A 72,089-nucleotide genomic window follows, 5' to 3' on the forward strand; every position below is an offset into this window, starting at 1 on the left:
TAATGTGGCATTTGCAAAATTTTTTGCCGAAATTATTAAATTGAGAGCACATTTTCCTGATTACATCATTAAAAAGGTGAGACTTGATAATGCTGGTGAGTTTACATCTCAAGCATTTAATGACTATTGCATGTCTATAGGAATTGTTGTTGAACATTCTGTTGCTCATGTGCATACACAAAATGGTTTAGCCGAGTCACTGATTAAACGTTTACAGTTAATCGCTAGACCATTGATAATGAGAACAAAACTCCCTGTATCTATATGGGGTCATGCAATTTTACATGCTGCTACATTGATTCGCATCAGACCAAGTGCAAGTCATAAATATTCCCCCCTACAACTTGCTTTTGGTCAAGAGCCAAATATTTCCCACCTTAGAACATTTGGTTGTGCAGTACATGTTCCAATTGCGCCACCACAACGTACAAAAATGGGTCCTCAAAGGAGGTTGGTGAAATGTCCCGTTCTTATTGATTAAAAACGTTCCATATTAATTGATTTCGTTGCGAGGTTTTGACCTCTATATGAGACGTTTTTCAAAGACTGCATTCATTTTTAAAACAAACCATAACCTTTATTTTATAAATGAAGGTTTAAAAAGCTTTACGTAGATTATAAAATAATGATAATCTAAAATATCCTGCTTACACACGACCATTACATAATGGTTTACAATACAAATATGTTACATCGAAATCAGTTTCTTGAATGCAGTTTTTACACAATATCATACAAACATGGACTCCAAATCTTGTCCTTATTTTAGTATGCAACAGCGGAAGCTCTTAATATTCACCTGAGAATAAACATGCTTTAAACGTCAGCAAAAATGTTGATGAGTTATAGGTTTAACCTATATATATCAAATCGTAACAATAGACCACAAGATTTCATATTTCAATACACATCCCATACATAGAGATAAAAATCATTCATATGGTGAACACCTGGTAACCGACATTAACAAGATGCATATATAAGAATATCCCCATCATTCCGGGACATCCTTCGGATATGATATAAATTTCGAAGTACTAAAGCATCCGGTACTTTGGATGGGGTTTGTTAGGCCCAATAGATCTATCTTTAGGATTCGCGTCAATTAGGGTGTCTATTCCCTAATTCTTAGATTACCAGACTTAATAAAAAGGGGCATATTCGATTTCGATAATTCAACCATAGAATGTAGTTTCATGTACTTGTGTCTATTTTGTAAATCATTTATAAAACCTGCATGTATTCTCATCCCAAAAATATTAGATTTTAAAAGTGGGACTATAACTCACTTTCACAGATTTTTACTTCGTCGAGAAGTAAGACTTGGCCACTGTTGATTCACGAACCTATAACAATATATACATATATATTAAGGTATGTTCAAAATATATTTACAACACTTTTAATATATTTTGATGTTTTAAGTTTATTAAGTCAGATGTCCTCGTTAGTAACCTACAACTAGTTGTCCACAGTTAGATGTAAAAAAATAAATCGATAAATATTATCTTGAATCAATCCACGACCCAGTGTATACGTATCTCAGTATTGATCACAACTCAAACTATATATATTTTGGAATCAACCTCAACCCTGTATAGCTAACTCCAACATTCACATATAGAGTGTCTATGGTTGTTCCGAAATATATATAGATGTGTCGACATGATAGGTCGAAACATTGTATACGTGTCTATGGTATCTCAAGATTACATAATATACAATACAAGTTGATTAAGTTATGGTTGGAATAGATTTGTTACCAATTTTCACGTAGCTAAAATGAGAAAAATTATCCAATCTTGTTTTACCCATAACTTCTTCATTTTAAATCCGTTTTGAGTGAATCAAATTGCTATGGTTTCATATTGAACTCTATTTTATGAATCTAAACAGAAAAAGTATAGGTTTATAGTCGGAAAAATAAGTTACAAGTCATTTTTGTAAAGGTAGTCATTTTAGTCGAAAGAACGACGTCTAGATGACCATTTTAGAAAACATACTTCCACTTTGAGTTTAACCATAATTTTTGGATATAGTTTCATGTTCATAATAAAAATCGTTTTCTCAGAATAACAACTTTTAAATCAAAGTTTATCATAGTTTTTAATTAACTAACCCAAAACAGCCCGCGGTGTTACTACGACGGCGTAAATCCTGTTTTACGGTGTTTTTCGTGTTTCCAGGTTTTAAATCATTAAGTTAGCATATAATATAGATATAGAACATGTGTTTAGTTAATTTTAAAAGTCAAGTTAGAAGGATTAACTTTTGTTTGCGAACAAGTTTAGAATTAACTAAACTATGTTCTAGTGATTACGAGTTTAAACCTTCGAATAAGATAGTTTTATATATATGAATTGAATGATGTTATGAACATCATTACTACCTCAAGTTTAGTAGGTAAACCTACTGGAAGTGACAAGAAATGATCTAGCTTCAAAGGATCTTGGATGGCTTGAAAGTTCTTGAAGTAGGATCATGACACAAAAACAAGTTCAAGTAAGATTTTTACTCGAATTAAGATAGTTTATAGTTATAGAAATTGAATCAAAGTTTGAATATGAATATTAACTTGAATAAGAAAGATTACCTACTGTATATAACAAAGGTTTCTTGATCTTAGATGATTACTTGGAATGGATTAGAAAGCTTGGAAGTAAATTAGTAAACTTGAAGGGATTTTTGAAGTGTTCTTGAAGTGTTCTTCCTATGATGATTATAGCTTGATTCTTGAAGTGATTTTTGATGAAGATGATGATTAACTACTGGAAAAATACATTCATTATAGTGTGTGTGTGTTGAGAGAGAATTAGAAAGAGAATTGGAAGTGAAATGGAGTGAATGATGAGTGGTAATTGGTGAGTGGTGAGTGGGGTTAAAAGGAGTTCTAGTTAGTTGACTAGCTCATGGTAGAAGTTAAAATTGATTAGTCATACATGACATAATCAAGAGTGGAATCCCATGCTAGTTCCTATTAGTATATACCCATAGTAAGTACGTTTTGAAGCTGTGTATAATACGGGTAAGAATACGACTAGAATTCTTGATGAAAGAAAAGAATGGGAAAGTAACTGTAACCATTTTCGTTAAGTATGAGTGTTTTGATATATGTCTTGAAGTCTTCCAAAAGTATTTTAGTACATCTAAATACACTACATGTATATACATTTTAACTGAGTCGTTAAGTCATCGTTAGTCGTTACATGTAAGTGTTGTTTTGAAACCTTTAAGTTAACGATCTCAATTAATGTTGTTAACCCATTGTTTATTATATCTAATGAGATGTTAAATTATTATATTATCATGATATTATGATATATTAATATATCTTAATGTAACGACCCGCACTTTTTCGATCATTCTATACTTATAAGATTAATATTTACATAAATTAAACATTACCAACATGATAAGAAATCCAAATTGTCGAGACTTATATTTCCGAAAAGAGTTTTACACAACGTTTGACCGTCTAGTTTGACCGATGATATCACGAACTATACAATATATGATAATTATACGTTTGTGTATATATATGTATATATACATATTTAACATGATTAATAAATGTTTTAATATCTCATTTTATATTAATAACAACAAGTTATATGTGTATTTTGAAACTACTAACTTAAGTTTTCAAAACGATAACAATACGTAACGCTATTTGACATATATACTTAAGACTTATAATGTTATACATATATTGTATAAGTAATGTATTTAATTACTTTTAAAGAACTTAAATACATAAAACCATATAAGTGTATTCATAAAAGATAGCTATATTTGAATCCTCATTTCATTTTTCACAAAATTTCTATACGTATACCTAGAGTATTTGTACTCGTATCATACCTAGCTCCTATACGTATTTACTAATAGTAAATACACATCAAAATCACCACCTAACCAGCCACTATTCATGCCCTTAGAGCTAGGTAATTACTTTTGGATGATTACTTGACTAATTATACAAGAAAACAACTAAAACTTTTGTCCTTGTACACCATCAAAAACGCCACCATCACCACCTTAAATACTTCCATTCATTTCCCATTTTTGATTCACTTTCACTTCAATTATCTTAGCAAAAACACACACTCTTTCAAGAACTCTAAACTCCATAACACTTCAGCAACTTACCAAGAAGATCTAGCTTCAAAAACCATACTAAAACACCATAAGAAAACCATACAAAAACACTTCAAGAAAACCCTCCAAGAACACCAACTTACTTCCAATCTTTCATCCACTTCAATCACCCTTTTTGTTCTAGCTTCTTACTCCTCTTTTACAGCAAACTTATCCAAGGAACTTGAGGTAGAATTTATGTTCATAACCTTATTCAATTCATATATATATAGCTATCTTATTTTGTGGTACAAAAGTTTAACAACAAGAACATAGTTTGAATGTTTTCAAACTTGTTTGCAAACTAAATAGATCCTTCTAACTTAACTTTTAAAATACTTCAAGACCTGTAATATAACTTATGTATATGCTAATTTAACAAGGTAAAACTTGGTTTTTCAAAGTATAAGTATTTTTAGAAAAATGGTCATTAAATGATTTTGTTGTAACAAAAATGTTTAACTTCATATGTTTCACTAATGTTTCACTTATGCCATATGATTTTGAATACAAACCAAGGTATTTACAGTTCATAGTCTTAAAGAAGAACTCGATCCAAGAAGATGGCAATTTGAATCAACGAAAACGGATTTGTAACGAAGAAACTATGACCGAAACAAAATTGGTTATCCTAGATCATTTCAACTACGGGATCAATTGGAAAAAATGATATAAATCACATATTTCTAAGATAACATGATATTTTATATATATGTACTTATAATTCAATTTTATATGGTTCAGGATCACCCGTAAACAACACGAGAAGATTAATCATAAGATCCCATGATTGTACGCAACACGTCATTTGACAACACCGGTACCATGGGTCAAGATTAATCTCGACCAATACATATACGATGGGGTTTTATTTATTTCGTTGGGGGTTTTGTTTATTGCGGGTATATTAAACATCTAAAAATGAACCATTAAAAATTGAATTACTAACATCGGAATGCTAACTACGGACTAAGGAAATATTCAAAATATTAAAAGTATAACAAGTATATATATATATATAACGTTTGTTTTAAAATGAAAACATATTGATATATTATATATGGATAGGTTCGTGATATCAACCGGAAGACCGAGTCAAATTATATATATCATCAAGACAAGAGTGAGTATATAGTCCCATTTTTAAACTCTAAATATTTCGGGATGAGAATACATGTATTTTATGTTTTACGATATGGACACAAGTAACTGAAAAATATGTTCTACGTTGAGTTGTACCACTGGCATACTTCCCTGTAGCTTGGTAACTAATATTTACAGCGGTATTGTAAACGCGAATCCTGTTGATAGATCTATCGGGCCTGACAACCCCAACCGGACTGGACGACCAGTATTCAACGGTTGCACAGTACTTCGTTTTGTGACTACACTTGGTACGGTGTAGTAAGATTTCATATTAAAGGGAATATGCGACGTGAAAATGTTAAGTATGGTTACCAAGTGCTCAACCACTTAGAATATTTTTATTGAAATGTTTATATACGAAATCTTGTGGTCTATATATATATATTGCTGCGCACTAAACCTATATCTCACCAACTTTATGTTGACGTTTTTAAACATGTTTATTCTCAGGTGATAATTAAAGCTTCCGCTGCATTATGTTGAATCTAAGCAGGATCATGCGTACTCATATTTGTGTCAAAAATAAAACTGCATATCCGAGGACGTGTGTTGTAAAATATGCTAGAAATCGTGTTGTTATTATCATTTGTAAAGTTTGTAAGTCGAAGATTATCGTTAAACGATAATCATCTTTTTATTGTCTAAAGCTTGTAACAAAAATAATGGTTTGGTTTGTAATGTATAATATATGCAGTTTTCCTTTTTAAAAATGTCGCATATAGAGGTCAATACCTCGCAATGAAATCATACGTTATCTAACACGTTCTTATGGTTAAGGACGTGTTATGACATGTGGTATCAGAGCGGTGGTCTTAGCGAACCAGGTTTGCATTAGTGTGTCTAACTGATAAGTCGTTAGGATACATTAGTAAAGTCTGGACTTTGACCGGGTCTGATTTAAAAAAAAAAACCATTGCTTATCACTGTTGGTTAAAATTTATATGTAAATATTATATAAGTACTAATGGGTTAGTTGTTGTGTGATAGATGTCGAGCTCAAAAATTGTTATCACAATCAACGACTCCGAATCAGAATCTTCAGATGGCGTTCCAGTCATTAACCTGTCCGATGACGAAAATGATATCCTTGGGGAAGACTCACAAATTCCGGATGAACCAACTATAATGAACCCGGAAAGTGAACCCGAGGAGGAAAGTGAACCCGAGGAGGAAAGTGAACCCGAGGAGGAAAGTGAACCCGAGGAAGAAATACAGGAAATTACAAAAGACGAGTTCGAGCTAGGAAAGAAACGAAAGGCTAATGAATTAGAAAATCCAAATCCCGAGTTTAATGAGAATGATGTGGCACCAATTCCACTCAACACTACCACCCCTATCCCCGCTATTCCTATTCGTTCTGTCCCGGCATCCAGTTCTTCAGTCCCACAGCCAAAATATAGGCAGACAGTTAGGATAAGCGTTAAGCAAATCTTTGTGTCTAAACGTCCTAGAAAATAGATCAAACGATGCGCTGCTGTGTCAAACCATGGAACCGAATAATGTTTTGTATAATATTAATAGTGTGGTTTGCTTAATGTTCGATGTAAGATAAGCATATGTAAAATATTGAAGTATGAAATGCAATAATTTTCCATGGTTAAGTATTATTTAGATTGTAGTAATTGATTCTGTACTAAGCTATTAAGTATGAACATTAACGGGTAGGTACTACCCAAGATATAATTATAAAACGCTAATAAGAAGAAAAGGCTTTTATAATAATACCTGGTTCATATTATTAACAAGCTATAAATGTACTATAAATACACACTACATCTATAATATTCCATGTGAATAATTATTTTCTTTCATTAGGAAATGGCGCGATTGAATCGAATGACGGAACAAGAACTCGAGGAACTCATCAACCAGCGAGTGAACGACAGAATGTTATGGGTTGAGGCTGCAAGAGCTGCTGCAGTTAATCCAAATCCTCGTGTAGGATGCTCCTACAAGACGTTTCAAGCTTGCAAGCCATCATCATTCAGTGGAACGGAAGGACCTATCGGTTTAACCCGATGGATAGAAAAGATGGAGACGGTGTTCAAAATCAGTGGTTGTGATGAAAAAGACATGACCAAGTTTGCATCGTGCACTTTACAAGATAGTGCACTCACATGGTGGAAGAATTATGTGAAGGCGGTAGGAGGAGATGTAGCTTATGATACTCCATGGGAAGAATTCAAAGCAATGATAATCACCGAGTATTGTCCAAGGAATGAGGTTATTAAGTTAGAAGATGAGTTACGAAGTTTGAAGGTGGTTGGTACTGAAATCACCAACTACAATCAGCGATTCATGGAATTGGTTTTACTATGTCCTGAATTGGTTCCAACCGAAGCACGGAAGATTGAAATGTACAAAGGCGGTTTGCCCAAGAAGGTCAAGGCAAACGTTACGGCGTCGAAACCTAAGACAATTCATGAAGCTATAACCATGGCGAACGAGTTAATGGATCAGGTCATTCTGGATAAGAAAGCATTCACTACTGAGGTGAAGGTATCAAGTAACAAAAGGAAGTGGAACGGAAATTATGATCGAGGTTACCAACAGCAATCTTTTAAGAAACCAGAAACCCCGAAAGGTGCGGGTAGCGGTTCAGGCTTTGGTTACAAAGGACAAAGTCCTTTATGCAACCGTTGTCACAAACATCACTTTGGTTACTGTAGTGTGTTGTGCACCAAATGCAATCGACAGGGACATCTTGCTGAAGATTGTAAGGCTCTCGTTACAAATGCAAATGGTAACAAGACTCCTGCCACCAACGCAAATAGAACTGCTTTGGCTAACATTACTTGTTTTGGGTGTGGAAAACAAGGTCATTATAAGAGCCAGTGCCCGAATCAGAATGGCGGACCTGCACGTGGAAGAGCGTTTGTTATTAATGCTAGAAGAGGTCCCGAGTTTACTTGGGAACGAGAGGATCAGATGAAACGAAAGTATCCACACTTGTTTCTCGATGACGCAAAATAGGTACAATTCTAAAATTTCGGGACGAAATTTATTTAACGGGGAGGTAATGTAACGACCCGCACTTTTTCGATCATTCTATACTTATAAGATTAATATTTACATAAATTAAACAATACCAACATGATAAGAAATCCAAATTGTCGAGACTTATATTTCCGAAAAGAGTTTTACACAACGTTTGACCGTCTAGTTTGACCGATGATATCACGAACTATACAATATATGATAATTATACGTTTGTGTATATATATGTATATATACATATTTAACATGATTAATAAATGTTTTAATATCTCATTTTATATTAATAACAACAAGTTATATGTGTATTTTGAAACTACTAACTTAAGTTTTCAAAACGATAACAATACGTAACGCTATTTGACATATATACTTAAGACTTATAATGTTATACATATATTGTATAAGTAATGTATTTAATTACTTTTAAAGAACTTAAATACATAAAACCATATAAGTGTATTCACAAAAGATAGCTATATTTGAATCCTCATTTCATTTTTCACAAAATTTCTATACGTATACCTAGAGTATTTGTACTCGTATCATACCTAGCTCCTATACGTATTTACTAATAGTAAATACACATCAAAATCACCACCTAACCAGCCACTATTCATGCCCTTAGAGCTAGGTAATTACTTTTGGATGATTACTTGACTAATTATACAAGAAAACAACTAAAACTTTTGTCCTGGTACACCATCAAAAACGCCACCATCACCACCTTAAATACTTCCATTCATTTCCCATTTTTGTTTCACTTTCACTTCAATTATCTTAGCAAAAACACACACTCTTTCAAGAACTCTAAACTCCATAACACTTCAGCAACTTACCAAGAAGATCTAGCTTCAAAAACCATACTAAAACACCATAAGAAAACCATACAAAAACACTTCAAGAAAACCCTCCAAGAACACCAACTTACTTCCAATCTTTCATCCACTTCAATCACCCTTTTTGTTCTAGCTTCTTACTCCTCTTTTACAGCAAACTTATCCAAGGAACTTGAGGTAGAATTTATGTTCATAACCTTATTCAATTCATATATATATAGCTATCTTATTTTGTGGTACAAAAGTTTAACAACAAGAACATAGTTTGAATGTTTTCAAACTTGTTTGCAAACTAAATAGATCCTTCTAACTTAACTTTTAAAATACTTCAAGACCTGTAATATAACTTATGTATATGCTAATTTAACAAGGTAAAACTTGGTTTTTCAAAGTATAAGTATTTTTAGAAAAATGGTCATTAAATGATTTTGTTGTAACAAAAATGTTTAACTTCATATGTTTCACTAATGTTTCACTTATGCCGTATGATTTTGAATACAAACCAAGGTATTTACAGTTCATAGTCTTAAAGAAGAACTCGATCCAAGAAGATGGCAATTTGAATCAACGAAAACGGATTTGTAACGAAGAAACTATGACCGAAACAAAATTGGTTATCCTAGATCATTTCAACTACGGGATCAATTGGAAAAAATGATATAAATCACATATTTCTAAGATAACATGATATTTTATATATATGTACTTATAATTCAATTTTATATGGTTCAGGATCACCCGTAAACAACACGAGAAGATTAATCATAAGATCCCATGATTGTACGCAACACGTCATTTGACAACACCGGTACCATGGGTCAAGATTAATCTCGACCAATACATATACGATGGGGTTTTATTTATTTCGTTGGGGGTTTTGTTTATTGCGGGTATATTAAACATCTAAAAATGAACCATTAAAAATTGAATTACTAACATCGGAATGCTAACTACGGACTAAGGAAATATTCAAAATATTAAAAGTATAACAAGTATATATATATATAACGTTTGTTTTAAAATGAAAACATATTGATATATTATATATGGATAGGTTCGTGATATCAACCGGAAGACCGAGTCAAATTATATATATCATCAAGACAAGAGTGAGTATATAGTCCCATTTTTAAACTCTAAATATTTCGGGATGAGAATACATGTATTTTATGTTTTACGATATGGACACAAGTAACTGAAAAATATGTTCTACGTTGAGTTGTACCACTGGCATACTTCCCTGTAGCTTGGTAACTAATATTTACAGCGGTATTGTAAACGCGAATCCTGTTGATAGATCTATCGGGCCTGACAACCCCAACCGGACTGGACGACCAGTATTCAACGGTTGCACAGTACTTCGTTTTGTGACTACACTTGGTACGGTGTAGTAAGATTTCATATTAAAGGGAATATGCGACGTGAAAATGTTAAGTATGGTTACCAAGTGCTCAACCACTTAGAATATTTTTATTGAAATGTTTATATACGAAATCTTGTGGTCTATATATATATATTGCTGCGCACTAAACCTATATCTCACCAACTTTATGTTGACGTTTTTAAACATGTTTATTCTCAGGTGATAATTAAAGCTTCCGCTGCATTATGTTGAATCTAAGCAGGATCATGCGTACTCATATTTGTGTCAAAAATAAAACTGCATATCCGAGGACGTGTGTTGTAAAATATGCTAGAAATCGTGTTGTTATTATCATTTGTAAAGTTTGTAAGTCGAAGATTATCGTTAAACGATAATCATCTTTTTATTGTCTAAAGCTTGTAACAAAAATAATGGTTTGGTTTGTAATGTATAATATATGCAGTTTTCCTTTTTAAAAATGTCGCATATAGAGGTCAATACCTCGCAATGAAATCATACGTTATCTAACACGTTCTTATGGTTAAGGACGGGTTATGACACTTAATATGATATATATACATTTAAATGTCGTTACAACGATAATCGTTACATATATGTCTCGTTTCGAAATCCTTAAGTTAGTAGTCTTGTTTATATGTATATAACTCATTGTTAATATACTTAATGATATGTTTACTTATCATAGTATCATGTTAACTATATATATATCCATATATATGTCATCATATAGTTTTTACAAGTTTTAACGTTCGTGAATCACCGGTCAACTTGGGTGGTCATTTGTCTATATGAAACATATTTCAATTAATCAAGTCTTAACAAGTTTGATTGCTTAACATGTTGGAAACATTTAATCATGTAAATATCAATCTCAATTAATATATATAAACATGGAAAAGTTCGGGTCACTACAGTACCTACCCGTTAAATAAATTTCGTCCCGAAATTGTAAGCTGTTGAAGGTGTTGACGAATCTTCTGGAAATAGACGCGGGTATTTCTTCTTCATCTGATCTTTATGCTCCCAGGTGAACTCGGGTCCTCTACGAGCATTTCATAGAACCTTAACAATTGGTATCTTGTTTTTCTTAAGTCTTTTAACCTCACGATCCATTATTTCGACGGGTTCTTCGATGAATTGAAGTTTTTCGTTGATTTGGATTTCATCTAACGGAATAGTGAGATCTTCTTTAGCAAAACATTTCTTCAAATTCGAGACGTGGAAAGTGTTATGTACAGCCGCGAGTTGTTGAGGTAACTCAAGTCGGTAAGCTACTGGTCCGACACGATCAATAATCTTGAATGGTCGAATATACCTTGGATTTAATTTCCCTCGTTTACCAAATCGAACAACGCCTTTCCAAGGTGCAACTTTAAGCATGACCATCTCTCCAATTTCAAATTCTATATCTTTTCTTTTAATGTCAGCGTAGCACTTTTGTCGACTTTGGGCGGTTTTCAACCGTTGTTGAATTTGGATGATCTTCTCGGTAGTTTCTTGTATAATCTCCGGACCCGTAATCTGTCTATCCCCCACTTCACTCCAACAAATCGGAGACCTGCACTTTCTACCATAAAGTGCTTCAAACGACGCCATCTCATTGCTTGAATGGTAGCTGTTGTTGTAGGAAAATTCTGCTAACGGTAGATGTCGATCCCAACTGTTTCCGAAATCAATAACACATGCTCGTAGCATGTCTTCAAGCGTTTGTATCGTCCTTTCGCTCTGCCCATCAGTTTGTGGATGATAGGCAGTACTCATGTCTAGACGAGTTCCTAATGCTTGCTGTAATGTCTGCCAGAATCTTGAAATAAATCTGCCATCCCTATCAGAGATAATAGAGATTGGTATTCCATGTCTGGAGACGACTTCCTTCAAATACAGTCGTGCTAACTTCTCCATCTTGTCATCTTCTCTTATTGGCAGGAAGTGTGCTGATTTGGTGAGACGATCTACTATTACCCAAATAGTATCAAAACCACTTACAGTCCTTGCCAATTTAGTGATGAAATCCATGGTAATGTTTTCCCTTTTCCATTCCGGGATTTCGGGTTGTTGAAGTAGACCTGATGGTTTCTGATGCTCAGCTTTGACCTTAGAACACGTCAAACATTCTCCTACGTATTTAGCAACATCGGCTTTCATACCCGGCCACCAAAAATGTTTCTTGAGATCCTTGTACATCTTCCCCGTTCCAGGATGTATTGAGTATCTGGTTTTATGAGCTTCTCTAAGTACCATTTCTCTCATATCTCCAAATTTTGGTACCCAAATCCTTTCAGCCCTATACCGGGTTCCGTCTTCCCGAATATTAAGATGCTTCTCCGATCCTTTGGGTATTTCATCCTTTAAATTTCCCTTTTTTAAAACTCCTTGTTGCGCCTCCTTTATTTGAGTAGTAAGGTTATTATGAATCATTATATTCATAGATTTTACTCGAATGGATTCTCTGTCCTTCCTGCTCAAGGCATGGGCTACCACATTTGCCTTCCCCGGGTGGTAACGAATCTCAAAGTCGTAATCATTCAATAATTCAATCCACCTACGATGCCTCATATTCAGTTGTTTCTGATTAAATATGTGTTGAAGACTTTTGTGGTCGGTATATATAATACTTTTGATCCCATATAAGTAGTGCCTCCAAGTCTTTAATGCAAAAATAACCGCGCCTAATTCTAAATCATGCGTCGTATAATTTTGTTCGTGAATCTTCAATTGTCTAGACGCATAAGCAATCACCTTCGTTCGTTGCATTAATACACAATCGAGACCTTGCTTTGATGCGTCACAATAAATCACAAAATCATCATTCCCTTCAGGCAATGACAATATAGGTGCCGTAGTTAGCTTTTTCTTCAATAACTGAAACGCTTTCTCTTGTTCATCATTCCATTCAAATTTCTTCCCTTTATGCGTTAATGTAGTCAAGGGTTTTGCTATTCTGGAAAAGTCTTTGATGAACCTTCTGTAGTAACCAGCTAGTCCTAAAAACTGGCGTATGTGTTTCGGAGTTTTCGGGGTTTCCCACTTTTCAACAGTTTCTATCTTTGCCGGATCCACCTTAATACCTTCTTTGTTCACTATGTGACCGAGGAATTGAACTTCTTCCAACCAAAATGCACACTTTGAAAACTTAGCGTACAATTATTCCTTCCTCAATACTTCTAACACCTTTCTCAAATGTTCACCGTGTTCATGGTCATTCTTTGAGTAAATAAGTATGTCATCAATGAAAACAATGGCAAACTTGTCAAGGTATGGTCCACACACTCGGTTCATAAGGTCTATGAACACAGCTGGTGCATTAGTTAAACCAAATGGCATGACCATAAACTCGTAATGACCGTAACGTGTTCTGAAAGTAGTCTTTGGAATATCATCTTCTTTCACCCGCATTTGATGATACCCGGAACGTAAGTCAATTTTTGAATAAACAGACGAGCCTTGTAGTTGATCAAATAAGTCGTCGATTCTCAGTAGTGGGTAGCGGTTCTTGATGGTAAGTTTGTTCAACTCTCTGTAGTCGATACACAACCTGAATGTACCATCTTTCTTCTTGACAATCAAAACAGGAGCTCCCCACGGTGATGTGCTTGGTCGAATGAAACCACGCTCTAAAAGTTCTTGTAATTGGCTTTGCAGTTCTTTCATCTCGCTGGGTGCGAGTCTGTAAGGAGCACGAGCTATTGGTGCAGCTCCTGGTACAAGATCTGTTTGAAATTCAACGGATCGATGTGGGGGTAATCCCGGTAATTCTTTCGGAAATACATCGGGAAATTCTTTTGCAATGGGAACATCATTGATGCTCTTTTCTTCAGTTTGTACTTTCTCGACGTGTGCTAGAACAGCATAGCAACCTTTTCTTATTAGTTTTTGTGCCTTCAAATTACTAATAAGATGTAGCTTCGTGTTGCCCTTTTCTCCGTACACCATTAAGGGTTTTCCTTTTTCTCGTATAATGCGAATTGCATTTTTGTAACAAACGATCTCTGCTTTCACTTCTTTCAACCAGTCCATACCGATTATCACATCAAAACTCCCTAACTCTACTGGTATCAAATCAATCTTAAATGTTTCGCTAACCAGTTTAATTTCTCGATTCCGACATATATTATCTGCTGAAATTAATTTACCATTTGCTAATTCGAGTAAAAATTTACTATCCAAAGGCGTCAATGGACAACTTAATTTAGCACAAAAATCTCTACTTATATAGCTTCTATCCGCACCCGAATCAAATAAAACGTAAGCAGATTTATTGTCAATAAGAAACGTACCCGTAACAAGCTCTGGGTCTTCCTGTGCCTCTGCCACATTAATATTGAAAACTCTTCCGCGGCCTTGTCCATTCGTGTTCTCCTGGTTCGGGCAATTTCTAATAATGTGGCCCGGTTTTCCACATTTATAACAAACTACATTGGCATAACTTGCTCCGACACTACTTGCTCCGCCATTACTCGTTCCGACACCATTTATTCCTTTCGTTCTATTAACCCCTGGTCCGTAGACCTCACTCTTCACCGCGCTATGACCGTTTCTTTTACACTTGTTGAAAATTTTGGTGCAGAACCCCGAGTGATACTTTTCACACCTTTGGCATAGTTGCTTCTGATTGTTGTTGTTGTTGCGGTTATTATTGTTGTTGGGATGATTGTTGTAGTTGCTGTTGTTGTTGTTGTTGTTGTTGTTGTTGGGCCGTTTGTTGTAGTTGCGATTGATGTTGCGATGGTTGGGATAATTGTTGCGATTATTGTTGTAATTGCTGTTGTTGTTGTATTGGTGATTCTTATCACCGTTTTCCTCCCACTTTCTTTTGACTTGCTTCACATTGGCCTCTTCAGCAGTCTGTTCTTTTATTCTTTCTTCAATCTGGTTCACTAGTTTGTGAGACATTCTACATGCCTGTTGTATGGAGGCGGGCTCGTGTGAACTTATATCTTCTTGGATTCTTTCCGGTAATCCTTTCACAAACGCGTCGATCTTCTCTTCCTCATCTTCGAATGCTCCCGGACACAATAGGCACAATTCTGTGAATCGTCTTTCGTACGTGGTAATATCAAATCCTTGGGTTCGTAACCCTCTAAGTTCTGTCTTGAGCTTATTGACCTCGGTTCTGGGACGGTACTTCTCGTTCATCAAGTGCTTGAATGCTGACCACGGTAGTGCGTACGCATCGTCTTGTCCCACTTGCTCTAGATAGGTATTCCACCATGTTAACGCAGAACCTGTGAAGGTATGCGTAGCGTACTTTACTTTGTCCTCTTCAGTACACTTACTTATGGTAAACACCGATTCGACCTTCTCGGTCCACCGTTTCAATCCGATCGGTCCTTCGGTTCCATCAAATTCCAAAGGTTTGCAGGCAGTGAATTCTTTGTAGTTGCATCCTACACGATTTCCTGTACTGCTAGATCCAAGGTTATTGTTGGTATGTAGCGCAGCCTGTACTGCGGCTATGTTTGAAGCTAGAAAAGTACGGAATTCCTCTTCATTCGTATTCACGGTGTGTCGAGTAGTCGGTGCCATTTCCTTCAAAATAGTCAAATGGAACAAGTTAATCATACAGAATATTAAGAGTAGTTAATAGTATTTCGTAGCATAATATGAACTCATTTATAAAAGCTTTTTCTTCACATTAGCGTTTTATAAGTTTAAATTCGGGTAGTACCTACCCGTTAAGTTCATACTTAGTAGCTAATATACAATTCAACTACTACAATTCTATATGAAAAACTGATTATAATAATATTTCACGTTCAAACTTTTATACAGTATTTTACAAACTTACAATACCGCTTATTTTACATAAAGCATGAAATATAGCACACAATAACTTTGATACAAGATAGTTGTGAAGATAATTCTAGCTAGTACACAAGTCGTTCAGCAAAGGCAATAAAGGCACGTAATTCATACGTCTAGAAACAAGTCATGCATTCTGGTTTTACTAGGACTACTTCCCATCCTTGGTCTTGTGGAACATAACCGTTATGGCCGTTGATAAGACAGCGTGTTGTAACGTCATAAAGGGACGAGGGTTACGTAATGTCCAACAGTCCCGTAACAATCTAAAAACCTCATTTCTTACCCCAATTACTGACTCCGTCACTTGGGGGAACGTTTTGTTTAATAGTTGTAGGCCGATGTTCTTGTTCTCACTTTGGTGAGAAGCGAACATTACTAATCCGTAAGCATAACATGCTTCTTTATGTTGCATGTTAGCCGCTTTTTCTAAATCACGAAGTCCAATATTCGGATATATTGAGTCAAAATAATTTCTTAATCCATTGCGTAAAATAGCATTTGGGTTCCCCGCAATATATGCGTCAAAGTAAACACATCGTAACTTATGGATTTCCCAATGTGATATCCCCCATCTTTCGAACGAAAGCCTTTTATAAACCAAGGCATTCTTGAAACGTTCTTCGAATGTCTTACAAACTGATCTCGCCTTAAATAGTTGTGCTGAAGAATTCTGACCGACTCTAGACAAGATTTCATCAATCATGTCTCCGGGTAGGTCTCTTAAAATATTGGGTTGTCTATAGGTCTCTTAAAATATTGGGTTGTCTATCCATTTTGTGTTTTTATACTGTAAAATAGACAAGAGTTAGATTCATAAAAAAAAATACTTATTAATACAAGCAATTTTTACATATATCATAAAGCATAAGCACACTATATTACATATATTACACCACACGAATACAACTATCTTATTCCGACTCGCTTGTTTCTTCTTCTTTGGTTTTGGTTCGTTTTGCCAAGTTTCTAGGGATATATGATGTTCCCCTAATACGAGCCGTCGTTTTCCACATTGGTTTAGAAAAACCTAGTGGTTTAGAGGTTTCCGGGTCATTGTTATAACTTAAGGACTTCGAGGGTTGACGATACATATAAAGTTCATCAATAATCTTTTGCCTTTTTAAATTCAGTTGGGGTAATTTCTATAACATCATCGGAATTCTCGTCAGAATCCGATTCATCGGAGAATTGATAATCCTCCCAATATTTTGCTTCCTTAGCGGAAACACCATTGACCATAATTAACCTTGGTCGGTTGGTTGAGGATTTTCTTTTACTTAACCGTTTTATTATTTCCCCCACCGGTTCTATTTCTTCATCCGGTTCCGATTCTTCTTCCGGTTCCGATTCTTCTTCTGGTTCCGACTCTTCTTCCGGTTCCTCTTCGGGAACTTGTGAATCAGTCCACGAATCATTCCAATTTACATTTGACTCTTCATTATTATTAGGTGAGTCAATGGGACTTGTTCTAGAGGTAGACATCTATCACATAATATCAAACGCGTTAAGAGATTAATATATCACATAATATTCACATGTTAAAAATATATAGTTTCCAACAAAATTTGTTAAGCAATCATTTTTCAAGTAAACACGGTCGAAGTCCAGACTCACTAATGCATCCTAACAAACTCGATAAGACACACTAATGCAAAATTCTGGTTCTCTAAGACCAACGCTCGGATACCAACTGAAATATCCCGTTCTTATTGATTAAAAACGTTCCATATTAATTGATTTCGTTGCGAGGTTTTGACCTCTATATGAGACGTTTTTCAAAGACTGCATTCATTTTTAAAACAAACCATAACCTTTATTTTATAAATGAAGGTTTAAAAAGCTTTACGTAGATTATCAAATAATGATAATCTAAAATATCCTGCTTACACACGACCATTACATACAATACAAATATGTTACATCGAAATCAGTTTCTTGAATGCAGTTTTTACACAATATCATACAAACATGGACTCCAAATCTTGTCCTTATTTTAGTATGCAACAGCGGAAGCTCTTAATATTCACCTGAGAATAAACATGCTTTGAACGTCAACAAAAATGTTGGTGAGTTATAGGTTTAACCTATATATATCAAATCGTAACAATAGACCACAAGATTTCATATTTCAATACACATCCCATACATAGAGATAAAAATCATTCATATGGTGAACACCTGGTAACCGACATTAACAAGATGCATATATAAGAATATCCCCATCATTCCGGGACACCCTTCGGATATGATATAAATTTCGAAGTACTAAAGCATCTGGTACTTTGGATGGGGTTTGTTAGGCCCAATAGATCTATCTTTAGGATTCGCGTCAATTAGGGTGTCTGTTCCCTAATTCTTAGATTACCAGACTTAATAAAAAGGGGCATATTCGATTTTGATAATTCAATCATAGAATGTAGTTTCACGTACTTGTGTCTATTTTGTAAATCATTTATAAAACCTGCATGTATTCTCATCCCAAAAATATTAGATTTTAAAAGTGGGACTATAACTCACTTTCACAGATTTTTACTTCGTCGAGAAGTAAGACTTGGCCACTGTTGATTCACGAACCTATAACAATATATACATATATATTAAAGTATGTTCAAAATATATTTACAACACTTTTAATATATTTTGATGTTTTAAGTTTATTAAGTCAGCTGTCCTCGTTAGTAACCTACAACTAGTTGTCCACAGTTAGATGTAAAGAAATAAATCGATAAATATTATCTTGAATCAATCCACGACCCAGTGTATACGTATCTCAGTATTGATCACAACTCAAACTATATATATTTTGGAATCAACCTCAACCCTGTATAGATAACTCCAACATTCACATATAGAGTGTCTATGGTTGTTTCGAAATATATATAGATGTGTCGACATGATAGGTCGAAACATTGTATACGTGTCTATGGTATCTCAAGATTACATAATATACAATACAAGTTGATTAAGTTATGGTTGGAATAGATTTGTTACCAATTTTCACGTAGCTAAAATGAGAAAAATTATCCAATCTTGTTTTACCCATAACTTCTTCATTTTAAATCTGTTTTGAGTGAATCAAATTGCTATGGTTTCATATTGAACTCTATTTTATGAATCTAAACAGAAAAAGTATAGGTTTATAGTCAGAAAAATAAGTTACAAGTCAATTTTGTAAAGGTAGTCATTTTAGTCGAAAGAACGACGTCTAGATGACCATTTTAGAAAACATACTTCCACTTTGAGTTTAACCATAATTTTTGGATATAGTTTCATGTTCATAATAAAAATAATTTTCTCAGAATAACAACTTTTAAATCAAAGTTTATCATAGCTTTTAATTAACTAACCCAAAACAGCCCGCGGTGTTACTACGACGGCGTAAATTCGGTTTTACGGTGTTTTTTGTGTTTCCAGGTTTTAAATCATTAAGTTAGCATATCATATAGATATAGAATATGTGTTTAGTTAATTTTAAAAGTCAAGTTAGAAGGATTAACTTTTGTTTGCGAACAAGTTTAGAATTAACTAAACTATGTTCTAGTAATTACGAGTTTAAACCTTCGAATAAGATAGTTTTATATACATGAATCGAATGATGTTATGAACATCATTACTACCTCAAGTTTAGTAGGTAAACCTACAGGAAGTGACAAGAAATGATCTAGCTTCAAAGGATCTTGGATGGCTTGAAAGTTCTTGAAGTAGGATCATGACACAAAAACAAGTTCAAGTAAGATTTTTACTCGAATTAAGATAGTTTATAGTTATAGAAATTGAATCAAAGTTTGAATATGAATATTACCTTGAATAAGAAAGGTAACCTACTGTATATAACAAAGGTTTCTTGATCTTAGATGATTACTTGGAATGGATTAGAAAGCTTGGAAGTAAATTAGTAAACTTGAAGGGATTTTTGAAGTGTTCTTGAAGTGTTCTTCCTATGATGATTATAGCTTGATTCTTGAAGTGATTTTTGATGAAGATGATGATTAACTACTGGAAAAATACGTTCATAATAGTGTGTGTGTGTGTGTGTTGAGAGAGAATTAGAAAGAGAATTGGAAGTGAAATGGAGTGAATGATGAGTGGTAATTGGTGAGTGGTGAGTGGGGTTAAAAGGAGTTCTAGTTAGTTGACTAGCTCATGGTAGAAGTTAAAATTGATTAGTCATACATGACATAATCAAGAGTGGAATCCTATGCTAGTTCCTATTGGTATATATCCATAGTAAGTACGTTTTGAAGCTGTGTATAATACGGGTAAGAATACGACTAGAATTCTTGATGAGTATATATCCATAGTAAGTAACTGTAACCATTTTCGTTAAGTATGAGTGTTTTGATATATGTCTTGAAGTCTTCCAAAAGTATTTTAATACATCTAAATACACTACATGTATATACATTTTAACTGAGTCGTTAAGTCATAGTTAGTCGTTACATGTAAGTGTTGTTTTGAAACCTTTAAGTTAACGATCTCAATTAATGTTGTTAACCCATTGTTTATTATATCTAATGAGATGTTAAATTATTATATTATCATGATATTATGATATATTAATATATCTTAATATGATATATATATATTTAAATGTCGTTACAACGATAATCGTTACATATATGTCTCGTTTCGAAATCCTTAAGTTAGTAGTCTTGTTTATATGTATATAACTCATTGTTAATATACTTATGGAGATACTTACTTATCATAATCTCATGTTAGCCATATGTATATCCATATATATATCGTCATGTCGCTTTTACAAGTTTTAACGTTCGTGAATCGCCGGTCAACTTGGGTGGTCAATTGTCTATATGAAACATATTTCAATTAATCAAGTCTTAACAAGTTTGATTGCTTAACATGTTGGAAACATTTAATCATGTAAATATCAATCTCAATTAATATATATAAACATGGAAAAGTTCGGGTCACTACAGTTGGGAATATATGTTGGATATGAAACATCTTCAATCATAAGGTATATTGAACCTATGACAGGTGATGTTTTTACAGTACGTTTTGCTGATTGTCATTTTAATGAAACATTATTTCCTAGATTAGGGGGAGAAATAAAAAATAAAGAAAATGATGTTTCATGGTGTGAACCTCAATTAAAGTATCTTGATCCTCGCACAAAAGAATGCGAGATAGAAGTTCAAAAGATAATGCATATACAAGAAGTTGCAAATCAATTGCCTGATGCATTCACAGATACAAAAAGGGTGACTAAATCATATATACCAGCAGTTAATACTCCAGCTCGAGTTGAGATTTCAAATCAAAAAACTGATAATGTAGTCATTCAAGAATCTATGCCACGTCTGAAACATGGGAGACCAGTTGGTTCCAAAGATAAAAATCCTCGAAAAAGAAAATCAGCTGATAATAAGGTAAAAGAAAGTGTTCAAGAAGAACCACAAATCAGTACTCCTACTGCAGAGGAGGTTGATGATGTCAATACAGAAATTGCAATCAATTATGCACATTCAAAAATATTATGGAACCGAAATGAAATGAAAAATCTTGATGAGAAATTTTCATTTAATGTTGCATATGACATCATGAATAATGATGATGATCCAGAACCAACATCTATGGTTGAATGTCAAAATAGACATGATTGAGCTCAACGGAAAGAAGCAATACGACCTGAATTAGAATCACTCAATAAAAGAAAAGTTTTCGGATCCATCATTCTCACTCCTAAAGATGTGAAACCTGTAGGATACAGATGGATTTTTGTCCGAAAAAGAAATGAGAAAAATGAAGTTACAAGGTATAAAGCTAGACTTGTAGCTCAAGGTTTTTCTCAAAGACCGGGAATTGATTATGAAGAAACTTATTCCCCTGTTATGGATGCAATTACGTTTAGGTACTTAATCAGCCTAGCAGTTTCTAAAAATTTAGAAATGCATCTCATGGATGTTGTGACTGCTTATCTATATGGATCACTTGATAGTGATATATATATATGAAGATACCTGAAGGATTTAAGGTACCAGAAGCATCAAATGCAAAACCCAAAGAAATGTATTCGATTAAATTACAAAGATCTTTATATGGGTTAAAACAATCGGGACGTATGTGGTATAACCGATTAAGTGATTACTTGATAAGCAAAGGGTATACAAATAACCTTACTTGTCCTTGTGTTTTCATTAAGAAAACAACATCTAGATATGTGATCATAGCTGTTTATGTTGATGATCTAAACATCATAGGTACAAATAAAGAGATCCATGAAGTCATTCAACTTCTAAAGAAAGAATTTGAAATGAAAGATCTCAGAAAAACCAAGTATTGCCTTGGTTTACAAATTGAGCATATGCCTAATGGTTTACTTGTACATCAAACAACATATACTGAAAAGATTCTGAAACTTTTCAATATGGACAAGGCAAAACCATTAAGTACTCCTATGGTTGTTAGATCACTCAATGTTGAAACTGATCCATTTCGTCCATGTGAAGATCATGAAGATATTCTTGGACCAGAAGTACCATATCTTAGTGAAATTGGAGCTCTTATGTATCTTACAAATTGTACAAGACCTGACATTTCTTTTGCAGTTATTTTGTTGGCAAGGTTTAGCTCTGCTCCTACCAAAAGACACTGGAATGGGATCAAACACATATTTCGATACCTTCGAGGAACTACTGATTTAGGATTATTTTATTCTAATGAATCAAAACAAGATTTGGTTGGTTATGCTGATGCAGGTTATTTATCTGATTCACATAAAGCTAAATCTCAAACTGGATATGTATTCCTAAATGGAGGTACTGCAATATCATGGCGTTCTCAAAAACAAACACTTGTTGCTACATCATCAAATCATGCCGAAGTGATTGCATTACATGAAGCTACTCGGGAATGTTTTTGGTTGAGATCAATGACACAAATCATTACTGATTCTTGTGGACTAGAACGCGATAAAAGTCCAATAATTATCTATGAAGATAATGCAGCTTGCATAGCACAGATGAAAGAAGGGTATATCAAAAGTGACCGAACCAAACACATACCTCCTAGATTATTCTCATACACTCAAAATCTCATTAAGGACAACGAGATTGAAATGAGATATGTTCAATCCAGCAAAAACTCTGCTGAGCTTTTCATGAAAGCACTTCCAACTGCTATTTTCAGAACACACGTTCATAACATTGGCATGAGACATGTTCAAAAGATGTAACAACTGAAGCGATGTCTACTTGAGGGGGAGTCAACTCCATGCTGCACTCTTTTTCCCTTAGCTAAAGTTTTTTTCCCACTGGGTTTTCTTTAGCATGGTTTTTAACGAGGCAGTAACTTACAGTTGATCTTCAACAAATAAAATTGCTATCCAAGGGGGAGTGTTATAATATATAAATATATATATAAATGGATAGTCAATTATTGATACACAAAAGTAATATTATTGTATTACCTAAACTTGTGATATTTTTGCTATAAATAGCCATGAATGCAAGCATTAAACTTGCACCATTTTCTCACACTTACAAAGTGTTTCTTTCTTTCTCTCCATTATCATCTTTGTTCTTACACTTCATTATTAGCATTCTTAATCAAGAATCAAACCACTAAAGGTAGTTATAAGCCTACTGAATTATAACATCAAGAATCAAACCACTAAAGGTAGTTATAAGCCTACTGAATTATAACATAATTATAATACTAATACTAATATTAATACTAATAGTAATAATACTAATAATATGAATAATAAGTATACTACCTTAAAGAATAGCTTCTTAAAAAAAATGTCGCAGCCTGGGCTCGAACCTGAGATCCTTTGCTCAAACACCAACACTCTAGACCATTGATCCATCTATTTCTTTCTTAAATATAGGATACTCGAAATTTACTTAACCCGCCTTTTCTCATTTCGGCCCAACAAATAATCAAGTTCACAAACCCAAATATTACGGCCCAATAACCAATTTCGGTCCAACAGTGGCTCACGGCCCAACAAGTTAGATTTTGGCCTAAGTAGTTTCACAAGTCCATATATCAATTAATGGCCCAAGGAAACCCGATACAAAAATAGATATGTTTGTTTTGTTAAATTCTCGAACGGTATTATCTAATACATCATCATCAAGTCATCATCTTTCTCGCCTCAACTCATCATCATCTTCTCATTCGCCATCATCATAATCGCGTTATTATTATTATAACCATTAATTTTCGCTAAACAGAAGTAATGACAACTAGTAACTTAATAAGTGGGTGTGTTTGTTCGAAAATAATAGGAACAGATAGATGAAAACAGGAGCAGCAGTTATAGTAGCGAGGGTGGTTTACAGATGTGATTTGTCGACTGGAAACAGAAAGTATAACAGCTGCAATTGTAGCGTACCAGATTCATAATGGTGATAGTACTGGAGGAAGCTCGATCATTATACATCATAACCTAATCACAACCTTGCGAGCCAACAGAAAAACCAAGTTCATTACTAGTTTAAAAGGAAAATAGCCCACTTGTATTTTAAAATAAATCCAACAGCATTTTTACGGCCCAACAACAAATAGCCTAAACAATTACTCAGGCCCGATTCAAATGTCCAGTTCGCTAGTTAGTTAGTTTGATAAAGAGTGGGGTTCGTTTGAAATTAGAAACAACAAACACATCACTTTCTCCTTTTACAGCTCATCATTCAATTTCTTGAACTCTTCATTATCGTATTTCTATCATTATCGAAACAAGTTGGAAAGTGGCAGTTTACTATATGGAATTGTTTAAATTATTGGGTCGATGCTTTATCCCTATAATCTTGGTTCACCAAAAAAGTATTATTAAAACCTTTTTCTTTTCTCAACTATCCTCTTTGCTTAAACAATGATAAACGCATAAACTTATAAGATATATACCTATTTGTTGGTTTTAAGTTGGTGTCCCGTTAGTAACGGAAAAGTACTCGCCTAGCAGAAGCATGAAACACAAGTTAAATGGTGGTGGTTTGATTGAAGAATAAAGGGAGGTGGCAGTTTAGATGGTGGTTGGTAGTCGGCTTCTTTGTGGGTTCAAGGTAGTGGTGATGGAAGGAGGATGGCGTTTTAAGTTTGGGTTCTATGGAAAAACATGATGTAATATTAGCGAGGATGTTCTCGAGTGTTTTGAACTCGAATAAAAATTAAAATGGGTAAAGTAGTAGCTCGATTGGTTGGTGTTTGATGATTGAAACAACAAACAATTAAACCGAATAATCATTGCATTAAGATGATGATTAAAGGTGTTGGTTAGATGGTTGTCGATGTTGTACCTGGGTTGGTGTTTCAAAGATGATGGTCTCGAGCTAAAACAAGTAGATGGGTGGCGATGGTTAAAACAAAAATATGTAGATGGGCTTTGTTTGCGTTGTTCACAAGTTGGTTCTTGTCATGAAAAGAAGAAGGAGACGAGATAGAAATGGTGAGATATGGGTTGATGATGGTAAGGTGGTGCACGGTGGTGAGCCGGAGAAGAAAGTGGCTATGTATTAAATATATCTATGTGTGTGTATTAAGTATATGTCTATGCATATGATGGATATATACAAGTAAGAGAAAGAGATAGATGATTAAGTTTGGGTGTTCCAGTGATGTTATATATAGATATAATAATATATCTATATATCATATAGATAATTTCACCCGAAACTCATTCTCAATTCAATAATTATCATAATAAAATAATGAAATTTGAAATCATAATACAACAAAAGATTCGATTGATTTCAACCAATTCGTACGTTCGATAGGGATGTGTAACAAAATTAAGTACAGCACAAAATTATGCTACAGATTGAAAACTACATGAAACAGAATCGTACAACTTTTCTTGACTTTACATATATAATTAATATTAATAATTATTAAATATAATTATATAAATAATAATAATAAAATTTTTAATATCCTTAATAAAATTTATAAAAATAATATTAATAAACTAATACTAGTAACATTAATAATAATGATAAAAATAATCATGTTAATGATAATTTTAATTAATAATAAATTTTAATAATAATAATAATAATAATTATATTATCAATAATAATCATGATATTGATTATAAGATAATACTAATAATACATTAAAAATAATAATAATAATAATAATAATAATAATATGATGATATTAATAATAACAATGATAACTTTAATAAGTTTAATAATAATTAAAGATAATAATAGTAATAAAAATGCTGATAATAATAAAAGGTATTAGTTCCTACTAATAATGTTAATTTATAATAATACTGTTAATTCTTTAATAATAATGATAATAATATTTAATAATACAAGTGATATAAAAGATATAACAAGTTACATGCCTTCTATTTTCATATTTAGAATAATGATATTTATAATACTGATATTGATATTAGTATTAATAGTAATAATATTATTATAACTAATATATTTTCAACTTGTAATTACATTTACATTAATAAGATTACAGTTACTAATTATATCCTATACTAATTATATAATATATATTATAAAACAACACATATTGATTTTTTTTAATCTTTATAACTTTTATATATAACACAATATATATAATACTACTTATGTATATAATTCATTTTAGTAACAGCTCAATTATTTCGCGTATTACTTTATATTTACAATTGAACTTATTAAGTTGTATTATATTATTTCAACTTAATATGTACACTTATATATTTATTTTTACATATTTATTTACACACAATTATTCGTGAATTATCGGGAATAGTCAAAGGTCAAATGTATATATAAACACAGTTCAAAATTTTTGAGACTCATCATTACAGACTTTGCTTATCGTGTCGAAATCATAATAAGATTAAGTTTAAATTTGGTTAGAAATTTTTGGGTCATCACAGCTAGGGGTTTCGAATCGCATTCGCAATCGATAGTTGGTGAACCATCAAGTAAGAGAAGGGTTGTTTCGTATGGTGCTCCAAGTAAGAGGACTAAGAGTGCAAGTGTGAGCACGGGTGGTATACAGACGGGTATATTGGATTCTAGTACGTCTAGGTGTTACAATTATGGTGTGAGAGGTCACAAGTTTTGGGAATGTTCGGTGCCAAATAGTGATGGCAAGGTGTGCTTCAATTGCCAAGGAGAAGGACATCGCAAGTCGGAGTGTCCTGCGTTAGCAGGGATGGGTATGGTGAGAAGACGTTAAGGTACTTTTCGTTTTAATAAATATGTACTTTGATTATTTATTATGTGCCGATGAGTTCGGGTTGTTAAATGCATTGTGTTGTGCGTATTATTGTTATGGGTGGCATTCCTAATGGAATTACCCTACGGTGGCATTTGGATTGATGCACAAATGGCGTAAGACTTGGTGCAACCAAGCATTCCTTAGTGTTTGAAAAATGTTTCTACCAAGCCATGAGAATGGGCTTTGGTGTTCGGTTGTTAAGCGCGTGTTCGCTTTATGTTATGGATGGCGAACCATGAGGTTCATTGGGTGGATGGAACCTTAGAGACTGAGTGTTTGATCTCGATGTATGTTGGTAATGGAGTCTACGTGACGCGATGTCAGGTGCCTTTTTATACCTGCTAGCATGATGTGCAACTTCGATGGTTGTGGTTACATTGTACTTAGGGTACCCTATAGAAACCCTTAGGTACATGAGTGACTAAGCGGAATTTAACAAGCCAGAGCAATCAGATGATTGCAAGAGTGATGTCTTGTGTTCGTGTAAATGAACGATTTGAATGAAGTGGTGAAGGACGATCTGAAATCCTTCGTATGCTCAAGGTTGGAGCAAGGTATTGTGATGTGTATATCAAGGGATACTGTTATCTCAATGATGTGGTTATGGAATGGAGTTCTAAGTGTTGGAGTTTGAACTCTCGCACGAAGATGTTCTAGTGTGTTGATATTGGACGAAGCTCGTATAGATTCGGAGCTAGCATTGAGACCTACATTGGTCGATTGTGGTAAAAGTACTGTTTGGAATAAGTTATACTCATGGTTTTGGATTTAAATTACCACCAAGGTGGTAATGTGGTGAATCTCTTTGGGAGATAAGTGGACGTGTTTGAAGAGAAAGGTGGGATCCCCGGTTAAGGGATGTGCATGTCGGATTCTCTTCTAGAGAATTATTTTTTTGTGCCTATGTGCGATATAGGTGGTTCTTGCTCGTTGTGTTGGCGTTGTGTACGCGTAAGTATGATGCGTGTGCAAAGATTCCAAGTGAGTGGAATGTTTCTAAGTATGAATATATACTTGTTGTTTGGGGTGGATGGTTAGTGTATTCCATTAGGATTCACTATAGTGTAGTAGGGGGCGATGTTACACTACTCGTTGTGATCGAGGCCAAAAGAGCGTGTGTTGATGGTTAGTGTATTCCGTTACGATTCACTATGGTATAGCAGGGTGCGATGTTACACTACTCGTCATTGAGGCCAAAAGAGTGTGTGTGACGGGTGGGTTTAAAGTTCGGGCGTTCGATATCACCCAAGGGACTAGTGATGCATACTAGTGGCGTTTGTGTGGCTAACGGTTAATTCGCGAGAATCGTTCCCTTTGGATTTTGGTTATGTGTTGGGAGTAGTGTTATATCGGCATGGTATAAAATTATCGGGAAATGCGAGTACCGGATGGAAATGAGAGTACCATTCATGTGTTGTGATTTTGGGAAGTGAGTCTCGTGTAGTTCGGATTCATAATGACACGTGTAGATGCGATCATTCTATTGGGATAGTGACTCTCGTGTAGTTCGGATTCACTAGGGCGCGTGTAGTTCAGCCAATCCCGATTGTTGTTGCGGTGAAGGTAGTGAGTCGCGTGTGGTGCGGATTCACTAAGGCGTGTGTAGTTTCGGCCAGCCTTCATGATGTTGGATTTAAGAATTATTGGTTGGTTTATACACCGGTGGTTCGATCGTGAGGACCACATTGTGTGATTAGTGATGCGATAGTCATGTTTCGCTCACATGATTGTTGAGGGTGTGACAATGGTCGTTTTTGTACACCTTGGGTTTAGCGTTGCCATAGTCGTTTGGGACGCTAGTGGATTTAGTCGTTTGCTTATGATTTTATGATAGTTGCGTATTGGTCGTGTTGCGCACTACAAGGGATGTTAAGTGGTAAGTGTTATCCGTAAGGATTCGTTTTTATTCGGTCTTCATCGTCTTGGTTGTTGACCTTATGTTGGGACGTGGTTGCTATTAGCATTGTACTTGTTAGGGGTATGCTAAAGGGTTGATATCTCGGTACGAGATTGGTTGAGTTTTTCCCGATGTGAGGGATTGAGCAAGTTTTAGTGCTCTAATTTGTGGATTTGATGAATCGCGGACGATGATTTAGTGTTAAAGGCGATTCATTGAGAAGAATTGCCTAGAGAAGTTGGAAAAAAACATGATGATTCCACGTGTGCTAAGCGATTGTTGTAGATTTCGGATATTGTGTGCATTTCATGTTTCAAAATGAGTGCATGTGTGTAATGGGTAAATGAAATAATCTTCGAGTTAATGATAAATGTGGTAGAAGTTGGTTTGGAACGTATGTTGAGGACCATAGAGGGTGGGTCCGGTCGGTTAAGTGACGAGGATCACGAGGACGTGATCGAATTTAAGTAGGGGAGAGTTGTAAGACCAAAATATTTATTGTACATAGAGTATTTATGGTGTACATAAAGTGTGTGAAGCGTGGAACAAATTATAAACTGACAGGCTGTTCTGACCTCTGTGCTCGCCGCGCAAGGTCAGTAGTGTGCGCCGCGTACATCACCTGGGACAGATTTCTTGTCTTTTTCTAATTTGTTAAATGAGGGGCTTTTTGGTCATTTCACTTGAGGACGAATCTGAGGGCATATCAGCTGGTTTGGATCCAACTTTGGATCATTTTCACATCCATTCAACACTCTCATCCATTCTTAGAGAGAGAGAGATTTCTAGAGAGAAATTTGGGATTTTGGAGAAGAAGAAGCTTGAATCGATCAAAAGCTCAAGTGTTAAAGTTGTTCACCTCATTCCTAGCTACGTTTTCGTTGTTGTGGTAAATTTCATTGTTTGATTTGATATTCAAGTTATGGTTTGAACTTGGTTTGTTGAGAAACCCATTTAAACTCTTGAAGTGAGTTTATTGTTGCTAGTAATCGGGTTTATTGTTGTTGTTGGTGGGTTTTGGGTTAGAAACCGACTGGGCCATGATTAGGACTTGTAAATTGGGTATAATCACTAGTGTTAGTGATTATGGAAGTGTTGGAACCCATTTGGGTGTATTTGGGTTGACTAATTTTGAAATGGGTCAAAATTAGGGTTTAAGTGTCAAATAGGGCAAGATGGGTATTTAACCCTTATGATAGGGTTTAATTGGTGTATTAGGACGATTATCACTTGTGTAGTAATTATTGGTTAGTTTGGGCGTGGTTTGTGCTTGGAAGTGCTTTTGGGTCGAAATTGCACTAGGTGTCAATTTGGGTTGGTTTGTAAATCCACCCTAATTATGTTGTTTGTTATGTGTTAAATGGAAGAGTGTAACGACCCGGATTTTTTCCGATCGTTTTATACTTTTGAGATTAATATTTACATAAATTAAACCTTACCAACATGATAAGCAATCCAAATTGTTGAGACTTATGTTTTTTAAAAGAGTTTTACACAACGTTTGACCGTCCAATTTGACCGATGATATCACGAACTATATAACATATGATAATTATACGATTATGTATATATACATATCTATACATATTTAACATGATTTAAGGATGGTTTAACGTCTCATTGTGTACTAACAACATTGAGTTATAGGTATACTTTGAGATCACTAACTTAAGTTTTCAAAACGATAACTATATGTAACATTCTTTGACATATATACTTATAACCTATAATGTGTTGGTGATTTATGTCACCAATATGATTTAAGTGTAATGGGATTAATTTGTTAACCAAAATAATCTTGATAAATAGCGAACAAGTTTGGGAAAATGTGGAGTGCACACTTGTTTGAACTTATCTTAATCATGACGGGGGTTCGGGGGCAGCGCCCCCGATAGCGGGGTCCAAGGGGTGGCAACCCCTGGCGGGGTCCAAGGGGCAGAGCCCCTGGCTGGGGTCGAGCTGCCAGGTCAGCTTGGAAATTTTATTTTGGCCCGGTTTGACCCAAAATAAAAGCCCGGTTTTGAGCCTCTTTTACAGTTATAAACCCGTCCATATTTGAATTCTCGTTCCGTTTCCTCAAAATTTCTACAAGTATATCTAGGGTGTATGTAATCGTATCATACCCAGCTTCTATACATATTTACTATTAGTATATACCAACAATAAACTCCAATGATCAGCCACTAGACATGATGTTACATGTGGGAACCAACCATTTAACCTCATGTATGACTTATAGGCAAGAAAACAAACTAAATCTCCTATATATCCATCCCATAATCACATCATTTTGCACACGCACACACACATACAATTTCATTTCCAATTTTCTTTCAAGTTAATTCACTCCCTAATCTCTCTTCATTTACCTACTCAAGAACGTATCAATATAGTCATCCGATTTCAAGGAGATTACTTCCAATCTTTCAATCCCACTCCACCACTCTTTTGATTCCAAGATTTTTCTTATCTTTTCCATTAGTTTTATCCAAGTAACCTGAGGTAGTAACCTTATTCATAATCTTATTCGATTCATATTTATATAGCTATCTTATTTTGAGTTATAAATTATAACAACAAGAAAATAGTTTGAATGATTTCAAACTTGTTCGCAAACTAAATAGATCCTTCTAACTTGACTTTTAAAATACTTCAAGACCTGTAATATATCATAATGATATGCTAACTTAACAAGATACAACTTGTTTTTACAAAGAACACCTTAAAACAAAATCGGGTATCCGAAGCTATTTTAGCTACAAAAATATTTTGACAAAAACCAAACTAATCATATCTTTGCTAATTAATATGATATTTTATATATATTTACTTATGATTTGATTTTATATATTTCAGGACCACCCGTAAACAACACGAGAAGATTAATCATAAGACCTCATGATTGTACGCAACACGTCATTTGACAACACGGTACTTTATGTATGCAACACGTCATTTGACAACATGGTACCATGGGTCGAGATTAATTCTGATCAATACGAATACGATGGGGTCTTTATTTATTTTATTGAGCAACTAATTGTGGACCATTAACAACAGACTGCTAACTACGGACTAAGAAAATATTAAAAGTATTATAAGTATATATATATATATATATATATACATATATATATATAGATATATATATACATATATATACATATATATATATATATATATATATATACACACATACATATATATATATATATATATATATATATATATATATATATATATATATATATATATATATATATATATATATATATATATATATATATATATATATATATATGTATATATATATGTAACGATTACTTGAAAAGAAAATATATTGATATATCATATATATGGTTAGGTTTGTGATATCTATCGGAGACCAAGTCGTGTTAAATATCTTCAAAGCAAAAGTGAGTATATAGTCCCACTTTTAAACTCTAAATATTTCGGGATGAGAATACATGCATTTTATGATTTACGTTATGGACACAAGTGATTAAAAATATATATTCTACGTTGAGTTGTACCACTGACATATCTCCATGTAACTTGGTAACTACTATTTACATGTGGTATTGTAAATGCGAATCCTGTTGATAGATCTATCGGGCCTGACAACCCCAACCGGACTAGACGACCAGTATTCAACGGTTGCACAGTACTTCATTTCGGTGACTACACTTGGTACGGTGTAGTAAGATTTCATAATAAAGGGAATATGCGACGTTGATTAAATGTTAAGTATGGTTATCAAGTGCTCAACAACTTAGAATATTTTTATTAAAACGTTTATATATGAAATCTTGTGGTCTATATTATAACGCTGCCGGCATTAAACCTATATCTCACCAACTTTATGTTGACGTTTTAAGCATGTTTATTCTCAGGTGATAACTAAAAGCTTCCGCTGCATCATGTTGAATTTAAGCAAGATCTGGAGTATGCATATTTGTGTCAAAAATAAAACTGCATATCGGAGGATTTGTAATGTAAAATATGTTGGAAATCGTATTGTTATCATCACATGTAAAGTTTGTAAGGCTAAGATTATCGCTAAATGATAATCATTATTATGTTGTTTAAACCTTGTATTCTAAATAAAAGTTGTGGTTTGTATTGTAAAAACGAATGCAGTTTTCTTTAAAAAATGTCGCATATAGAGGTCACTACCTCGCGATGAAATCATATGTTATTATATTTTTCCTTATGGTTTAGGATGGGTTATGAAAAATAGGTACTTTCCATTGGCTATTGCGGATTTGGTATTGCTTCCATCAAGACGACAAGGTGAGTGTCAATATATTATGTGCATATGAATGTGTAGGACAGGTGCGGGTTGGGTGAAGTGAACCTCAGCTATAGAGCTCACTTCACATATAGGTAGATTTGATGGACTTGCATAATAGGTCCAACTGGCACGATTGTGCATTTTGGTTGACCACCTTTGGCGAGGTGCACACTTTGTGTGTACGTTATCACATTGGCTTGTGATTTGGGAAACCCTGATATGACGTGGGGTTGGTATTTCGAGTTGCGGATGAGTAACCCCGAAGATATGGATTTTTATAATCTCAGGACCGTGGGTTTTGATTTGGGAAGTGAATCACATGTGGTGCGGATTCACGATGACGCATTTAGATTCGACCATCTATTTGAGGTAGTGGTCACGTGTGGTGCGGATTCACTAAGGCTCGCGTAGTTTCGACCAACCTCGATGTTGTTGTGGTAATGAAGATAGTAGTCGCGTGTGGTGCGGATTTACTAAGACTCGTGTAGTTTCGGCCAATCTTCATTTTTGGTATTTGGTATTTGGCTTTCGGCATTGGGTTAAGGGGTTAACCTTGGGCGGTTTACGCTTTGTTATATATATATATATATATATATATATATATATATATATATATATATATATATATATTGTTGTATTGTTGTGATGTAGCTAACCCTTCGGGTGTAGCTTATTGGCGTTGTACACATTGTTGATATTATTAGCTTGTTGTATAGCGATCGCACATTGTTGATATTATTCCCTTTATGCTTGGATGCTCCGGTATGTGCTATTATTTGTTATTGTGTGGCGTATCCATTTTATGCATATGTATGTATGTAATATATTCTCACTCACTAAGCGTTAGCTTACCCTCTCGTTGTTTACATTTTTATAGATTCGCGTGGAGGTGGTGGCTCAGGTAAGCGTGGGAACTAGTGGATTGCGTAGGTTGCTTTAGAAGACGTGCTTTTGGATCAATTAGGATTTAGTAGCGTATCCCCAATCATGATGCTCGGTCTTTATTTTGTGTTAAACTCATGTGGTCGAAAATTGTATTTTGTACGTAATTCGTAAAATGGGCCGATGTGGGCCCGGTGTCGTAAAACTCGTTTTATTGTGAGAAATTCTTGGTTTTACTTATATTGACGTGTTATGATAATTTGTTAAATTTAAAAGTGTTGTGAAACGTGTTTTACGAACGTGCATAAAAATAAGTGGACATGCCACTTTGGAGCGGCGCGCTCCTATATGGAGCGGCGCTCCATATGTCTGAAACTGGTATTTAATTAAAAAAAATTTAAGTGTTTTCGGTTGGATAACGGGTTGGGTCGTTACAAGTATTTTTAGCCGCTTTTTTATTTCTCAAGATTCATAACCTTAGTTTTGTTTTTGTTTCTAAATTTCATATTGAATACGAATACATGAGAGTGTAGTTTCGTTTGGATTATAATTAATGGCCGCAAAACACATATTTGAAGTCACTACATTCCCCACAAAATCGGGCAAAATTTGGTGGAGAGTTTTCCGAAAAACTTTCAGTTGCAGATTCGGCCCATTTTAGCAAGATAACTAGAAAACGGCGCTACCAGCATGACTTCCTTTAGTCTTTCCCCCGTTCAAAGTAGTTTAATTGCCGAAATGATATTTTACTATTTTTAAAGGTGAATTTTGCACTTTTAGATCTTACGATAAGTAATACTTTCACATGTGAATTGTTGTGCCAGTTTAAATACCACTATGATACTTGTTTTTATTTAATATTGTATTTAGGTACATCAAGAATCATGTTGGGGCTACTATCTCACAACTAGCCACAAAACCTTACTGCTTTTATAACATCTTGGTTTTATTGTTCAAGTATTTTTAGCCGCTTTTTTATTTCTCTAGATTCATAACCTTATTTTTGTTTTTGTTTCTAAATTTTATATTGAATGCGAATTTATGAGAGTGTAGTTTCGTTTGGATTATAATTAATGGCCGCATCACACATATTTGAAGTCACTACATTCCCCACAAAATCGGGCAAAATTTTTTGGAGAATTTTTCGAAAAACTTTCAGTTGCAGATTAGGCCCAATTTCGTAAGATTACTAGAAAACAGCGCTACGAGCAAGACTTTCTTAAGGCTTTCCCCCGTTCAAAGCAGTTTAGATGCCGAAAATGATATTTTACTATTTTTAAAGGTGAATTTTGCACTTTTAGATCTTACGATAAGTAACACTTTCACATGTGAATTGTTGTCCCTGTTTAAATACCACTATGATACTTGTTTTTATTTAATATTGTATTTAAGTACATCGAGAATCTTATTGGGGCTACTATCTCACAACTAGCCACAAAACCTTGCTGCTTTTACAACATCTTGGTTTTATTGTTCAAGTATTTTTAGCCACTTTTTTATTTCTCTAAATTCGTAATCTTAATTTTGTTCTTGTTTCTAAATTTCATATTAAATACGAATATATGAAAGTGTAGTTTTGTTTTGAATATAATTAATGGCCAAAAAACACATATTTGAAGTCACTACATTCCCAGCAAAATCGGGCAAAATTTGGTGGAGAGTTTTCTGAAAAACTTTCAGTTGCAGATTTGGCCCATTTTCGCAAGATAACTAGAAAACAGCGCTACGGGCAAGACTTTCTTAAGGCTTTCCCCCGTTCGAAGCATTTTAGATGCCGAAAATGACATTTTACTATTTTTAAAGGGGAATTTTGCAATTTTAGATCTTACGATAAGTAATATCTTCACATTTAAATTGTTGTGCCTGTTTAAATATGACTATGATACTTGTTTTTATTTAATATTGTATTTAGGTACATTGAGAATCATGTTGGGGCTACTATCTCACAACTAGCCACAATACCTTGCTGCTTTTATAACGTCTTGGTTTATTGTTCGAGTATTTTTTGCCGTTTTTTATTTTTCTAGATTCATAACCTTATTTTTGTTTTTGTTTCTAAATTTCATATTGAATGCAAATATATGAGAGTGTAGTTTCGTTTCGATTATAATTAATGACCCAACACACATATTTGAAGTCACTACATTCACCACAAAATCGGGCAAAATTTTGTAGCGAATTTTTTGAAAAACTTTCAGTTGCAGATTATGCCCATTTTCTCAAGATTACTAGAAAACGACCCTACAAGCAAGACTTCCTTAAGGCTTTCCCCCGTTCGAAACAGTTTAGATGCCAAAAATGAAATTTTACAATTTTTAAAGGTGAATTTTGCACTTTTAGATCTTACGATAAGTAATATTTTCATATGTGAATTGTTGTGCCTATTTAAATACCACTATGATATTTGTTTTTATTTAATATTGTATTTAGGTACATCGAGAATCATGTTAGGGCTACTATCTCACAACAAGCCACAAAATCTTGATGCTTTTATAACGTCTTGAATTTATTGTTCGAGTATTTTTAACCGCTTTTTTATTTCTCTAGATTCACAACCTTATTTTTGTTTTTCATTCTAAATTTCATATTGAATGCGAATATATGAGAGTGTAGTTTCATTTTTATTATAATTAATGGCCGCAAAACACATATTTGAAGTCACTACATTCCCCACAAAATCGGGCAAAATTTTGTGGAGAATTTTTCGAAAAATTTTCAGTTGCAGATTAGGCCCCTTTTCACAAGAGTACTAGAAAACGGTGCTACGAGTAAGACTTCCTTAAGGCTTTCCCCCGTTCGAAGCAGTTTAGATGCCGAAAATGACATTTTACTATTTTTAAAGAGGAATTTTTCACTTTTAGATCTTACGATAATTAATATCTTCACATGTGAATTGTTGTGCCTGTTTAAATATCACTATGATACTTGTTTTATTTAATATTGTATTTAGGTACATCAAGAATCATGTTGGGGCTACTATCTCTCAACTAGCCACAAAACCTTGCTGCTTTTATAACGTCTTGGTTTTATTGTTCGAGTATTTTCAGCCACTTTTTTATTTCTCTAGATTCAGAATCTTATTTTTGTTTATGTTTCTAAATTTCATATTGAATGTGAATATATGAGAGTGTAGTTTCGTTTGGATTATAATTAATTGCCGCACCACACGTATTTGAAGTCATTACATTCCCCACAAAATAGGGCAAAATTTTGTGGAGAATTTCTGAAAAACATTCAGTTGCAGATTAGGCCAATTTTCACAAGATTACTAGAAAACGGCACTATGAGCAAGACTTCCTTAAGGCTTTCCTCGTTCAAATAGTTTAGATGCTGAAAATGACATTTTACTATTTTTAAAGGTGAATTTTGCAGTTTAAGATCTTACGATAAGTAATACTTTCACATGTGAATTGTTGTGCCTGTTTAAATATCACAAGGATACTTGTTTTTATTTAATATTGTATTTAGGTACAACGAGAATCATGTTGGGCTACTATCTCACAACTAGCCACAAAACCTTGCTGCTTTTATAACGTCTTGGTTTTAGTGTTCGAGTATTTTTAATTGCTTTTTTATTTCTTTAGATTCATAACCTTATTTTTATTTTTGTTTCTAAATTTCATATTGACTGCGAATATATGAGAGTGTAGTTTCGTTCGATTATAATAAATGGCTGCAACACACATTTGAAGTCACTACATTCCCCACAAAATCGGGCTAAATTTTGTGAAGAATTTTCTGAAAAACTTTCAGTTGCAGATTAGGCCCATTTTCACAAGATTACTAGAAAAAGGCGCTACGAGCAAGACTTCCTTAAGGTTTTTCCCCGTTCAAAACAGTTTAGATGCCGAAAATGACATTTACTATTTTTAAAGGTGAATTTTGCACTTTTAGATCTTACAATAAGTAATACTTTCACATGTGAATTGTTGTGCATGTTTAAATACCGATAAGATACTTGTTTTTATTTAATATTGAATTTAGGTACATTGAGAATCATATTGGGGCTACTATCTCACAACTAGCCACAAAACCTTGCTGCTTTTATATCATCTTGGTTTTATTGTTCGAGTATTTTAGCCGCTTTTTATTTCTCTAGATTGATAACCTTATTATTGTTTTTGTTTCTAAACTATGTTCTAGTTATTACAAGTTTAAATCTTCGAATAAGATAGTTATATATATATATGAATCGAATGATGTTATGAACATCATTACTACCTCAAGTTTAGTAGGTAAACCTACTGGAAGTGACAAGAAATGATTTAGCTTCAAAGGATCTTGGATGGCTTAAAAGTTCTTGAAGTAGAATCATGACACGAAAACAAATTCAAGTAAGATTCCTACTCGAATTAAGATTGTTATAGTTATAGAAATTGAATCAAAGTTGGAATATGAGTATTACCTTGAATTAGAATGATAACCTCCTATAAATAACAGAGATTTCTTGTTCTTAGATGATTACTTAGAATAGATTAGAAAGCTTGAAAGTAGACTTGCAAACTTGAAAGTGTTCTTGAAGTTTACTTAAGTAGTTGTTTTGAAAGTTGATCTAGGTTAGGATTTATGAACTAGATTGAGCTAGATTTTGTTGAAGATGATGAAGAACACTTATAACACCAAGAGTGAACTTGAGAGAGATAAGTTTGATGCATGAAAGTTGAAAAATGAAAGTGTTATGGTTGGTGAAGAAAAACGTGATCCTACCATTGAATATAAGGTTCCATTAGTTTGTATTTTTGTTAGATATTTTATGATTGTTGCCAAATGATGGTTCCCACATGTTTAGGTGACTCATTAAGGCTGCTAAGAGCTGATCATTGAAGTGTATATACCAATAGTATATACATTTAGAAGTTGTGTATTGTACAAGTACGAATACGGATTGAATACGAGTAAATAGTGTTACTGTAGCAAATAGTATTTTACTGTAGCAAATAGTATTTTACTAGTAGCAAATAGTGTTTTACTATAGTAAATAGTGTTTTAGTTGTACATCTTTGATTTAATTGTATTTCTTCTTATATATATATATAAAATAAAAACTTACATCATAAAAAAATAAAACTATTATATAATTATCACAAGTTATGACGTTCGTGAATCATCAGGCAAACGGGGTGGTCAATTATCTACATAAACTCATTTCAATTAATCAAGTCTTAACAAGTTTGATTGCTTAACATGTTGGAAACATTTAATCATGCAAATATAGTTTTCATTTAATATATAATCATGGAAAATTTAGGGTCACTACAGTACCTACCCGTTAAATAAATTTCGTCCCGAAATTTTAAGCAGTTGAAGGTGTTGACGCATCTTCTGGAAATAGGTGCGGGTATTTCAGCTTCATCTGATCTTCACGCTCCCAAGTGAACTCTGGTCCTCTACGAGCATTCCATCAAACCATAACAATTGATATCTTGTTTTGCTTAAGTCTTTTAACCTCACGATCCATTATTTCGACGGGTTCTTCAATGAATTGTAGTTTTTCGTTAATTGTAATCTCAGCTAATGGAATGGTGAGATCTTCTTTAGCAAAGCATTTCTTCAAATTCGAGACGTGGAAAGTATTATGTACGTCGGCGAGTTGTTGAGGTAACTCAAGTTGGTAAGCTACTGGTCCGACACGATCAATAATCTTGAATGGCCCAATGTACCTTGGATTTAGTTTCCCCCGTTTACCAAATCGAACAACGCCTTTCCAAGGTGAAACCTTAAGCATGACCATCTCTCCAATTTCAAATTCTACATCTTTTCTTTTAATGTCTGCGTAGCTCTTTTGTCGACTTTGTGCGGTTTTCAACCGTTGTTGAATTTGAATGATTTTCTCGATAGTTTCTTGGATTATCTCTGGACCCGTAATTTTTCTATCCCCCACCTCGCTCTAACAAATCAGAGACCTGCACTTTCTACCATAAAGTGCCTCAAACGGTGCCATCTCAATACTCGAGTGGTAACTGTTGTTGTAGGAAAATTCTGTTAACGGTAGGTGTCGATAACTGTTTCCAAAATCAATAACACATGCTCGTAGCATGTCTTCAAGTGTCTGTATTGTCCTTTCACTCTGCCCATCAGTTTGTGGATGATAGGCAGTACTCATGTCTAGACGAGTCCCCAATGCTTCTTGTAACGTCTGCCAAAACCTTGAAACAAATCTGCCATCCCTATCAGAGATAATAGAGACTGGTATTCCGTGTCTGGAGACGACTTCCTTCAAATATAGTCGTGCTAACTTTTCCATTTTATCATCTTCTCGCATTGGTAGAAAGTGTGCTGACTTGGTAAGACGATCAACTATTACCCAGATTGTATCATAATCACTTACAGTCCTTGGCAATTTAGTAATGAAATCCATGGTAATGTTTTCCCATTTCCATTCCGGGATTTCAGGTTGTTGAAGTAGACCTGATGGTTTCTGATGTTCAGCTTTGACCTTAGAACACATCAAACATTCTCCTACGTATTTAGCAATATTGGCTTTCATATCCGGCCACCAAAAGTGTTTCTTGAGATCTTTGTACATCTTCTCCGCTCTAGGATGTATCGAATATCTGGTTTTATGTGCTTCCTTAAGTATCATTTCTCTCACATCTCCAAATTTTGGTACCCAAATTCTTTCAGCCCTATACCGGGTCCCGTCTTCCCGAATATTAAGATGTTTTTCCGATCCTTTGGGTATTTAATTCTTCAAATTTCCCTCTTTTAAAACTCCATGTTGCGCCTCCTTTATTTGAGTAGTAAGGTTAGTACGAATAATTATATTCATAGCTTTTACCCGCATAGGTTCTCTATCTTTTCTCCTCAAAGCGTCGGCTACCACATTCGCCTTTTCCGGGTGGTAACGAATCTCAAAATCGTAATCATTTAACAATTCAATCCACCTACGCTGCCTCATGTTCAGTTGTTTTTGATTAAATATATGTTGGAGACTTTTGTGGTCGGTATATATAATACTTTTGACCCCATATAAGTAGTGCCTCCAAGTCTTTAATGCAAAAACAAAAGTGCCCAATTCCAAATCGTGAGTAGTATAATTTTGCTCATGAATCTTCAATTGTCTGGACGCATAAGCAATTACCTTCGTTCGTAGCATTAATACGCCACCGAGACCTTGCTTTGAGGTGTCACAATATATCTCAAAATCATCATTCCCTTCAGGCAATGACAATATAGGTGTCGTAGTTAACTTTTTCTTCAACAATTGAAACGCTTTCTCCTGTTCATCTTTCCATTCAAATTTCTTCTCTTTATGCGTTAATGCAGTCAAGGGTTTTGCTATTTTGGAAAAATCTTGGGTGAACCTTCTGTAGTAACCAGCCAGTCCTAAAAATTGGCGTATATGCTTCGGAGTTTTCGGGGTTTCCCACTTTTCAACGGTTTCAATCTTTGCCGGATCCACCTGAATACCCTCTTTGTTTACTATGTGACCGAGGAATTAAACTTCTTCCAACCAAAATGCACACTTTGAAAACTTAGCGTACAGTTTTTCTTTCCTCAGTAACTCTAGCACTTTTCTCAAATGTTCTTCGTACTCTTGATCATTCTTTGAGTAAATAAGTATGTCATCGATGAAAACAATGACTAACTTGTCAAGGTATGGTCCACACACTCAGTTCATGAGGTCCATGCACACAGCTAGTGCGTTATTCAACCCAAATGGCATAACCATAAACTCGTAATGACCGTAACGCGTCCTGAAAGCAGTCTTTGGAATATCATCCTTCTTCACCCACATTTGATGATACCCGAAACGTAAATCGATCTTCGAATAAACCGACGAGCCTTGTAGTTATTTAAATAAGTCGTCAATTCTCGGTAGTGGGTAACAGTTCTTGATGGTAAGTTTGTTCAACTCTCGGTAGTCGATACACAACATGAATGTACCATCATTCTTTTTAACAAACAAAACAGGAGCTCCCCATGGTGATGTACTTGGTCGTATGAAACCACGCTCTAAAAGTTCTTGTAATTGACTCTGGAGTTCCTTCATTTCACTGGGCGTGAGTTTGTATGGAGCACGAGCTATTGGTGCATCTCCTGGTACGAGATCTATTTGAAATTCAACGGATCGGTGTGGAGGTAGTCCCGGTAATTCTTTCGAAAATACATCGGGAAATTCTTTTGCGACGGGAACATCATTGATGTTCTTTTCTTCGGGTTTAACTTCATTGATGTGTGCTAGACCCCATAGCAACCTTTTCTTATTAGCTTTTACGCCTTCAAATTAATAATAAGATTTAGCTTCGCTTTGCTCTTTTCTCCGTACACCATTAAGGGTTTTCCTTTTTTGCGCATGATGCGAATCGCATTTTTGTAACAAACGATCTCTGCTTTCACCTCTTTCAACCAGTCCATGCCGATTTTCACATCAAAACTCCCTAACTCTACTGGTATCAAATCAATCTTAAGCGTTTCGCTAACCAGTTTAATTTCTCGATTCCGACATATATTATCTGCAAAAATTAATTTACCGTTTGCTAATTCGAGTAAAAATTTACTATCCAAAGGCGTGGACAACTTAATTTAGCACAAAAATCTCTACTCATATAGCTTCTATCTGCACCCGAATCAAATAAAACATAAGCAGATTTATTTTCAATGATAAACGTACCCGTAACAAGCTCCGGGTCTTCCTGCGCTTCTGCCACATTAATATTGAAAACTCTTCCACGACCTTGCCCATTATTTTTCCCTGAGTTCGGGCAATTACTCCTAATGTGGCCCGGTTTTCCATATCCATAACAAACAAAGGCGGCATTACTTTTTCTGTCATTATTTGTTCTTTTATTTCTGTTATTCATTGGGCCTTAGACCTCACACTTTCTCACACCATGGATAGTTCTTTTACACTTGGTGCAAAATGTCGTGCAGAACTCATTCTAGTGGTACTCTTCACACCTTTGGCATGGCTGTTTCTGATTATTGTTGTTGTTGCGGTTGTTATTGTTGTTGGGACGATTGTTGTAGTTGTTATTGTTGGGACATTTGTTGTAGTTGTTGTTGTTAGGATTGCGATTGTTCTTGTGAAATATGGTGCGATTGAAATTGTGATTGTTGAAGCGATAGTTACTGTTATTATTTTGGTGACCCTTGTTATTATTTTTTTCCCACTTTCTCTTGACTTGTTTCATTTTGGCCTCCTCGGCCGCCTGCTCTTTAATCCTTCCCTCGATCTGGTTTATAAGTTTGTGAGCCATTCGGCTTGCCTTTTGCATTGAGGTGGGCGCGCTCGTGTGACGACCCGGAAATTTTCGACCAAATTTAAACTTAATCTGATTATGATTTCGACATGATAAGCAAAGTATGTAATGTTGAGTCTAGAAAACTTTGGAACGATGTTCATATATTCTCTTGACCTTCGACTGCTCTCGATGATTCACGAACAATTAATTGTAAATAGATATGTGTGTATGTATATATAAATAATAATTTGAAATATAATTTGAAGTATTATATTTTATTGTTATTAAAATTTAATAAAATAAAAATAGGATAATATAATATAATAATTATTATTTAAAATATATCTCTATATATAAATAAAGTATATTAAAAATAAATATTAAGTGATTGTAATACTCGTTTGATGTTTCGATGAATATTAAGCAAGTTAAATTTAAACTTAAGTAATTTTAAAATAAACGTTGATTTGAAAATGAGTTTTATAAATTTTAGGCTTATTAATAATATATTTAGATGTTGTTTGTCAAATTTTAAAATTTTTATATTTTGCTTGGGGGTTGGGAGTGAATAATTAATGTAATTTTTATTTAATAGTTAATGACCAAACTTTATACCATAATGACCTAAATAAATAAAGATACTTAAATTAAAATTTTGGGATTTTTCTGAAGACTTTTATCCGCCCCTGATTTCAAATAGTGCACGATACACCGTCCGTGAGAAACTTTCGGTAGAATAAATAAGTAGTTGGCTGCTACACTATTACGAGTGCACGTTTATTTTCATATGAATGTTAATTTATTAATAATATCACTACTTTTATCAAGTGCATGTAACTGTAATTGTATGTATATATATGTTAGTTAGCTTAGTTGGAATTCAACACAACCAATACCACTACTAATTAATATTGTTTCGGTGGGAAGACATCAAACAACAACCACCCTTTCAAAACCCACTTTTATTAAGCTATAACTATTATCATTGCTATTGCTAACGAGCGACTCAAAAAAACCAACTTTGAAGATCACGACTACTGCTACTTGGGTTGTTAGTCGAAGGCCAACCCAAATCCGCCACCTTTTACCTCAACATAACCATAATCGAACATCATAATATATTACCACTGTTATTATGGCTTGTTACAATCATCAACACCACCATGAACCACCCTCTCTCTCTCTTTTTCTATTTCCGTATCGATTATGAACCCATTTACAGACCATCGACTTCCATCACCACCATCGTTGGCTTCTTTATATTTTAAATGCAATGCTAAACACTACCATGTTTCATTCGAACCACTTTTTGTTCGATGACATCTTTTTGTTTTAAACTCGAACAAACGATCATCCTTTCCCTTCGACCAACCCATATCATCACTTCTTTCTTGTTTCTGTATGCTACCTACTACCGCTGCTATGAGTATTGTGTTGCAGACAAACCGCGATCACCATCTATTACTTAATATTTCTGTTATTTTTTCTTGATCAAACACGGACCACTATCTCTCTCAATCATCCTGTTTCTTGTCTACGGATCGTTGTAAACCCAGAACCATAGGCACCATCAACCACCACCATTTCATTTAAGATTATGACCGTAAAACAAACATCTCCACTATCTCCAAAACTCACCATTTTATTCACTATCTTCGTTAAAAATTTGAAACCCATTTAATTTTATGTTTTACTCGAACTAAACTGCCATCATGTATGTTGCTGTATATACTTCCATACAATGATATCCCGATGATTAAGCTACTGCTACAGTCCATCTTCGGTACAGAAGAGTTCTACTATTACGGCTTCTTTTCAGCAAAAGTAAATGGGAAGGAACGATGCTATTGATAGTGAACGAAGATAATGAGACATGATTAATATGAAGGACAATGATAGGATGATTATGATAGATGATGACTTGATCGATGAAAGAAGATGATCATGAATAAACATGAATGATGATGATGATAAATAGCATTAGTAAATAAAGAAGATGATGATTGTGTGTTTATGTGGCAGTCGAACCCCACCCCCCACTTGACTTGTTCAGATTAAATTAAAAACATGTGTTGGGCTTGTGTAAATGAGGCTTGGAATAATTGTTGATTGGGCCAAAGTAGTTCTAGATTGTTTGAAGATTGGGCCACCGTGTTTCTTCCTCTATTGGGTCGAAACCCATGTTGGTTAAATGGTATTCGATAATTGCTAATGATGATGATGATCGAAGTAATGGTGATGATATGAACAAGAAGAAGAGGAAACAGAAATCCGGCTTATATATATAATTAAGTTGTGATTATAAATCAGAAAAGTTGAGTTAGATGGATGGTTAGAGGGAGTTTTGGGGTTTTAAGAGGTCTCTGGTTCGAGCCCGATCGTGGGCATTTCTTTTTAGAACGATTTTCTTAAGGGTATACAGTCTTTTCTTTCTAATTTTATTATTATTATTATTATTATTATTATTATTATTATTATTATTATTATTATTACTATTACTATTACTATTACTATTATTATTATTATTATTATTATTATTATTATTTATATTTAGTGTTATAGTGTTATTATTATTATTATTACTATCATTAATACAATTAATATTATTATCATAATAATTAGTACTAAGTATGATCATTATGTATTATTAGTATTATTATGCATATTGTTATTATTATCATTAATATTAGCATTATTATCTTATGTATAGTTATTATTGGCATTAATATCATTAAGTATCATTATCATTATTATTAGTATATTAGGAATACCCTTTTAACATTTATTTTAGTATTATTAATTATGATCATTAAAATTTCTATTAAAACGATAACTATTATTAAACTTACCATTACTATTGAAAATGATATTTTTACTAAAACTATTACTTTTACTTGATCATTATTAATAAAATTACCATTTTTATTAAAATTACTACTATCAGTATTATTATTATCCTTAAACTAGTATTACTACAATTGATAATCTTACAAAACAAAAGATATATATATATATATATATATATATATATATATATATATATATATATATATATATATATATATATATATATATTTACTAAATTAAGTATACTAATACTACATAAAATTTCGTTTTAACTAGTAACATTAATTAAATATCAAATAAGTATTATAATGTAAAGAAAGTATTAATAAAATTATATATATAAGAATATTAATCTTAATACATAAATTAATAGGTATACACTTGTTTGATTATGATTATTTGTGTTAATATATATATAAATGATATAGGTTCGTGAATCCAAGTCTAACCCTGCATTGTTCAGTATCGTCGTATGAATATTTTTACTACAAAATATTGTAGGGTGAGTTCATTTGCTCCCTTTTACTCTTTATATTTTTGGGACTGAGAATACATGCGCTGTTTTTATAACTGCTTTATTAAATGCTTTTGAAATATATTTTGAACTGCGAATACATGAAATGCTTTTATAAATGTTTGACGAGATACACACAAGCAAAACATTCCTCGAAAGAATTATTATGCAGACAGAAGTTCTGTGGATTATTATTGAATTAGTTGGACGTTATAATTGCCACTAATTGTTGTGAATATTTTCCCCTGATTATTATTGCTTAGTAACCTAAGAATTAGAATTGGGTATGGCCCTAATTCACGCGAATCCTAAAGGTAGCTACCGGGTTTAACACCCCCACCCAGAATGTTCACCAGACGGAAGAGCTAGTGGGCATGGTGTTTAGTACTTCGAAGTTTATATGATTATTATACAGAAGAGATGTTCTGTTTTGGGGATATTATTGATGCGCATTATATGTTAAGGTCGGTTACCAAGCCAAGCTATGAAAGCAAAGTGAATGTTATGTATCGAGAGAATGATTTTTATACACAGGTTATGTGTATTAGTTTTTGTGCACGAGATATGTGTACGGTTACTAAGATTTATGAAAAATGGATTTCGTACACGAGAAAGGTGTACTGTATTTAAAAGATATCGCATGTACATTACAGGTGGGTGTAGGAATCAGGCCCATTTGTACCATGCACATTTAAATCTTGTGGTCTATCAAAAGTACTGAATTTTATTATTTATGATAAACCTATGAACTCACCAACCTTTTGGTTGACACTTGAAAGCATGTTTATTCTCAGGTATGAAAGAAATATTCCGCTGTGCATTTGCTCATATTAGATATATTACTTTGAGTCATTCATGACATATTTCAAAAGACGTTGCATTCGAGTCGTCGAGTTCATCAAGATTATTACTAAGTCATTTATAATTGGATATATTATGAAATGGTATGCATGCCGTCAACTTTCGATGAAATGAAAGTTTGTCTTTTAAAAACGAATGCAATGTTTGTAAAATGTATCATATAGAGGTCAAGTACCTCGTGATGTAACCAAGTGTAATGTATTCGTCTAGATAGATTAGGACGGGTCGTTATAGCTCGCAATCCCATCCTCCTGAATTCTCTCTGGTAGCCCCTTTACAAACGCATCGATCTGCTCTTCTTCATCTTCGAACACTCTTGGACACAATAAACACAACTAGGTGAATCGTCTTTCGTACGTGAAAATATCGAATCCTTGTGTTCGTAATTCCCTAAGCTCTGTCTTGAGCTTATTGACTTCGTTTCTGGGACGGTACTGCTCATTCATCAAGTGTTTGAATACTGACCATGGTAGTGCTTAAGCAACATCTTGTCCCACTTGTTCGAGATAGGTGTTCCACCATGTTAACGCGGTACCTGTGAAGGTATGTGTGGCATACTTTACCTTGTCTTCTTCAGTACATTTGCTTATAGCAAACACATATTCGACCTTCTCGGTCCATTGTTTTAGTCTGACTGGTCCTTCAGTTCCATCGAATTCCAGAGGTTTACAGGCAGTGAAAGCCTTGTAGGAGCATCCTACACGGTTTCCTGTGGAGTTAACTCCACTGCTTGACCCTGCGTTATTGTTGTTATTTTGCATTGCAGCCGGTACTGCGGCTATGTTTGCTGCAAGGAAAGCACGGAAGTCTTCCTCGCTTATGTTCAAGTTCTGACGAGGTGTTGGTGCCATTTCCTTCAAAAATAGCCAAAAGAACTGAGTTAATCACATAGAATTTTTAAGAGTATTCAATAGTATTTCGAAGCATAATATGAACTCATTTATAAAAGCTTTTTCTTCATATTAGCGTTTTATAATTTTTCATTCGGGTAGTACCTACCCGTTAAGTTCATACTTAGTAGCTAACATACAATTCAACTACTACAATTCTATATGAAAAACTGATTACATTAATATTTCGCATTCAAACTTTTATACAATATTTTATAAACTTACAATACTGCTATTTTACATATAGCATGAAATATAGTACACAATAACTTTGATACAAGGCAGTTGTGAAGACAATTCTAGTTAATACGCAAGCCGTTCAGCAAAGGCAATAAAGACACGTAATTCATTAGTCCAGAAACAAGTCATGCATTCGGGTTTTACTAGTATTATTTCCCATCCTTGGTCTTGTGGAAAATAACCATTGTGGCCGTTGGCTAGGCAGCATGTTGTAACGTTTTCAAAAGGACGAGGGTTACATAATTCCCAACAGCCCCGTAATAATCTAAAAATCTTATTTCTTACCCCAACTACTGAATCCGTCACTTGTGGGAATGTTTTATTTAGTAGTTGCAATCCTATGTTCTTTTTCTCGATTTGGTGAGAAGCGAACATTACTAACCCGTAGACATAACATGTTGATTCACAGACCATAACGTCATCATGTGCCATGTTACACGACTCTTACATTCTACCTAATCTCCAAACATATTTAGAACATATCTTCCTGATAGTTCTATCTTTCTCTTGAATTCCAGTAACTTAACCAATCAATATCGTGCTATTACAATTTCTCTCTTAGAACGTTAGTCATGTTCATTTGAAACTTCATACCTACGAACTCTGGACCATTATTCGTTTAACTTAAAGTCGGGAAGAGAAAACAAAATGATGGAACTCCAAAATATAAAGGAAACAAAGGGAGTAGGTTTATAGTGAAATATCTGACAAAGCAAATCAAAACAGATTATCGTATTTAATCAAAGCGGATCCTAATTTCCTTAATCACCAAAGGACCAAATCATATTACGAAGATTTCCTCTAAATCCCTTAAGTTCCGGAAATCAACCGTGACTACATCACCGGTTAAGTCAAATCTTCATTTACTCATTTCACTCTTTTGTGATAGCTTCATTCGTACTCTTTGAATAATCGAATTATTTTATCCTTATTACTCAATAGTAATAAAACTCTATTTATCAGCTTATATGAGTCATGAAAACATATTTATTGTTAGCCATGACGATCTCAATCAAATTTCGGGAAGAAATTTCTTTAACGGGTAGGTACTGTGACGACTCGAAATTTTTTGACTAAATTTAAACTTAATCTTTATATGTTTCCGACACGGTAAGCAAAGTCTGTAAATTTAATTATCAAAATTGTTGAAATGTTTACATGGATTCATTTAACCTATGACCCGTCCCGATGATTCACGAACAACTATTAGTAAATAAATATGTAAATACATATATAGATATAAATACAAATATAAGTGTATATATAGAATTCTGAATTATAATATATACGTAATCAATTAGAATTAAAAATGTAGAATAATAAATAGAATAAATAAGTTACTATAATATATATATATATATATATATATATATATATATATATATATATATATATATATATTCTATAAATAATTATTATTATAAGGTATAAAGTTAAATGTTTAAAATATATATATATCTACATTAAAAAGGGACATATGTAATATTAATTACAAGTTTAAAAATAGTGTTTTATCAATGTTATTAATATCACCATCATTTTATTATTAACATTAATATTAACATTATTAATTGTATTACTAATATTATTATAATATATAGATAAGAAAGTAGAAATAGGTAACTTGTTATATCATGATTATTACTTGTATTATCATTAGATATTATTATCATTAATAAAATTTTCATTATCATTTTTATAATCATTATTATTATTATTAATGTTATTATTATTATTTTTAATAAAATTATCGATATTTTTTTTAGTATTATGGAATTATTATTATTTCTATTATCATTAACAAAATATTATTATTAATATTGATATAATTATTATTTGTAATATTATTAATTATTATTATTATTAATATAATTATTATTATTATATTAATATTAAATATATATAAAAAATGGAAAATTGTACAATCCGTTACCTGTGCCCATCAATCTGTAGTTGATTTTGTAATTTGTCCCTAAATTGATTACAAGTCAATTTCAAGCAACAATTTAAAACAGCAACCAATCGCTATATATTGTATACTGCAATTCAAAGGATTAAAAGAAATAAATAAAAAGAAAAAAACCCATTATTTCTCTGTTCTTGAACTCAAAACCTCATAACCCAAATTCGAACTCAATTTCAAAACTAAAAATGTGGAAGTGTTAAGAATCCACTAAAAAAACTTCGTGTAAAAATTTAGCTTTCAATTTCTCATTTCAATTACGAATTCGAGAGTCAAACTATACAAGCAAAAAAAGTCAACATTTGTTCTTCAGCTAAATTCGAATTTTCTGTTTCAAATTGGGTTAAATTGATAATTTTTACAGTTTCTAGAGGTGATTTGAAACATATTTGGTGTTATAATCTATGGCTAAAGCGTTCCAAAAATCAAAATTTATTTATGAAGTTGTTATTTTTTTTGCGACACAGCAGGTACCCATATATTCTTATTTTTCGTTTTTCAAATAAATCCAATCACTTTAATTAAGTCGTTTATGTTTTACTTATGAATTCTAAAAACAAATAAATAACCTGTTGTTATTATGGTAAATGTTATGGGTCGATTGTTTTTGTGAAGAAGAAGAAGACAAAAGAACTTAGAATAATCGGTTAAATAAAATAAGCTGGGGTTTTAAAATAGAAAAGTAAGGGACGGAGGAATGGTTTAAAGTGTTGACGGGTGAGCGGGAGGTCGCGGGTTCGAGCCCGGCTTGAGGAATCTATTTTTTTAAAATAAAGCCTATTTTAGTGAGGTATAATTCTTTTATTCTTATTATTATTATTATTATTATTAGTATTATTGCAATTATTATTATTAATATTAATTATGGACTACTAGTTATTATCATTATCATTATCATTATTATTAATAAATGTATTAGTTATCATTTAACATAATTATAATTTCCATTATGATGATGATTATTACTATTGTTACTACTAATATCATTACCATTAATAGTATTATTATTATGTAGTATTATTATTAATATTATCATTTGTAATATGGTTGTTATTATTATTATTATTATCATTATAAGTATTATTATTATTGTTAATATTATTATTATTATTATTATTATTATTATTATTTTCTATTATTATTATTATTATTATTATTATTATTATTATTATTATTATTATTATTATTATTATTATTATTATTATTATTATTATTATTATTATTATTATTATTATTATTATTATTATTATTATTATGATTAGGATTATTAATATTGCTATCATTATGAAGTAATACAAATTGTTATCATTTTCATAAATATTATTAATAGTATCATTATTATAAATATAAGTAGTAATATTAGTATTATTACTAAAAGTATCATAACTTTTAAATCTATCATTTTATTAAAACTATTATTATTACTATCATTATTATTATTATTACTATACTTATACGTATTCTATTATTATTATTATTATTATTATTATTATTATTATTATTATTATTATTATTATTATTATTATTATTATTATTATTATTATTATTATTATTATTATTATTATGTTGCAAATCAAAGATTTTCTATATAAAAATATATTCAACGATATATAAATGAATTTATAAAGAAATATATAAGTTATTGGTATAAAAATTTATATCACTAATAATAATAATTATTCTATTACAATTATGTGTGTTAATATATATACAAATGATATAGGTTCGTGAATCCGAGGCCAACCCTGCATTGTTCAGTATCGTCGTATGAATATTTTTACTACAAAATATTGTAGAGTGAGTTTCATTTGCACCCTTTTTTACTGCTTTTGTAATATATATTTTTGGGACTGATAATACATGTGCTTTTATAAATGTTTGACGAAATAGACACAAGTAATTGAAACTACATTCTATGGTTGAATGATCGAAATCGAATATGCCCCTTTTAGCTTGGTAGCCTAAGAATTAGGGAACTGGCCCCTAATTGACGCGAATCCTAAAGGTAGATCTACGGGAACTAACAACCCCCATTCTGGAATTTGGAATGCTTTAGTACTTCGATTTTATCATGTCCGATGGGTGTCCCGGAATGATGGAGATATTCTATATGCATCTTGTTAATGTCGGTTACCAGGTGTTCACCATATGAATGATTTTTATCTCTATGCAGTTTGCGAAATCCCTAATATGAGATGTATATTTATGAGAAATGAAAATGAAAATCTTGCGGTCTATTAAAATTATGGAAATGATCGATTATGATAAACTAATGAACTCACCAACCTTTTGGTTGACACTTTAAAGCATGTTTATTCTCGGGTATTAAAGAAATCTTCTGCTGTGCATTAGCTCATTTTAAGGATATTACTTGGATTCATTAATGACATATTTCGAAAGACGTTGCATTGGAGTCATTGATTTTATCGAGACTATTATTAAGTCAATTATAGTTGGGTGTATTATGAAATGGTATGCATGCCTTCAAGTTTCGATGTAAATAAAGTTTGTCTTTTAAAAAAAATGAATGCAATGTTTGTAAAATGTATCATATAGAGGTCAAATGTCTCGTGATGTAACCAAATGTATTGTATTCGTCCTTATAGATTAGGACGGGTTTTTAGATGTGACTTGATTAATTGAAATGAGTTTATGTAGACAATTGACCACCCCGTTTGCCTGATGATTCACGAACGTCATAACTTATGATAATTATATAATCATTTTAATTTTTTATGATGTAAGTTTTTATTTTATATATATATAAGAAGAAATACAATTAAATCAAAGATGTACAACTAAAACACTATTTGCTACAGTAAAACACTATTTGCTACAGTAAGTTTTCGCTTTGATACAGTAAAATACTATTCGCTACAGTAAAATACTATTCGCTATAGTAAAATACTATTTGCTACAGTAAAATACTATTTGCTACAGTAGAAATACTATTTGCTATAGTTACACTATTTACTCGTATCCAATCCGTATTCGTACTCATACAATACACAACTTCTAAATGTATATACTATTAGTATATACACTTCAATGATCAGCTCTTAGCAGCCTTAATGAGTCACCTAAATATGTGGGAACTATCATTTGGCAACTAGCATGAAATATCTAACAAAAATACAAACTAATGGAACCTTATATTCAAGGGTAGGATCACGTTTTTCTTCACCAACCATAACACTTTCATTTTTCAACTTTCATGCATCAAACTTATCTCTCTCAAGTTCTCTCTTGATGTTCTAAGTATTCTTCATCATCTTCAACAAAATCTAGCTCAATCTAGTTCATAAATCCTAACCTAGATCAACTTTCAAAACAACTACTTAAGTAAACTTCAAGAACACTTTCAAGTTTGCAAGTCTACTTTCAAGCTTTCTAATCCATTCTAAGTAATCATCTAAGATCAAGAAACCTCTATTATTTACAGTAGGTTATCATTCTAATTCAAGGTAATACTCATATTCCAACTTTGATTCAATTTCTATAACTATAACAATCTTAATTCGAGTAGGAATCTTACTTGAATTTGTTTTCGTGTCATGATTCTACTTCAAGAACTTTCAAGCCATCCAAGATCCTTTGAAGCTAAATCATTTCTTGTCACTTCCAATAGGTTTACCTACTAAACTTGAGGTAGTAATGATGTTCATAACATCATTCGATTCATATATATATATATATATATATATATATATATATATATATATATATATATATATATATATATATATATATATATATATATATATATATATATATATAACTATCTTATTCGAAGATTTAAACTTGTAATAACTAGAACATAGTTTAGTTAATTCTAAACTTGTTCGCAAACAAAGTTAATCCTTCTAACTTGATTTTTAAAATCAACTAAACACATGTTCTATATCTATATGATATGTTAACTTAATGATTTAAAACCTGGAAACACGAAGAACACCGTAAAACCGGACATACGCCGTCGTAGTAAAATCGGGGGCTGTTTTGGGTTAGATAATTAAAAACTATGATAACCTTTGATTTAAAAGTTGTCCTTCTGGGATAATAATTTTCTTATGAACATGAAGCTATATCCAAAAATCATGGTTAAACTCAAAGTGGAAGTATGTTTTTCAAAATGGTCATCAAGACGTCGTTCTTTCGACTGAAATGACTACCTCTTACAAAAGTGACTTGTAACCCGTATTTCTGACTATAAACTTGTACTTTTTCTGTTTAGTTTCATGAATTTTAGTTCATTAAGAAACCATAGCAACTTGAATCACTCAAAACAGATTTAAAACGAAGAAGTTATGGGTAAAACAAAATTGGATATTTTTGCTTGTTGTAACTACGTGAAATTTGTAACAAATCTATTCTAACCATAACTTAACTAACTTATATTGTATTATACATGTACTCTAACATACTATGTAACCTTGATAGACCATCGACACGTATACAATGTTTTGACATATCATATCGACCCATCTATATATATTATTTGGAACAACCATAGACCCTCTATATGCAGTAATGCTTGAGTTAGCTATACAGGGTTGAGGTTGTTTACAAAATAATATATATACTTTGAATTGTGATCGAGTCTGAAACTTGTAGACACTGGGTCGTGGATTGATTTGACATAATATATATTGATTTATTTCTGCACATCTAACTATGGACAACTAGTTGTAGATTACTAACGTTAGACCGCTAATTTAATAAGCTTAAATCATTAAAACATAATAAAAAATGTTGTGAATATATTTCGATCATACTTTGATATATATGTATATATTTTTTATAGGTTCGTGAATCGATCCGTGGCTAAGTCTTAAATTCCGACGAAGTAAAAATCTGTGAAAGTGAGTTATAGTCCCACTTTTAAAATCTAATATTTTTGGGATGAGAATACATGCAGTTTTATAAATATTTTACAAAATAGACACAAGTACATGAAACAACATTTTATGGTTGAATGATCGAAATCGAATATGCCCCTTTTAGCTTGGTAGCCTAAGAATTAGGGAACTGGCCCCTAATTGACGCGAATCCTAAAGGTAGATCTACGGGAACTAACAACCCTCATTCTAGAATTTAGAATGCTTTAGTACTTCGAGTTTATCATGTCCGATGGGTGTCCCGGAATGATGGGGATATTCTATATGCATCTTGTTAATGTCAGTTACCAGGTGTTCACCATATGAATGATTTTTATCTCTATGCAGTTTGCGAAATGTCTGATATGAGATGGATGTTTATGAAAAGTGAAATCATGTGGTCTATTATTACAAATTGATATACATATAGGCTAAAGCTATAACTTACCAACATTTTTGTTGACTTTTTAAGCATGTTTATTCTCAGGTGATTATTAAGAGCTTCCGCTGTTACATGCTAAATTAAGGACAAGATTTGGAGTCAGCATGCTTGTATGTTAATGTTTAAAGAAAAACTGCATTCGGAAAATAAATTGTTGTAATATATTATCGTAACCCATTATGTAATGGTCGTATGTAAACGTTGTACTTTAGATTACCATTATTTGGTAATCTACGCTATGTCTTTTAAACCTTTATCGATAAAGCAAAGGTTATGGTTGTTTTAAAAATCGAATGCAGTCTTTGAAAAACGTCTCATATAGAGGTCAAAACCTCGCAACGAAACCAATTAATATATGTCATGAATGACTCCAAATAATATCTCTAAAATGAGCAAATGCACAGCGGAAGATTTCTTTAATACATGAGAATAAGCATACTTTCAAGTGTTAACCAAAATATTGGCGAGTTCATTAGTTTATCATAAACAATCATTTTCATAATTTTAATAGACCACAAGATTTCATTTATTCAATAATCATACACTCGTAAGTGTTTAAAATTCATTCATATGGATTGAACACCTGGTAACCGACATTAACAAGATGCATATAGAATATCCCCATCATTCCAGGACACCCATCGGACATGATAAACTCGAAGTACTAAAGCATTCCAAATTCCAGAATGGGAGTTGTTAGTTCCCGTAGATCTACCTTTAGGATTCGCGTCAATTAGGGGACAGTTCCCTAATTCTTAGGCTACCAAGCTAAAAGGGGCATATTTGGCTTCGATCCATTCAACCATATAATGTAGTTTCAATTACTTGTGTCTATTTTGTAAAACATTTATAAAAGCGCATGTATTCTCAGTCCCAAAAATATATATTGCAAAAACATTTAAAAAGGGAGCAAATGAAACTCACGATACTGTATTTTGTAGTAAAAATACATATGACATCATTGAACAAGTGTAGGGTTGACCTCGGATTCACGAACCTATATTATTCATATATTTATTAAAACATATACTTGTAATCGAACAAGTTTATATATTATTATTAATTGTTATTTCAGTAACTTACATGTTTCATTGGTAACTATGTTAACTATATTTATTTTATATACTTTAGATAAATAATTAGTATTTATTATGAAAATATTAATGTTGTTATGCGATATGTTTTAAATATATTCTTATATAGCTATTTATTTGTTAAAATAATATCAATAATAATAAATAAAAATTTGTATCTTTTTATGATAATAATAATAATACTAAAAGTAATTAGATTTAGTAATAATAGTGCTATTAATAGTTTTGATAATAATACTAATAATAAAAGTAATGTTAGTAATAATAATAATTTTAATGAAAAGATAATAATGATAAGACAAAAATGTTAGTTTTCAATTAATATTAAGGTTTTTTCATCATCACTTCATCAAATTTTCATCAAGCATTACTAAAATCATCCACATCCACATCACACGATCACCACCAATCATATTATTCAAACATCATCATCAAATCATTCACAGTAACCATCATCTTATGATCACTATCATCACCGTCATACACATAATCATCTATATCATCATAATCCCTAACCTCATAATCTTCATAAAATCATCTTCACTATCATAATACTATCGGTATCATTATCTCATTACTATCCTCTATCATCAATTTTATTCATCATCATTCGAAAATATCACGCATCCCTTTTAAATTCGTTCATTAAGCATCGTATTTATATATCATTATCTTTTAATGACAATAGAAAATATAATGAAGCCTAATCGCTAGTCTAATTAACACCCAAACGGCCCATTTATAAATCGGCCCAATAGCCAAATAAAGCTCGGCCCAATAATGTAAATCATTCCTAATGGATCTATAATCCCTATATTAAAAAAAATATATATAGTCTTCTTTGTTTCCTGCCCTTATAGAGATATAGCAGCCAACCAGTTAGGTTCATCAACATTTTATTTGTCATGTATCATAAAAAAAAAATAACGTGTATGTCTATTTATGCAGCCACTTGCCTTACTTACTTGCACATGTAATGTATTAATGATCACTCCTATAACCCACTAGCAAAAGTGTTGGTAAGTGGGGTATTTTGTTTGGAAGCTTTTGGCCAAAAAGGGAGAAGTAGCAGCACTATTTTAACGGCAACATCACTATCATTTTTCAACATTAAATAGTCGTTCAAGTTGGAAGGGAAAAAGTCAAAATACTTTGATTATTTTTGTGGGTCTAGATAGTTTTGGTTTGGGTTTGTTGTGATCGAAATATAAACAGCAATATATACATACATATATATATATATATATATATATATATATATATATATATATATATATATACACGTATATATATATACATATATATATATATACATATATATATATATGTATATATATATATATGTATATATATATATGTATATATATATGTATATATATGTGTGTGTGTGTGTTGTAGCCGTTAAGTTGATCGTGGTGGTAATGAATGACGGTTCTTTTTGAAGATATTGGTGTGTGATTCATGTTGAACCATAGAAACAGAAGGATATAGTGCAGCTATAGCCTGGTTCTTTTGGGTTTTGTGGGTTTGGTTGTATCAATGGAATAGCCAAAACAGTAAGAAGTAAGAGTGGTGGTTGTTATTAATCTTATGTGGACTATGCATGGGTGTGTAAGTAGTGAAGTTTACTTCTTGCAGTTTGCAAGTCTTTAGAGATGACATGGGTGAAGGTGACATGGGTGGTGACTGTGGTAGTCAAAGCAGATCGAAGAGTCGGCTGAAGAGAGGTGAGTTGTGATTTATGGTTGTAAAGACAACAAGTAGTAATAGCAATTATCACTAAGACATTTGCGTGATGGTAGTTTTGATTAATCACGATGAAAAAAAGAAATAAGATAGGTTCAAAGGTTGTGGTGGTGGTTTGTAAGAGGGTTGGGTGTTGAATCGAGTGATAGTGGTGGTAGCACGATGGTTGTTGTGATGGATGATTAAACGAAAAAAAAACAAAATGTTCAGTGGTGAATTGTTGGTGGTGAATTAGAGATGATGTTTGAATGGGTGTGGTGTTCCTCAAAATAATTCTCATTCTCTGTGCCATGTTTATATATATATATATATATATATATATATATATATATATATATATATATATATATATATATATATATATATATATATATATATATAGAATTGAGTCTAGTAATCATATATATATATATATATATATATATATATATATATATATATAGAATTGAGTCTAGTAATCATATATATATATATATATATATATATATATATATATATATATATAGAATTGAGTCTAGTAATCATACTAGATATTTGTCAAATGATTCCCGAAAAACATGCATAATCAGAGTACCAATCAAATATAAACCATATACAGTGGTATGTTGATGATATTTATCAAACAAAAACAGAATTTGAGTAGACAAGATGTCATATGTGGGGTTTACTCGAATAGAAAAATAGAAGAAAGAAAGCGAAATGAGACTGAAATGAATCCAAACAAGCACAGTATTTAAATATAATAATAATTATAATATAAATTAAAATTAAAACGTGGGATTAAGTTAGCCGTCGTCTACTATTTCATTCACGAACTGAAATTCGTACTCCGTTGTTACTCAGTGGCAGATAAAAAGTACTCATATAAATTCCAAATTTTTTATTTAAATATATTTATTTATTTTAGCAATTAAGGTGTAAAAATTTGGTCATTAATTATTTACCATTATTAAATAAAAATTAAATTAATTATTAGCTCCCAACTCCAAGTAAAAATACTAAATGTTAAAAATAATCAAATAGTTTCTAATTATATTTTTAACAAAGCTATAATTCATATAACTTATTTTCGGATCACCGTTTACTTTGAAATTACATAAGTTCGAATTGAACTTGCTTACTATCAATCAGAACATCAAACGATTATTACAATCATTTAATATTTATATTTAATATACATTAAATATACATATAGATTCATTTTCATAACAATTTAATTATATCTTATTTCATTTTACATTTTTTAGTTCTAATAATTAACTGTATATCAATATTTCCCGTTATTATACATACATATATTTATATATATTTATATACACATTCATTTACAATTAATTGTTCGTGAATCATCGGGAATAGTCAAATGTCAAATGGTTTCATATAAACTGTTTCCAAAAAAAATTTGAGACTCAACTTTTCAGACTTGGCTTATCGTGTCGAAATCATAAAAGAATTTAAGTTTAAATTTGGTCGGAAATTTCTGACCAAATTTAAACGTAACCTTTATATCATTTCGACATGATAAGCAAAGTCTGTTAGGTTGAGTCTCAAAAAATTTTTTTGAACTATTTCATATATTGAATTGACCCTCGACTATTTTCGACGATTCACGAACAACTGTTTGTAAAATAGATATGTATGTATGTATGTATGTATGTATGTATGTATGTATGTATGTATGTATGTATGTATGTATAAGTAATAACTTAAGAAACAATATTATGTTGTTTATATTTTTTTTATTTGGAACTCGAATAATAATAACATGGCCACATTTACTTGATGTAAGAAATAGCAAATATTAGCTTGATCCTTTCCTTAAATCATGTGAATGTGGGGTAATGCAAATAAAGAAATGGATGCTGGCCTACTGGTTATTTTTATTTTCTTCTTCTCACGATTTTAAAGATTTGTATGATATTTGAGTGAGACACATTTAATATGGATATATATATATATATATATATATATATATATATATATATATATATATAATCGATTAATTTAATAATGATAAGGATAATGACAATTCAATAAGTGACTGTAGAGAAAATGAAATGTGTGGCTGTCAAAATAATTATCATAGTGAAAATATTAGTAAGTGATTTGTTAGATCAATCAATTTTCTTTAGGGATTGGTTAAAGTTTGAATAATAATTAGCTATTAGTTATACTATTAGCTTTAGGTTTTATTTAATTATGGTTTTTAGTTATTAATTGTTTTAGTCAATTTGGATTAGTATTCTGGTGAACTCGAAAATAGGAGATCATGGGAAAAAGCCGTAACTATTTTGCATTCTATAAACAATTTATTTTGTTCCATCATGATTGTTACTGTTTTAATTTAACATATGCACATGCTTGATTTTTGTGAATTGCACATCATCACATATTTTTTGTTTTCTTTCTCAATCATAAACCCGCCCATCACTATCTTTCATGTCTAACACAGGAACCCACATCATTTTTTCTAATTTGTTACTATGTGTTACTTTTACTTTAACACTACACTTATACATCACCTAAAAGAACCCGTGATTGAATTATGTAATATAAAATTACTGTGTTTGTCTCAATTTCATCCATTATTTTATACATCTATATCTATATATATGATCAACCATTCTCTTCTTCCAATGAAGCCATCTTCAACCCATTTATAATAACTGTCACCACCATCGAGCTAGAACCACTGCAATCACATGAACCCCTCAGTTTTCCTTGAGGTTAGCCGAGAACCAAACCATAACAACCATCTTCACCCTTCGAAACAAACATCAACATAATATACCTGCAATCAAATAATCTTTCAAACCACCATCATCATACACATGCGTACTATTCTGTAGTTGCTGCAACACTTCGGTTTTCTTTTTATATTCAACCAATCGAAACTCACAGAAATGTCCCATTCATATTGATTATAAACGTTCCATATTAATTGATTTCATCGCGAGGTTTTGACCTCTATATGAGACGTTTTTCAAAGACTGCATTCATTTTTAAAACAACCATAACCTTTATTTTATCAATAAAGGTTTAAAAAAAAACATTATGTAGATTATCAAATAATGATAATCTAAAATATACTGTTTACACACGACCATTACATAATGGTTTACAATAGAAATATATTACATCGACATATGTTTCTTGAATGCAGTTTTTACACAATATCAAACAAACATGGACTCCAAATCTTGTCCTTATTTTAGTATGCAACAGCGGAAGCTCTTAATATTCACCTTAGAATAAACATGCTTTAAACGTCAACAAAAATGTTGGTGAGTTATAGGTTTAACCTATATATATCAAATCGTAACAATAGACCACAAGATTTCATATTTCAATACACATCCCATACATAGAGATAAAAATCATTCATATGGTGAACACCTGGTAACCGACATTAACAAGATGCATATATAAGAATATCCCCATCATTCCGGGACACCCTTCGGATATGATATAAATTTTGAAGTACTAAAGCATCCGGTACTTTGGATGGGGTTTGTTAGGCCCAATAGATCTATCTTTAGGATTCGCATCAATTAGGGTGTCTGTTCCCTAATTGTTAGATTACCAGACTTAATAAAAGGGGGCATATTCGATTTCGATAATTCAATCATAGAATGTAGTTTCACGTACTTGTGTCTATTTTGTAAATCATTTATAAAACCTGCATGTATTCTCATCCCAAAAATATTAGATTTTAAAAGTGGGACTATAACTCACTTTCACAGATTGGATATAAAACCTATATGTACATATATATCAAAGTATGTTCAAAATATATTTACAACATTTTTAATACGTTTTAATGTTTTAAGTTTATTAAGTCAGCTGTCCTCGTTAGTAACCTACAACTAGTTGTCCACAATTAGATGTACAGAAAATAAATCGATATATATTATCTTAAATCAATCCACGACCTAGTGTATACACGTCTCAGGCTAGATCACAACTCAAAGTATATATATTTTTGGAATCAACCTCAACCCTGTATAGCTAACTCCAACATTACTGCATATAGAGTGTCTATGGTTGTTCCAAATAATATATATACATGGGTCGATATGATATGTCAAAACATTTGCATACGTGTCTATGGTATCCCAAGATTACATAATATATTAGAATACATGTATAATACAATACAAGTTAGCTAGGATATGATTTGTATAGATTTGTTAAACATTTCCCGTAGCTAAAATAATCAAAAAATATCCAATCTTGTTTTTCCCATAACTTCTTCATTTTAAATCCTTTTTGAGTGAATCCAATTGCTATGGTTTCATACTGAACTTAATTTTATGAATCTATACAGAAAAAGTATAAGTTTATAGTCAGAATTACATGTTACAAATCGTTTTTTGTAAAGGTAGTCATTTCAGTCGAAAGAACGACGTCTAGATGACCATTTTGGAAAACATACTTCCACTTTGAGTTTAACCATAATTTTTGGATATAGTTTCATGTTCATAAGAAAAATCATTTTCCCAGAAGAACAACTTTTAAATCAAAGTTTATCATAGTTTTTAATTAACTAACCCAAAGCAGCCCGCGGTGTTACTACAACGGTGTATATCCGGTTTTACGATGTTTTTTGTGTTTCCCGGTTTTAAATAATTAAGTTAGCATATCATATAGATATAGAACATGTGTTTAGTTGATTTTAAAAGTCAAGTTAGAAGGATTAACTTTTATTTGCAAACAAGTTTAGAATTAACTAAACTATGTTCTAATGATTACAAGTTTAAACCTTCGAATAAGATAGCTTTATATGTATGAATCGAATTATATTATGAACATCATTACTACCTCAAGTTTTCTGGATAAAGCTACTGGAAATGAGAAAAATGGATCTAGCTTCAAAGGATCCTTGGATGGCTTGAAAGTTCTTGAAGCAGAATCATGACATGAAAACAAGTTCAAGTAAGATTTCCACTCGAAATAAGATTGTTATAGTTATAGAAATTGAATCAAAGTTTGAATATGAATATTACCTTGAATTAGAAAGATAACCTACTATAAATAACAAAGGTTCCTTGATCTTAGATGATTACTTGAAATGGATTAGAAAGCTTGGAAGTAGACTTGCAAACTTGGAAGCATTCTTGATTTTATAAAACTATAACTTATAGAATTTATGAAGAACACTTAGAACTTGAAGATAGAACTTGAGAGAGATCACTTAGATGAAGAAACTTGAAGAATGAAAGTGTTTGTAGGTGTTTTTGGTCGTTGGTATATGGATTAGATATAAAGGATGTGTAATTTTGTTTTCATGTAAATAAGTCATGAATGATTACTCATATTTTTGTAATTTTATGAGATATTTCATGTTAGTTGCCAAATGATGGTTCCCACATGTGTTAGGTGACTCACATGGGCTGCTAAGAGCTGATCATTGGAGTGTATATACCAATAGTACATACATCTAAAAGTTGTGTATTGTACGAGTACGAATACGGGTGCATACGAGTAGAATTGTTGATGAAACTGAACGAGGATGTAATTGTAAGCATTTTTGTTAAGTAGAAGTATTTTGATAAGTGTCTTAAATTCTTTCAAAAGTGTATGAATACATATTAAAACACTACATGTAAATACATTTTAACTGAGTCGTTAAGTCATCGTTAGTCGTTACATGTAAGTGTTGTTTTGAAACCTTTAGGTTAACGGTCTTGTTAAATGTTATTAACCCATTGTTTATTATATCTAAAGATATGTTAAATTGTTAAATTGTTACATTATCATGATATTATGATATATAATATATCTTAGTATGATATATATACAGTTAAATGTCGTTACAACGATAATCGTTACATATATGTCTCGTTTCGAAATCATTAAGTTAGTAGTCTTATTTTTACATATGTAGTTCATTGTTAATACACTTAATGATATATTTACTTATCATTTAACATAATTAACCAAGTGTATCAATATCTTAATATGATTCATATGTACTTAGTAAGACGTTGTTATAATGATAATCGTTATATATATCATTTTCGAGTTTCTTAATTTAATAGTCTCATTTTTATGTATATAACTCATTGTTAAAATACCTAATGAGATACTCACTTATCATAAAATCATGTTAACTATATATATAACCATATATATGTCATCATATAGTTTTTACAAGTTTTAACATTCGTGAATCACCGGTCAACTTAGGTGGTCAAATGTCTATATGAAACCTATTTCAATTAATCAAGTTTGATTGTTTAACATGTTGGAAACACTTAATCATATAAATAACCAATTCATTTAATATATATAAACATCGAAAAGTTTGGGTCACTACAGTACCTACCCGTTAAATAAATTTCGTCCCGAAATTTTAAGCAGTTGGAGGTGTTGACGTATCTTCTGGAAATAGGTGCGGGTATTTCTTCTTCATCTGATCTTCACGCTCCCAGGTGAACTCGGGTCCTCTACGAGCATTCCATTGAACCTTAACAATTGGTAGTTTGTTTTGCTTAAGTCTTTTAACCTCACGATCCATTATTTCGACGGGTTCTTCAATGAATTGAAGTTTTTCATTGATTTGGATTTCGTCCAACGGAAGAGTGAGATCTTCTTTAGCAAAACATTTCTTCAAATTCGAGACGTGGAAAGTGTTATGTACAGCCACGAGTTGTTGAGGTAACTCTAGTTGGTAAGCTACTGGTCCGACACGATCTATAATCTTGAATGGTCCAATGTACCTTGGATTTAGTTTCCCCCGTTTACCAAATCGAACAACGCCTTTCCAAGGTGAAACCTTAAGCATGACCATTTCTCCAATTTCAAACTCTATATATTTTCTTTTACTGTCCGCGTAGCTCTTTTGTCGACTCTGGGCGGATTTCAATCGTTGTTGAATTTGGATAATTTTTTCGGTAGTTTCTTGTATTATCTCTGGACCCGTAATCTGTCTATCCCCCACTTCACTCCAATAAATCAGAGACCTGCACTTTCTACCATAAAGTGCTTCAAATGGCGCCATCTCAATGCTTGAATGGTAGCTATTGTTGTAGGAAAATTCTGCTAACGGTAGATGTCGATCCCAACTGTTTCTGAAATCAATAACACATGCTCGTAGCATGTCTTCAAGCGTTTGTATCGTTCTTTCACTCTGCCCATCAGTTTGTGGATGATAGGCAGTACTCATGTCTAGATGAGTTCCTAATGCTTGCTGTAATGTCTGCCAGAATCTTGAAATAAATCTACCATCTCTATCAGAGATAATAGAGATTGGTATTCCATGTCTAGAGATGACTTCCTTCAAATACAGTCGTGCTAACTTCTCCATCTTGTCATCTTCTCTTATTGGCAGAAAGTGTGCTGATTTGGTGAGACGATCAACTATTACCCAAATAGTATCAAAACCACTTGCAGTCCTTGGCAACTTAGTGATGAAATCCATGGTAATGTTTTCCCATTTTCATTCCGGGATTTCGGGTTGTTGAAGTAGACCTGATGGTTTCTGATGCTCCGCTTTGACCTAAGAACACGTTAAACATTCCCCTACGTATTTAGCAACATCGGCTTTCATACCTGGCCACCAAAAATGTTTCTTGAGATCCTTGTACATCTTCCCCGTTCCAGGATGTATTGAGTATCTGGTTTTATGAGCTTCTCTAAGTACCATTTCTCTCATATCTCCAAATTTTGGTACCCAAATTCTTTCAGCCTTATACCGGGTTCCGTCTTCCCGAATATTAAGATGCTTCTCCGATCCTTTGGGTATTTCATCCTTTAAATTTCCCTCTTTTAAAACTCCTTGTTGCGCCTCCTTTATTTGAGTAGTAAGGTTAGTGTGAATCATTATATTCATAGCTTTTACTCGAATAGGTTCTCTGTCCTTTCTGCTCAAGGCGTCGGCTACCACATTTGCCTTCCCCGGGTAGTAACGAATCTCAAAGTCGTAATGATTCAACAATTTAATCCACCTACGCTACCTCATATTCAGTTGTTTCTGATTAAATATGTGTTGAAGACTTTTGTGGTCAGTATATATAATACTTTTGACCCCATATAAGTAGTGCCTCCAAGTCTTTAATGCAAAAACAACCGCGCCTAATTCCAAATTATGCGTCTTATAATTCTGTTCGTGAATCTTCAATTGTCTAGATACATAAGCAATTACTTTCGTTCATTGCATTAATACACAACCGAGACCTTTCTTTGAGGCATCACAATATATCAGAAAATCATCATTCCCTTCAGGTAATGATAATATAGGTGCCGTAGTTAACTTTTTCTTCAATAACTGAAATGCTTTCTCTTGTTCATCCTTCCATTCAAATTTCTTCCCTTTATGTGTTAATGCAGTCAAGGGTTTTGCTATTCTGGAAAAGTCTTGGATGAACCTTCTATAGTAACCAGCTAGTCCTAAAAACTGGCGTATGTATTTTGGAGTTTTCGGGGTTTCCCATTTTTCAACGGTTTCAATCTTTGCTGGATCCACCTGAATACCTTCTTTGTTCACTATGTGACCGAGGAATTGAACTTCTTCCAACCAAAATGCACACTTTGAAAACTTAGCGTACAGTTTTTCTTTTCTCAATACTTCTAGCACTTTTCTCAAATGTTCTTCGTGCTCTTGATCATTCTTTGAGTAAATAAGTATGTCATCGATGAAAACAATGACAAACTTGTCAAGATATGGCCCACACACTCGGTTCATAAGGTCCATGAACACAGCTGGTGCGTTAGTCAATCCAAACGGCATAACCATAAATTCGTAATGACCATAACACGTGCTAAAAGCAGTTTTTGGAATATCATCCTCCTTTACTCGCATTTGATGATATCCAAAATGTAAATCAATTTTCGAATAAACCGACGAGCCTTGTAGTTGATCAAATAAGTCGTCAATTCTCGGCAGTGGATAACAGTTTTTGATGGTAAGTTTATTCAACTCTCTGTAGTCAATACACAACCTAAATGTACCATCCTTCTTCTTGACAAATAAAACAGGAGCTCCACATGCTGATGTGCATGGTCGAATGAAACCACGTTCTAATAGTTCTTGCAGTTGGCTTTGCAGTTCTTTCATCTCGCTGGGTGCGAGTCTATAAGGAGCACTAGCTATTGGTGCAGCTCCTGGTACAAGATCTATTGGAAATTCAACAGATCGATGTGGAGGTAGTCCCGGTAATTCTTTCGAAAATACATCGGAAATTCTTTTGCAACGGGAACATCATTGATGCTCTTTTTGTCAGTTTGTACTTTCTCGACGTGGGCTAGAACAGCATAGCAACCTTTTCTTATTAGTGTTTGTGCCTTCAAATTACTAATAAGATGTAGCTTCGTGTTGCCCTTTTCTTCGTACACCATTAAGGGTTCTCCTTCTTCTCGTACAATGCGAATTGCATTTTTGTAACATACGATCTCTGCTTTCATCTCCATCAGCCAGTACATGCCAACTATTACATCAAAACTCCCTAACTCTACTGGTATCAAATCAATCTTAAATATTTCGCTACCCAGTTTAATTTCTCGATTCAGGCATATATAATCTGCTGAAATTAATTTACCGTTTGCTAATTCGAGAAAAAATTTACTATCCAACGGCGTCAATGGACAACTTAATTTAGCACAAAAATCTCTACTCATATAGCTTCTATCCGCACCCGAATCAAATAAAACGTAAGAAGATTTATTGTCAATAAGAAACGTACCCGTAACAAGCTCCGGGTCTTCCTGTGCTTCTGCCGCATTAATATTGAAAACTCTTCTGCGGCCTTGTCCATTCGTGTTCTCCTGGTTCGGGCAATTTCTAATAATGTGGCCTGGTTTTCCACATTTATTACAAACTGCATTGGCATAACTTGCTCCGACACTACTTGCTTCGCCATTACTCGTTCCGACACCATTTGTTCCTTTCGTTCTGTTAACCCCTGGTCCGTAGACCTCACACTTCATCGCGCTATGACCATTTCTTTTACACTTGTTGCAAAATTTGGTGCAGAACCCCGAGTGATACTTTTCACACCTTTGGCATAGCTGCTTCTGATTGTTGTTGTTGTTGTTACGGTTGTTATTGTTATTGGGATGATTGTTGTAGTTGTTGTTGTTGTTCTGCCGTTTATTGTAGTTGCGATTGATGTTGCGATTGTTGGGATAGTTGTTGTTGTTTTAGTGACTCTTATCACCGTTTTTCTCCCACTTTCTTTTGACTAGCTTCACGTTGGCCTCTTCGACTGCCTGTTCTTTAATTCTTCCCTCAATCTGGTTCACTAGTTTGTGAGCCATTCTACATGCCTTTTGTATGGAGGCAGGCTCGTGTGAACTTATATCTTCTTGGATTCTCTCCGGTGACCCTTTCATAAACGCGTCGATCTTCTCTTCCTCATCTTCGAACGCTCTCGGACACAATAGGCACAATTCTGTGAATCGTCTTTCGTATGAAGTAATATCGAATCCCTGTGTTCGTAACCCTCTAAGTTCTGACTTGAGCTTATTGACCTCGGTTCTGGGACGGTACTTCTCGTTCATCAAGTGCTTGAATGCTGACCACGGTAGCGCGTAAGCAGCATCTTTTCCCACTTGCTCTAGATAGGTATTCCACCATGTTAACGCAATACATGTGAAGGTATGCGTAGCGTACTTCAATTTGTCTCCTTCAGCACACTTACTTATGGCAAACACCGATTCAACTTTTTCGGTCTACCATTTCAATCCGATTGGTCCTTTGGTCCCATCAAATTCTGAAGGTTTGCAGGCAGTGAATTCCGTGTAGGAGCATCCTACACGATTTCTTGTGCCGTTAGCTGTATTGCTAGATTCAGAGTTATTGTTGGTATGTAGTGCGGCCTGTACTGCGGCTATATTTGAAGCAAGAAAGGCACAAAATTCCTCTTCGCTCATATTCAAGGTGTGTCGAGTAGCCGGTGCCATTTCCTTCAAAATAGTCAAATGAAACAAGTTAATCATACAGAATATTAAGAGTAGTCAATAGTATCTCATAGCATAATATGAACTCGTTTATAAAAGCTTTTTCTTCATATTAGCGTTTTATTAGTTTAAATTCGGGTACTACCTACCCGTTAAGTTCATACTTAGTAGCTATTATACAATTCAACTACTACAATTCCATATGAAAAACTGATTATAATAATATATCACATACAAATATTCTTCAAACTTACAACTTCGCTATATTACATATAACATGAAATATAGTACACTATGATACAGGACAGTTTTGAAGATAAATCTAGTTAATACGCAAGTTGTTCAGCAAAGGAAATAAAGACACGTAATTCATAAGTCCAGAAACAAGTCATGCATTCTGGTTTTACTAAGACGACTTCCCATCCTTGGTCTTGTGGAAAATAACCGTTATGACCATTGGCTAGGCAGCATGTTGTAATGTCGTCAAAAGGACGAGGGTTTCGTAATGTCCAACAGCCCCGTAATAATCTAAAAACCTTGTTTCTCACCCCAACTACTGAATCCGTCACTTGTGGGAAAGTTTTATTTAAAAGCTGCAATCCGATGTTCTTTTTCTCACTTTGGTAAGAAGCGAACATCACTAACCCGTAAGCATAACATGCTTCTTTATGTTGCATGTTAGAAGCTCTTTCTAATTCACGAAATCCTATGTTGGGATATGATGAGTCAAAATAGGTTCTTAACCCGTAACGTAAAATTACATTTGGGTTCCCCGCATTTAACGCTTTAAAGAAAACACGGCGTAACTTACGGTCTCCCCAATGTGATATACCCCACCTATCAAAGGAAAGCCTTTTATAAACTAAGGCATTTCTGGAAAGTCTTTTAAACGTTTGACAAGTTAATTTTGCCATAACTAAATGTGCTGATGAATTCTGACCGACTCTAGACAAGATTTCCTCAATCATATCCTCTGGTAGGTCTTCTAAATTATTTGGTTGTCTACCCTTAGCGTCTATTTTGTTTTTATACTGTAAAATAGACAAGTATTAGATTCGTAAAAGATAATTAAGAAACAATACAAGCAATTTTTACATAGAACATAAAAGTACAAGCACACTACAATACATATAATACACAACATGATTACAACCCTCTAATCTGAATCACTGATTTCTTCTTCTTCGGACTTGGTTCGTTTTCCTAATTTTCTAGGAATATATGGTGTTCCTCTAATACGAGCCGTCGTTTTCCACAATGGTTTAGAAAAATCTGGTGGTTTAGAGGTTCCCGGGTCATTGTTACATTTTAGGAAATACGGATGTTGTCGATACATATAAAGTTTATCGGGGTTGGAATCGGGTTTCTCTATTTTTATACCTTTTCCCTTATTATTTTCTTTCGTTTTATTAAATTGGGTCGAGGTAATTTCTATAACATCATCGGAATCCTCATCGGGATCCGATTCATCGGAAAATTGGTAATCTTCCCAATATTTTGCTTCATCGGCGGAAACACCATTGACCATTATTAACTTTGGTCTGTGGGTTGAGGATTCTCTTTTATTTAATCGATTTACTATAGGTATCAATATTTCTTCCTCCGAAACCTCTTCTTCTGGTTCTTCCTCTTCTGATCCCTCCTCTTATGGTTCATCTTCTTCCGGTTCCTCCTCTTCCGGTTCTTCTTCTTCAGGTTCCTCTTCGGGAATTTGTGAATCTTCCCAAAATATATTCGACTCTTCATTATTATTAGGTAAATCAATGGAATTTGTACTAGAGGTAGACATCTATCACACAATATCAAACACGTTAAGAAATTAATATATCACATAATATTTACATGTTAATAATATATAGTTTCCAACAAAAAATGTTACGCAATCGTTTTTGAAGAAAAACACGGTCGAAGTCCAGACTCACTAATGCATCCTAACAAACTCGGT

The sequence above is a fragment of the Rutidosis leptorrhynchoides genome, chromosome 7 (genome assembly GCF_046630445.1).
Source record: "Rutidosis leptorrhynchoides isolate AG116_Rl617_1_P2 chromosome 7, CSIRO_AGI_Rlap_v1, whole genome shotgun sequence".
Lineage (NCBI taxonomy): Eukaryota > Viridiplantae > Streptophyta > Magnoliopsida > Asterales > Asteraceae > Rutidosis > Rutidosis leptorrhynchoides.